Source organism: Apium graveolens, chromosome 6 (genome assembly GCF_009905375.1).
Source record: "Apium graveolens cultivar Ventura chromosome 6, ASM990537v1, whole genome shotgun sequence".
Lineage (NCBI taxonomy): Eukaryota > Viridiplantae > Streptophyta > Magnoliopsida > Apiales > Apiaceae > Apium > Apium graveolens.
The window spans coordinates 89,697,925-89,770,013 of NC_133652.1; the positions used below are offsets into that span (position 1 = coordinate 89,697,925).

The following is a 72,089-nucleotide window of genomic DNA, read 5'->3' on the forward strand; positions in this document are numbered from 1 at the left end:
TAGTCATTTCGTACTTCTATTGCATCTTGAATTGACTTCACATCATTCCTATCGTCTACCCATGCGCTTATGACTGACTCGTATATTATATATTAGCAAGCAAGACTCGATCAACCATATAATACACATAAGCACATAATCATTTTTATAGATAAAAATAATTTTTTTGAATCAAAATCAACTCGCTGATCGCTAAACTGATCATTATCTGACTCGTTTCCTATTTTTCGGAATTTTTCGGACTCGTCTCGGCATGCGATTCGACTGATAATCAAACAAATAACAAATTCAACTAGTTTCTAGAAGAAATTAGGTCTTAATATTATTTTTAATGAAATTATCTTATTTTTCTGAGTCAAAGGGCTTTCGTTTCACTCAAATCGGACTAACAGTTTAATTACTACGAATTAAACAAGGTTTAATTAATTAATAATCAATTATAAATAATTGATTATAATTAAATATTCCTTAATTATATTTTTAAATAATTATTTAATAATTATTGTATTTTAAAATAATTAATTCTTAATTATTAGGATTAATTACAATTATTTACAAATTATTATTACTTACTCGATTAGATCGATTATTTACAAATAACTAATCGATACAACTAACTGTTACGTTATTTACCTAATAAGTAATTATTATTCGCACTATAATCTAACTTAACGATCAACTACTCGTATAAATACGAGCTACTCACATTCCTCGTATAATTATCGAATTATAAATCATATTATTCGATTATTTTTAATTCTATTTAATAATTAATTACTTAATTATTAAATAATAAATAATTAATAATTAATTAGATAAATAATTAGATAAATAAATAAATAAATAAACATTTTTGATTTTCTAAAATAATAAAATAATTTATAAATTATTATTTATAATAATTATCAGATTTTAAAACTGATTTTTAATTGATTTTTAAAATTACTAAAATCTGATTTTGGATTTTATAAAATATAATTAAATAAATAAAAATCCAGAAACAGAAAACAGGTTATTGAATTCGGGTTTTGAAGATCAAACCCGGGTCGTACACCAGGTCGAAACCGGGTCGACCACGGGTCCCAAGAACAGCCGTCCGGCTGCCCAGAATCCGGCACCGGCGGTCTGTTTCCGGTGAGACAAAAATGCAGCTAAACAATCACGGTTTCATTCTGTGTTCGATGCAAAATCACTCCCCTCGACTGCAGCAATCCTTCCGCTGCAACTCCACCGTCCAAAAGCCCTTCCCCTTCCATCTCCGGCGAAAACCGAAGCCACTCCGACGAGCCTCGTCGGAAAAACGTCCCTCATCGAAATCGTTAATCAAACTCGACGTTTATTATACGAAAATGAAGCTGTTAAGTTCTACAATCAAACCCAGCCATCAACAACAATCAAAACATCTCCAAATTCATTAAAACGAATCTAAAATTTTGCTAAAACCCAAGAACTCGTACCATACCCTCCTAGGGTTATACCGATCAATTAAATACTCAAAATCATTCCTTAACTTGATATAAAACAATTGGAATCATCAAAACAAACAAACGATTCAATAATCAAAAATGCCTAATTCGAATATAAACCCTAAAAATCGAATTGAGAATCACACACTGAAACATGAAATTGATAATACGAATAGAAAGTAGAGATCAAGAGGTTCGTTTTGAGTACTCACATGAAAGATTTGGTGCACAGAATCACTATGAAATCACTGCTTGAATCCACGAACTCAAGAACCCTAATTCTGGAAATTTGGGGAAATTTCTGAATTTTTCTGATTTTTAATTAATTAATTAATAATAATTAGGCTATCTATAGTAGTAAAATTAATACTCCTAATTAAAATTAAGGCCCTAATTCTACACTTTTTAAAATTAATAAGCCCCTAATTTTATAATTTTTTAGTATTAAAATTTAATTTATAAATATTTTATATATGCAATATATATGCCAAAATTTCCCAAAAATTCTGAATAATGCAAAAATACAAAGAAATGGTATAAATAAAAGTCCTATAATTTTATAAAAATAAAAATGTGATTTTGGGGGTTTTTAACACCCGGTGGGGCCCGTAAAAGTCATTTTTCGCAAAACGAGAAAATTTATAAAATGCCTAGATGTTCAGAATAATGCGATGGTAAAAGCCGTTTGATGAAAAATAAGGCTCATTATTTTATTTGAAATACCAGCTTTAAAATCATGGTTCGGGTCGTAAAACATTTGAAATGAAAGCTATGAATGCAAAATAAAATATCTGAAAAATATCTTAAAATACCGGAACGACACCAAATGCATGTAATACATAGCAATTAGGGTTTGACAGATAATTCCACATAAATGACATATTAACATACATAATTTATTATAAATATGATATAATACAGACGTAAATTTCCCAGACGTTACAGTGAGATAGTACATGCACTACCCCGATGCATCATGAGCTGGATGATCTGTGTTGTCGAGAGAAGAATTTCCCCAATAGTGACATGGAGTCTCACTGTCACTTTTACTTTTACCGCTTCTCCACCAAAGCCATAGATATATATTTTCGCATTCCATATCTTTGTCGAGAAATCCCATCTTCTTATAAGCATCATATTAAAAGATATTAACCGAGCTTCTGTTGTCGATGAACACGCGATAGACGTTCATCGCCTCAATGCAGACCTTCATAACTAAAGAATTATTGTGAGGATAATGAACTCATTTGGCATCTTCCTCCGTGAAAGTAATGTCCCTTGTCTCTTCTCGGAACATTTTGGGAGGTATTTCCTCGAGACGATTAACGCTAGTGAGTATAGGTCCTCTTGCTTCCCTAGCATATCGGTTCGTCGCTCCATTCACGTCTCACACACAATGAGGTCCTCTAAAATAGCGTAAATGCTTCCTGACTTGATGAAATTAACATCGTCGAGTTTTTCATACTGATGATATTACTGAGTTGAGATTATATCTTAAAACCATATTTATTAGTTACAGAGATCAAACTTTAACATGTGAAAGATTAACTTCTGAAAATCTTGCTTATAAGAAAAGGAATGACTCTTTAGAAAAAGAGTTAGTTATGTTTCACCAAACTCAGAAAGAAAGAGATGATGCTTTTTATGTTAGAGATGAAGTGCTAAAATGGAATGAATCTCTAAAAACTGAGTTAGAAAAAGAAAGAGAGATTATCAGGACTTGGACTAACTCTGGTAGAACAACTCAGAATTTGTTAAGTAGTGGAAACTGGAAAGAGGAATTAGGTTATGGAGATGATAAAAGTGAAAAAGGAACTGAACAAATTGAGCCAAGTGTTGTTAAACAGACTGCTAAGGCAAAGGTGAATCCAGTTAAGTTTGTAGCTAAAAGTGTAAAGTCTGATTCTAAAAAGATAAAAGAGTCTGTAGCAGAAGTTAAGGAAAAGTCAACTTCTGATAAATTAGAATAGGATAAACCAGCTGAAGTTAACATAGGCTTAATGACAAAAAAGCAGCTTAAGCATAAGCTGAAAGAAATCAGTAATGTCAACAAGATAAAGGCAGCTAGGAAAAATAGGAATGGTAAGGAAGGTGTGAATAAAAGCAAGCATTATATGCCTGTTCCTAATGCTCCTAGAAAGAAATGTTATAACTGGGGAAACTCTAACCATCTTGCTTCTTTTTGTAGGAAGAATAAGAATATAAACTCTTTACCTCCTAAGTCAGGAATTAAGAGTCAGTCTGTTAGGTTTAAGCCACAAAATCCTTGTTTTCATTGTGGTAGTTTATGGCATTCCTTTCATACTTGTAAGGAATATCATAGTTTGTACTATGATTATTATCAAATAAAACCTTCTTTGAAGAAAGTTACTTTATTTCCTTCTAGTGTAAAGTCTAATGCAAAGTCTGATATAAGTTATGATAAACAGCATGTTAGCATAAACTGTGATATTAAATCCGCTGCAAATGCTAACAAACTTAAAAAGGCCAAAGGATCCAAGCAAGTCTAGGTCTTTAAAACTAATCATTAGTGGTCTTTGTGATTGCAGGGCAACATGAAAGATATCCTAGTGCTGGTCAGTGGATGTTCAAGACATATGACTGGAAATAAAGCCCTATTATCAGACTTTATGGAGAAAGTTGGCCCAGGAGTTTCTTATGGAGATGGCAACATGGGAAAAACTTTGGGATATGGCAATATCAATCTTGGGAATGTCATCATTGAATCAGTAGCTCGTGTCTCAGGACTTAAACACAATCTGCTGAGTGTGAGTCAAATTTGTGACAGAGGTTATCATGTGGATTTCTTTGAAGAACACTGTGAAGTTGTAAGCAATTCTACAGGCAAAGTGGTTCTAAAAGGTTAAAGGCATGGTAACATTTATGAAGCCAGACTTTCAACAAGTACTTATGGTTCTGCAATCTGTCTGTTGAGTAGAGCATCAATTGAAGAAAGCTGGAATTGGCATAAAAGACTCTTTCATTTAAATTTCAATAACATAAATGAGCTTGTAAAGAAAGATCTTGTGAGAGGATTGTCAAAATCAGTATTTGCTCCTGATGGCCTTTGTGATTCATGTCAAAAGGCAAAACAAAGTAAATCTTCATTCAAGAGCAAAACTGAAACCTCAATTCTTGAGCCTTATCACATACTGCATGTTGATCTATTTGGTCCAGTCAATGTCATGTCTATTGCAAAGAAGAAATATGCTATGGTTATAGTGGATGAGTTCACAAGATACACTAGGGTGTATTTCTTGCACAAGAAGAATGAAACTGCATCTACTCTAATTGATCATGTCAGACAGCTGGATAAGTTGGTCAAAGATTCTGTTAAAATTATAAGAAGTGATAATGGCACTGAGTTTAAGAATTCAATCATGGAAGAGTTCTACAAAGAGCATGGAATCAAATAGGAATTTTCTGCAACTGTAACTCCATAGCAAAATGGAGTTGTAGAAAGAAAGAACATGACTCTCATTGAAGCTGCACAAACTATGCTTGATGAAGCAAGGCTACCAACCTACTTTTGGGCTGAAGCTGTGCAGACTGCTTGTTTTACACAGAATGCAACACTCATTAACAAGCATGGAAAAACACCATATGAGATAGTGAAGAAAAAGAAGCCAAATCTGAAATACTTTCATGTATTTGGATGTAAGTGTTTTGTTCTTAAGACTCATCCTGAACAGCTGTCAAAATTTGATCTAAAAGCTGATGAAGGAATTTTTGTTGGATATCCACTTTCCACAAAAGCCTTCAGAGTCTACAATTTAAGAACAAGGGTTGTCATGGAATCTATCAATGTATCTTTTGATGATAAGAAGCTTACTGGACTTGAATATTTCAATGATCACAATCAGCTGAGATTTAAAAATGAAGACTTAAATTCTGATTCTGTAAATTCTGATGACTTATACTCCGATCCGGTAAGTTCTGATGTCATTGAAACTTTGGTAACAACTCCAAAGGAAAATGCACCTGTCCAGGGAGCAAGCTGACGATCCTACCACAACTCAAGATTCTCAAGAAGCATCAGAACCTGTAACTAGCTCTTCAAGTTCTGATGAGCCAAATTCTGATAATTCTAGAAACTCTGATTCTTCAAATACTGAAGGATCTAACTCAAATTCTGAAGTCTCAGAGAGCATGACTACAGGGGAGCATCAGAAAATGCTGATGGAGATAGCATGGATCATGGGGGAGGATCCAGTTCTAGAAATCAACATCCATCTGCAAGGAAGTGGACCAAATCACATACACCTAACTTAATTATTGGAGATCCTGAAGCAGGTGTCAGAACTAGAACTGTAATATCAAATGAATATCTCTATCATTCTTTTCTATCTCAGACTGAACCAAAGAAAGTGGAAGAAGCTCTTCAAGATGCTGATTGGGTGCAAGCAATGCAGGAAGAGTTAAATGAATTTGAAAGAAACAAAGTCTGGACCCTAGTGCCAAGACCAAAGAACATATCAGTTGTTGGCACAAAGTGGGTGTTCAGAAACAAAACTAACAGTAATGGCATAATTACAAGAAACAAAGCAAGGCTGGTTGCTAAGGGTTACTCTCAACAGGAGGGTACTGATTATGATGAAACATTTGCACCAGTTTCTAGATTAGAAGCCATAAGAATATTTTTAGCGTATGCTGCTCACAAAAAGTTTAAAGTCTTTCAAATGGATGTAAAAAGTGCTTTTTTCAATGGAGAATTGGAAGAAGAGGTGTATGTTGAACAACCTTCAGGCTTTGTAGATTCAAAATTTCCAAATCATGTCTACAGGCTTGACAACACACTTTATGGCCTTAAGCAAGCTCCAAGAGCATGGTATGAGACTTAGCTCAATTCCTTCTGGAAAGTGGATTTCACAGAGGTACAATTGATAAAACACTATTCTACCTCAACCGTGGAAAGGACTTACTTTTGGTACAGATATATGTCGATGATATCATATTCGGTTCTACAAATGCCAAACTCTGTGAAAGGTTTGCAAAGCTAATGCAGTCAAGATATCAAATGAGTATGATGGAAGAACTTAGTTATTTTCTGGGCCTTCAAGTCAAGCAAATTGAAGAAGGCACTTTTATCTGTCAATCCAAGTACACCAGAAATTTACACAAGAAATTTGGAATGCAAGACTGTTCAACAGCATCCACTCACATGGCCACTACAACCAAGTTAGATAAAGATACTAACTACAGAGGTATGAATGGTTCTTTACTCTATTTAACTGCAAGTAGACCTGATATCATGTATGCTACCTATCTTTGTGCAAGATTTCAGGCTGATCCAAGAGAACCTCAATAAATAGCTGTGAAAAGAATTTTCAAGCACCTTAAGGGTACAACTGATCTAGGATTATGGTATCCTAGAGAATCAGATTTTAAGCTAATAGGTTACTCAGATGCAGATTTTGCAGGATGCAAAATAGACAGGAAAAGCACTAGTGGAAGCTGCCAATTTCTTGGAGGCAGATTAGTTTCTTGGTTTAGCAAGAAACAAAAATCAATTTCCACATCAACTGCAGAAGTAGAATATATTGCTGCAGGAAGTTGTTGTGCACAGATTCTTTGGATGAAGAATCAGTTACCGGATTATGGGTTAGAATTTTCTAAAATACCTATTTACTGTGATAATCAAAGTGCTATGGCTATGACAGGTAATTCAGTTCAACACTCTATGACGAAGCACATCAATATTAGGTCTCATTTCATAAGGGAACATGTGATGGAAGGTACAGTGGAATTGCATTTTGTTCCAACAGATCAACAACTAGCAGATATCTTCACAAAACCACTATGTGAAGCTACCTTTACAAGACTGGTAAATGAACTTGGAATGGTTTCAGGTTCTTTCTCTAAATCTGCTTAGTTTTTTTTATCATGCATCAGACTTTATGATCAGTGTTTACAGATTGTTTTATTTTCATATAATCTGTACTTTAATTGAAATACATTAAATGCTGATTGTTATCTGATGTGGATCTTTATACTCTGATAGTGATTTGAATGTTTTGTGACTATTCAATCCAATGAGGATACATGTGCTAGATGCTGACATAGTAGTCTTTAACATACTAGAAATCCCATGTTTGAATTAGTTGTTTATGTGGAAACTCATTAACACAAGCAAATTCTGATTTTGAGCTTAGTCAAGTTTACATTGTGTATCTTATTACTAAGTCACAAACTAGATTCTTGCTTCTTATCTGTCAAATTCTGATGTCAATAAATCTTAAGGATGAACCTAAATACTGATAAGCCTCACTTATCTGAAGAAAAAAAAAGTCAGGTACTCCTTTGAGATCTAGAGAAAATAATATGGAAGGGAAGACCCAAGTGCATTGCTGGTATTAAGTAATATACATTAGAAAAGCAAATAAATTTTTCTTGGTGACTTTTCACGTTCTCTGATTACTGGAGAAATACAATGATAATAGCATAAATCATGATAAGCAGTTGTGACTCACTTACACTGAGAAGCCACTGTAAAAAGGAATTCAAAAGATGCATAAAATGAGCACAAACAGTTGAGATGGACCATAGCATAAATTTGTTCTATAGTAGACTTCATGATTGATGACAGATTTTAAGCACTTTTCTCAGTTATGCCTTATTTCTAAGATGTACTGAAGTTTATCAGACTTTAATCTTTATCTAATATTCTGCTAAATGCACACACTATCACTCCATATGAATGATGAAAATTACTGTGGTGATTAAGTTGTTTTTGACAAACAGTTACGTGTCATTTGCATAAACTCTGAGGACAATTTCTGATGAAAGTTCTGATGATTAAACTCTGAAGAATCCAGTCAGTTTTTGTATGAAGAATCACAGAAAAAGATATTCACTTTTTGAGTTGGTAAGCCATATTATGATGATTGTTACAATCTGATATAAGTTAAAGTTCTGATATTAAATCCTGATGGAATCTCTGATGCTTACGTGGCATTATTATTTGACTTGACTTATTTGTGGTAAAAACTGAAACGGTCATAGTTAATCACAATATAACTAGGTGAGATAAAAACAGTCATAATCATTAAGGGTTACTGGTAAATGTGTTTGTCTTGAAAAACTGCATGTGCACAGTAATTATTACTTATTTCTTGTGCCCATTAACTCTTGCTTTCATTTTTACTGACTATTCTTAATACACATTAGTCTAGGGAGACGAGGCATCATTAATTTTACACATAACTAGTAATCAGTCATCTAATCCCTTGATATTCCTTTGGTTATTTAACCGAAATCTCATCTCAAACAAATCATTGTATATTCTCACACAATATCATTCTCTCTCTCTGTAAATTTTCACCATTTTCTTCCTTCATCAAAATGGTTCTTGTCAACATGTTCATGAACTATGACACCTTCAATGTCGAGTTTAGCTGTGGTAACTGGGAACAGGAATGACACATCACTGCCATTCCTGCTGAGATATGGAACATGATTCCACAAGAGGTTCAGACGAATCTCTTGTTCTTCCAGATGGACTATCAACTCCATCTTAATCACTTGGAAGAAGAACGGAGGGAGGCTCTTCTTCAGCAAGAACAGATCATCCGTCTTGCAGTGCTTTTTGTCAACAGCAGGAGGAACTAATCGATAGTTTTACTTCTTAGACTAAGGCTGTTGATGGTCACTATCTTAGAATAGGATTATCTTGTAATCTTTTGCATGTAATCTATAAATTTCATGAATGTACTCTTTGAATATTTTAATGAAATTTCTTTTGATTGCAAGATTTAATCTTTGATTATCTAGTATTACTTGAATGTGAATGTTATCATTAAAACCTATTAATCTTTACTTCATCCACTTAAACTGTATTTCTTGATGAATGTGTTGATTAAAGTTGTGGTTACTAATAATTTATGCTGATTTGACAAACAAATATTGAATTTGAATCGACATATCCTAAGTTACATTTGGAGAGTAAGCACAGGTTTATGCTTCAGAACCTGTGACAGTTGAAGCTGAGAATGTTACTTCTCAGAAAGAAACTGCAGCTCAAAGTTCTGATACTTTGAAGAGGAAATCTGTAAGCTCTGATGCTGCAACAGCAACTCCTTCATTGGCAAGGAGATTGAAGAAAATGAGGGCAAAGAGGTATAATGCTAAATCTCCATCTGAAGATACTGCAGAAGATGAAGAAGGGGATCAGGAATCTCTGATCTCAAAAGAGCCAATAATAATTGAATCTCTGCCACCTCCAGCTACAGACAAAGACACTGTACAGGATACAGTGGTTACACCTCCAGCCTCTCCTCATTCAGGATTAAGTCCTGAAATTGATATCATTAGGTTGCACATTCCAACTATTCTTTATTTGGAAGCTCCTACAGAAGCTCAGCAATCTCCAGTTCAATCTCCAATCTTAAATGTTGAGATACCAACTCCCCATGTTTCTCCAAAGCATGCTGAAATTTCTACAGTAGATGAGGTTATTCCTGAATTTCTAGTTGCCTCACACACTGTTGTTATGTCAGAACATAATGAATCTTCTTCAAGTTCTGAAGACAGTGTTTCTATTGAGACTCCAGTTCCCATTCTGAGAAAGGAAGCACTGGTAAAGAAGTTTATTGAGCAGGATGCACCTATACCTTGGGAGGACACTCGCAGGGGAGTTGAGTGGACCAAGAAGTGGAATGATTCTGATTTCATTCCAAGCTCTAAAATTCTGACAGAGCATGTGTCAAAAGCTGATGAGTTATTGTCAAATTCTGATTTCAAGACACAGCTCAAGATCAATGCTCTCTCTACCAAGCATCTTCAAGGTCTACACTGTGCAACTCAAGAAAAGGTTGACAAACTTATGGAAAAGGCTGAAAAACTAGATATGGAAACCAAGCTTGATAAAAAAAGGTTTATCAGACCTATTTCTGAGAAAGTAGAAGCAATTGAGAAAACTCAAGAGAAGCAACAGGCCCAAATTTCTGAGGTTCTGGCAAATCAAGCTTCTCAACAGGATCAATTGAATGAAATTCAAACTTCAGTAGAACTTCTTCTCTCACTCCTACTATCAGATGATGCCAAAAAGGGGGAGAAGATAGTTAAGTCCAAATGCTTAGAAGAACAAATACTGAAGAAGACAGATGATAAAACTGATAACCAGGGAAACCCTAGTCAGGGTAGAAGTCAAGCTCAGAGTAAACAAAGAAGCAAAGTGAAACTAAACTCTAAAGTAAGCAAATCTTCTACTCAAAAGAAGACAAGTTATGAAGTTGCTCAAACTGAAAATCTGATAGCAAATACTGATATTCAAAATCTGAGATCAAGTTCTGATGAGCAAAGTCTGACAAAGCCTGATGTTCTGATACAAGGTGGAAGTCAAGATTCTCAAAAGTTCATGCAAACTCTAAAGCTCAAGGGAAAGCAGACTATTGTCTACTACAAGGATCCCAGGACTCAGACACTTGATGAAGAAATTGCTAGAATATTATTTTTGAAACATAATCCAGGAATGGATTTAGATAATCTCAAGGAGGAAGAAGCTAGATTTAAAGTTGAAAATACAAATCTAAAGTCAAAAGCTTCTGTTGCAAAAAAACCTCCAAGGCCTAAGGAGAAAGGCATTGTGATAAAAGAGAAGACAATTTCTGAGGCATCAAAGCACAACACAAGATCACAATCTGAGATTGATCTTAAATGGAAAGGAAAGTAAAAGGTTGATGAACCTACAAAATTTCAAAAGAGGAAAATATCTTCAGTTGTGATAGATCTTGTCTATCAAACTACAATTCATGATGATGATACTCTAACTGAAGAAGATGTTCAAACTCTGAAAAGAAAGAAAATTTCTGAAGAATCAAAGACAACCTCTGACAAAGCTCAAGTTATTCAGAGTGAAGAACAGCAAGCAAAAGCAAAAGCAGCAAGTTCTGATAAAGTCAAGAAGTCAACTTATGACAGTGCTCAAGTTGATTTAGACAAAATGGAAGTAGCTGATAAAAAGAAATTTCTGTGGAAAAATGTCAAACCATCATATCCAAAGAAAAGCCAATTGGTGTCTAATTTCATGTCTATTGGGTTAAATGCTAGAGAACCAAGAGACAGGGCTGGACTAGATTCTGATGAAGCTAAAATTAAAACAGGACTTGAAGTTGCTACAAGAGATCCATTTTTACTAACTGATAAACCTCTTGAAGATGTTACTCAGAAACACCTAAACAAGGTTATCTCTGTTCAAGTGGTACTGGATGCTCATGATAATCACAACATCAAAGAAAATCTGATTCTATTTCTTGAAGATTGAAGGACATATCAAATGTTAGAATCAGATGTACTGAACAAAACTCTGAAAGAACTTCAATTCTTTTATTACATTTTAGAGGTAAATTCCAATATTACCGGAGATGGTCAAACTTCATAGTGAAGACCATCAGAGATAAAGCAAGAATTTCTGGTTCAAGATTTACAAAATTCATTCCATGTATTGTTGAAGATGATGGAAGTGAAATTCCTATGAAGAAGGATTCTGCTAAGCTTGAGGTAATACTGAAAGAGAAATGTCTATGCTACAATGAAGACTCTTCTCATCCTAGGGTAATAAGACTGGACAATGGTTTAGAAAGAAACCATATCTATACAATAAGGACTGCAATCTATCAGATTGGGAGTCAGAATGAAGAGATGAAGCAAGTCAAGACTACACTCTCTCAGGTCCTGAGGATTATAGAAGAAAAGCTTATATCACACTTTGTTAAGAATCATTATGGATTCAGATTGACTAAGTGAGATCGGTAAAAGCTACAAGGACTGTAAGTTGTAGTTAGTTATTCAGTTAAATTCCTTATGTATTTAAACTTAAATATTTTTGACATCATCAAATCTATTAACTTGTATATTTTGCATAATTTACAAGTTGGGGGAGATTGTTAGATATATTTGAGATGTCATGTCTAATATGTTTCATGTTTAGTTTTCAGATCTTAATAAACAGGAAATATCAGGACTTACTGGAATCAGTACTTACTGAAAGTCGGAACATAAGATCAGGACTTAAGGTCATATCAGAACTTAAGTACGGGAGGACTTACAGTTAAGGAAGGAAGTTGATTACCAGTAGAAGATCGAGACTGAAACAAAAGAAGATATGCATGAAAAGAATTAGAAGACTGGAAGACTTGTATAAGATATCTGATTGATATATTTTAGGAGACAGAATTATATTCCATATCAATTAAATGTTATCTTGTAACTGTGTAGTATATAAACACAAACATAGGTTTACACTAAATTTGTTATCATTATCGAGATATATTATTCATTGTAACCTAGCAGCTCTTAGTGATATTTGTTCATCACTGAGAGAGAACACTTCCATTGTAATAGAATTTATTATATTGAATATATCTGTTTACTGTTACTTGTGTTCAAGATCGATTTGATTGTAATAACACTGTATTCAACCCCCTTCTACAGTGTTGTATGACCTAATACGATAGTCTACTCATTGATTAAGGAAACATGGGTTAAACATTGATGAGGATGCCACATTACATGCCTCTAGTTTAATCTATAATCTGTGATTAAAGGGATTATATTACATTGTACATTATTCATAAAAGGTTAAATCGATCACCGACTGAATTATTATTACTTAGGTAGCAATGATGTATTACTAGATGCCCCTCATTATTTATGATTTTAAATTAGATTTAAAATTTGTTGCTAATGCAATAATAATCTATATGGTCACACACAAAGAATGCTTGAAGAATTATTTTATTTAAATTGGATTTAAATTATATTAAAGTAATTCGAATTATTTATAATATTAATTAAGTATGACTTAATTAATTAGATAAATAATGATATTCAAATTTACTAATATTAATTATGAAATTTAATGTTAAATAATTAAGTGTGAATTAATTATTATATAAATAGAATTTTGAATTAATAATAACTCCTAATTAGTTAAGAGTTATAATTCGTTTTCTACTCACTATATAATATCTCTTGTGGCTGTTTTTTAAGATAAGACTTTTACTAAAACCCTAGCCACCAAGAGAGAAGACGGAGAGAGCAAGAAGAAACGAGTTTGTGGTAGTACGCATCCAATCCTTGAGTTCAAGCATTCGTGTGGATACCGATAAAGCGTAGATCGCGAGAGTGGGATGCGTGGTGATTGAAAAATCTTTGGATCTCCATTATTCAACCAATTTGTAAAGCTTCTTAAGGTAAACAATCTGATCTACTAATTAAATATCTCTTTTTCGCATGGATCCTGCGGTGGGTTTCGAAAATTTTGGTTTTTAACGTTTTTAATTACTGTTTGCGTTGCGTTTATGTGCTCAAAATCCTTCAATGGCATCAGAGCTACTTGTGAAAAGTGTTTAATTCGTTAATGTGTTTACTGGTTTTATGATGATAACATGTATACAATATTCCATGACTGTTATGTATGCGATTTTGTATGTTTTACATGTTATTATGTTTATATATGCGTATATATGTATATGTTTTGAATATATGATATTCATGAGAGTTGTATAATCATATTATGATTATATAATCTGTATATATACTAATATATACATGTTTTGTATTTGTTCTTATTAAAAGAATCGTATTTGATACGATTCTGGATCGGATACAATGGATTTGCTGAAATCTGGCGTTGGTGTCCGATTTTTGCAAACGAATACCCTATTCGATAGGTAATCGAGCTTTCGAACAAAATCGATGGCTAAAGCCATTACCGACTCGTCTGTAAGGAGTTTGACACCGTTTAGACCCTGAAATCTGCTATTTAATGTTATCAGATTTAATTTTGAATTTTCTGATTTTTTCCAAATTTGGTTTTTATGATTAGATCATGATGGGTATGATATGTTAAGATCAGATTATGTATTCTAACATGTTCTTATATGTTAATTGAGCGTGGTGGATGGTTATGGCTTATGACCTTAGATTAATGGTTTTGGTTTTCTAAATACGGCTTGTATGTCGTTCGATCTTGTAATTATTATATCTCGAATGTAACTCGAGTCCGTCTTGTAAGTTCATTAGATTAGTTTTATATTTCATTCTCGTAATGTACACGAAGAGATGAAGAGTTGAAGATCAAGGAAGGGTAATCCCACATGGAGGCCATCCAAGGAAGCAATACAAGAAAGAAGACATATAATAGTTAGCCTGTATTTATTTTCCACCTTAGATTGACCTAGATCTTTGTCATTAGCTTTATAAAGATCACATAGGATGAAGCCATAACCAATCATATTTAATGTATCGCACTTTACATATATATGCTCATATGATGAATGTATGGGTAGAGTAGTTTATAAAGATGCATGCTTAATTAGATTAAGGATGCATGTATTAGATACGACACCCATGCCATGCTTGCTAAACAAGATAAAATTTCTAACGACTTAAGATTTTAAAATGAACAAATGATTATGAGATTCTCGTGTTTATAAAACACGAAATAAAATATAAATTTTCTTTGTTTCTGACATGGGGCGATTTTGTCAAAAGCGAGTTCATTGAAATTGTAAGGTTGTGGGTTTTAAGCGAGACCGTTGTGACTCCCTCACTACCTGGAAATAAAACCATTGACGAATATTAATTTGAAGTATTTTATTCAAGGAAAAATTGGGAATCTCTTTATGATGGGATCATGATCGTTTTATAATTAATAAAACGCTAAAGTTAATATTAAGTTGATCAGATGCCTTCCAATGAGTCCAATGTGTTAACCCCTAGATCGAAAAGGAGTGGGTTCGCCAAAGCGAAGTACTCTCATCTATCGTGGTAGATGTGTTGAAGTATATTGATACTTTTTGCCTATTGGGTTTGACTTAACTAAGTTACCATAATAGGATTGTGAACTTAGAGGCATAGAGTTTGGTGAGATTTATTAGATAAATATGAACAAATGTTGTTCCACCAAGCTATCCAAGAGTTATATAGTTGATATAATTGACAAATTTTGTCTACCTAAATAATCATGTTTTAGGAGAAAAGCCAAAGCTGACCTAACGCATGGTGGAATATGGATCTTGTCTCACTAAAAAGGATATATAAGATATTATTTCCGAATTAATAGTTAGGGCTATTGATTTGATAAAAATAGTGGGAGATATATATTGTGAATATATATATATATATGAATAATCACTTGAACATAATTTAATTATCATCTGTAGAATAATTTATTTTATGCACTTTAATATTGTAGATATTAAATGACAAATAATACAAATAACGTCTCTATATAATAGTCCTTGAGAAGGACAAGCTAACATGAAATAATTTCCTCAATTGATATGGGAACTTGAGGATTGTCCTCAGGTTCAAGGATGTCACTCAAACCCCTCCCTTATTTCTTCTAGCTGAGAATGAAATATGTGTTGAACAAAAAACTTACCAAAAGTAAATTGATTAAGCAACTGATGTTTCATGTCTCATGCTTGTAATTATGAGTGCTGAGCTTTAGAAGCAACAAGAGCATAATGATGCGTATGATATGATTGAGCACCTTCAAATGATGTTTGAAGGATAGGCTCGTCAAAAAGATTTGACAATAATAAGGTACCATAATTTGCATTAATGGGAGAATGATATCTGGTTGGACCATATGTTATAAAGATGATAGGTATATGTAGCTTGATATTTTGGGTTTCAAGAATGGTCTAGAGACTCATCTTGACTTAATCAAACAATCTTTGAATAACTTCTATTCTCAGTTTGTTAAGAACAAAAGGAATGAGATAGACAGAACACTGACTGAGTTGTTAGGCATGTTTAGAATTGCTGAAAATAACACGGTAAAGGCATGAATTGCGTTCATATTAATGGTGTACACATGGAATGAAAATGGGAAAGGAAAGTGGACAGGAAAGGTGAAGTTTTGATCTTATTCGGTGTCAACCCAAAGTCCAATCCTAAAGGGCTTTTGAAGCCTGATAGTGGTGTTGGTAAAGGAGATGATTGTCACTTCTGTGAAAATAACTGGATCATTGAAAGTTAAAATGTAGAGCTTGTTTGGAAGATCTAAAGACGAAGGCCAACAATGGCCAAGCTTCAGGCATCGAGTTAGAATTAGAGCAAAAGTTGTTGCTCTAGTTGAAGGAACTCGATACCTAATTTTGTCCTTAAGGCGAGATTGAGAACTTGATAAATTGTTATTACTTGTCTGCCTTTAGCGGATGCATTAAATCAATTTCTTGTCAAGAAAAGAAAGGTTTTCATTTTAATTAAATAAATAATAGTTTTTTATTCTATTTTAATGATTAGTCTTATAATGTTACAAAATTAGTTAACAATTTACATGTTCTAAGATGACTCAAATCAAACATTACCTATAGCATTGTCGTTAAGCCATATTAATGAGAAACGTATTTCTGAGTTACATATAGATGGATACTTAGATAAGTTTGATTTTGAATCATACGGAAGATGCGAACTTTGTCTCATTGGCAAAATGATTAATGCTTCTTTTACCTGATCAGGTGAAAGGGCCACCAAACGATTAGGACTTATACATAATGATGTATGTGGTCGAATGCGTATGACGGCAAGGGGTGGCTTATACTACTTCATAACATTTACTGATGATTTCAGTAGATATGGATATGTGGTTCTTATGAAGAATAAATCCGATTCGTTTGAAATGTTCAAAGAATATAAGGCCGAAGTAGAATTGCAAACAAGGGAAAAGTATAAAAGTTTTACGATCAGATCGTAGAGGAGAATACTTAAGCCTCAAATTCAAGAGTTTCTTGAAGGAGTGTGATATTGTATCACAACTTACTCCTTCTAAAACACCTCAATGGAATAGAGATTCTGATAGGAGAAATAGTACCTTGTTATACATAGTACAATCGATGATGAGTCAAGTGGATCTTCCATTCAGTTCTCGGGGTTATGCTCTAGAAACGGCTACATATACACTTAATCAAGTTCCGACTAAAGCGGTTCAAAATACTCCATATGAGATATAGACTGATAAACGTCATAGCATGTCATTTATGAAAATTTGGGGACGTGAAGCGTTTGTAAAATGTTTAGCCTCTGACAAGTTTGGACCAAAATTAGATAGATGCTATTATGTGGGATACCCAAGTGAGACTAGGGTATAGTTTTTATAATCCTTCCGAGAACAAAGCGTTTGTTGCTCGAGCCGCTGTATTTCTTAAGGGAGAACTACTTTCTAAGAAAATTAGTGGGAGGAAAATACATCTCGATAAAGATCAAGAACCACATTATAACATTGAACCAGAGTTAGAATAAGTTTAGGATGTACATCAAAATGTTGGAAGTAATCATGTTCATGAAACACAGGTTATTCATAGATCTAGTGGGATTCACCATGAGTCCGAGAGAAATTATGGATTTCTTTTGACTCAAGATGGTGATATGATGCTTACGGGTAATGATAAACCTCTCACCTACCAAGATGCTATGAACGGTCCAAACTCCGAGAGATGGTTGGAGGCCATGAAATCCGAGATGAAATCCATGTATCAAAATAAAGTATTGACTTTAGTTGATCCACTCGAATGGGTAAAACCTATAGGGTGCAAGTGGGTTTTTAAGAAAAAAATTGACATAGATGGTAAAGTACAGACCTAAAAGGTGCGACTAGTGGCAAAAGTTTCAAACAAATTCAAGGTATAGACTATGATGAGACTTTTTCACCAGTTGTTATGGTCAAGTCCATCATGATTTTGTTAGCAATAGTTTCTTACTTTGACTATGAGATTTGAGAAATGGATGTCAAAACCACTTTCTTATATGGGATCCTTGAAGAGGATGTATACATGATACAACCTGAGGATTTTGTCCATCCAAAGTTTGCTAAAATGGTTTGTAAGTTGATTCTATCTATTTTAGATTGAAGCAAGCCTCAAGGAGAATGAATATTCATTTTGATGAAAAGGTCAAAGAGTTTGGCTTTATTCAAAATAAAGATGAACCATGTGTTTACAAGAAGGTTAGTGGGAGTCATGTGACATTCCTAGTATTGTATGTAGATGACATTTAACAGATATGGAATGACACACCTTTACTACAGGCTGTTAAGACTTGGTTGAGAAATAATTTCTCGATGAAAGACTTAGGCGATGCTACCTATATATTAAGAATGAAAATCTATAGAGATAAATTGAAGAGATTAATCGACCTAGTCAGAGTACATACATTGATAAAATATTGCATTATTTTAGGATGATGAGACAAAGAAAGGATATGTTTCGATATCTCATGGGATAGTGATCTCAAAAGATAATTGCCCCCAAAATCATTAGATGATAAGGGCCGTTTGAGAAAGTTCTATATGCTTTAGCAATTGGATCTATAATGTGTACAATGATATGTATTTATCCTAATATTTCGTATGCTTTGAGCATGACGAGCACATACCAGTCTAATCCAGGTGAGGGTCACTGGATAATTTTCAAGAATATTCTTAAGTACTTAAAGAGGACTAAAGATTTATTTTTAATGTATGGAGAAGATAGAGAACTAGTTATAAAGGGTTACACTGATGCTAGTTTCTGAACTTAATTTTTGGACAGACAAGGATGATTACGTGTTTATGTTTGTTTTGTGTTTTGTCTAAATATAAGTGATGTTAGCTGGAATAGTTCACAACAAGAACATTGATGATTCTATAATGGAAGTCGAATATATTGATATTTTTGAAACATCCAAGGAGACTGTTTAGGCATGTCCTTAAGCGATATCACCTTATTAATGAGATTAATGATCAAGGAGATATAAATATAAAGTACATAATAATGATAATGTTGCAGACCCACTGAGTAAGGCTTTGTCGCAGCAGAAGCACGATGGTCATACTAGTTCCATGAGTATTAGATACATGGGTGATTGACTCTAGTACAAGTGGGAGATTGTTAGTGTTTGTTCCCTAGAGACAACACTATGATGTTTTAGTTTAAGACATTTAGGTTATTAATATTTATATCCTATCGATTATTCTTTTTATAATTTATTAATTCTTAATTTACTGCGATATAAATGTTAGATTAATAAATGTCCATGGAATATGATATGAATTCTATACCTCGAAGTACGTGACTTAGAAATGAGATTATGAGAATAGTATCAATATTCCCAAAGGTCCCTAGTCATGTATTATTATTAAGGGGCAAAAATAATGCATTAATATTGGCGTGTTTGTTGACTGATGATCACATCTCATTGACCATAGGTATGGTGATACTAAAGTCAAAAACCCGGGCAGATGTATATGTACATGGTGCTGGACATACCCAATGTGAGATTCTACATGTATGTCATGTCATAAGTAATTCTCACTGTGATAATGATGTCTCAAAGTTTCGTCGACTAATAAGTGCGAGCAGAATCCAAGGGAAGTAGAAGAGGTATCAAAGTGGAGAGACCCTTATATGGGCATTCTTTTAATTAGACATTTCATTGATGGATTATAAGAATAGCAAGTAAATTATATAGTAATGACGACAAAATATTTGATTTTCAAAACTTTAAAATGAGTTTTTGAAAAAGATTTTCTTAATAAACTTTTAGAAGATCTTTGCATAAAATGAGTTTCACAATTTGGTTGTCGAATTACTACTTAAGTTCTTGTTATTATAAACAGAAAATGACCTAAAATGAAGAATGGATTTAGACTCAGTATTGTTAGTTCGAAGGACCAAGTAGACCCATTAACAGGAAGAAAGTTTAAAGTTTTCAGTGAAAGACGAAAGTAAACTTTGTTTAATAATATCAATAACTGAATCAATATGTTAAAACATTATTTACCCAATTCATGAAATTATTAAAATTTAACGAGATTCGTGATTCGATTGGACAAAGGATGATTGAAGAAAATGAAATAATCTTCCAGATGATTGGAGAAGAATAATATTCCTATCAACAAAGTTGAGACGTTGCGTGATCGATGGTTAATCTACGCGACATAGATGAAATCAGAAGCAGTAATTATAAATTTCATAAGGACGCGATTATGATCAAATCATTAAAGCATTTAGCATGGAGGCATTTCCAGACGATATTCCGAAGTTGAAATGTGATCGAAGTTGTGAATCTCTCATTCGAATAATTCCTGAGGGCATACGTAAATGAAGCGTGGACGGTGACCAACAGTGACCTACAATGTCATTCTTTTACAAATACGATAGCAGATATTCTTTTTGATTCTTGAATACGTATGAGCGTCTTCTATTGATAAACCGTAGGAGGCGAAAACGAAAGAAAATTTATTATATTCCTTCTGAATTGTTTCTCTTCTCAAATTCTTGATTCCTGATTGAGACAAACAGTATTGTGATATGACGCTTTGTCGAAATGACGAAGTGTCGGGTGGGACGCCACCTAATCATGTGATGTATGCCATATAGTATGAAAGACTGGCCATCTTGAGTACGAATATGGTTGTTTCATTCACATCTAAATCTTCACTCATTCTTTTCCTTCAATTTATTGACTTACAAATTCTTCCAACTGTTTGTTGCATTGTTATTCCTTATCCAGTTTTTCAATCAAAATCATATTCACAAACTCCCCTCTTGCGTAGAATCTGTTCTTTAACGATTTCAAAAGAAATGGAATAGTCCCGTGTAGAAGATAGAATTACATGTCAAATAAAGATATGAATGCAAGCCAATAAATGGTGGACATCTGCGAGCAAGGAAGAATGGCTACACCGATAACATGGACGTGGCAAAGACATCAAGTCAGACGGTTGTTCTTGTTACGAGAATCTCATTAGTACGATAGATTGCATTAACGCGATGCACTTCAATTCAGAAGATTTTGACGAGAAATGAATCGTTAATGAACTGTAATAAATAAATTATAAAATAAGAAAGTAAAGCTATATGCGTCAGACAAAGCAAACGAGTGTCGAGACGATAATCAAGGATCAAGAAATTCTGAACAATGATTTAGATAGGCAATTAATACGAGAAGCATCCCTTCGTCGCGGGAAGATATTTGTCGTGAAGATTCAAGATAGAAGAAATCTTAATTACAACCAAATTTCGAATGTGTTCTTCGAGGAATTGTGAGGCTCTCTGACTTGAGTAAATAAGTTATGATGAATTTAATATCCATAACCGGACCAGTGACAAAAGTTCAATGCGGAAACATAAATGGAGATGAAGCAATGGTGACTTGACTGTGAAACCCTTTAAGAGATAATGATCTGACGATGGAGTTTCCACCAGATTGCGATAATAATAATAAAAACCATGCGTGGTTATTAAAAGATGAACATATTAATTAATGAAATTGAATGTGTATCGTCAAAGATAGAGGATTAATGTGATTAGTTGAAGGATGCAGTGTAATTCTTAAAAGTAGCTGTACACAATTAGTAATGGCAAGAAATAAGTTAAAATACTCGCGAAATAAAATTTTGAGAAAATATCGAGATAAATTTTAAGTTCATTAATAATAATTTGTAATATTCTGAAAGAATTGAGAAAGGTATGGTTATATTAATCACTGTTGGTTTAAGACCCTATCCCAATTAAAAAGATATATGATATGTCAGTAGTACATATGATTATCAGCATGGCATATTATGATATGCTGAATTGATGAATCTGGTTAATGGAAGTGGGTGGATATGATTATGGATGATGTGCTTGATTGATGGTGTCGGCCTGAGTCCGACTGGTAGTCAATGGTATAGGGGAAGTGCTGCCCAAATTTTCAGAAATTATCCTACTTTTAAGAATAAAGAAGTATATTCTCATTCCCAGTTGTACTCTAAGCGATTGCGATCTCGGTTCTTGAGAAAGTTGTTATGACCAAACCGACTTTATGTAATTGGTCTTTGATTTCATTTAGCTAGTCGTCACTTGGTTTAATTGATCAACTAAAAGAGTTAATTGATTAACTTTACCAACTAATGTTCAGTTAAATGGAAATCTATCCCAATTAGATTAAGTCAAATTCTGATATGATTTTCAGAACCGAAATCAAAGCGATTAGCAGTTTGGAGAAAGTGATGGCATTAGCAGAAATCGAAAGTTTAGTAAAATTAGTGTGATGTTACCGCATATATGTGCGAGGTTTTATCTAGATAAATAGGCCTTTGCGATAAACAAGAAGAGCGTTTTCAAGAACTGAAGGTGTAAGACAAAACAAAGAGATGTTATCATCTGTAATGATGTTCCAGGAAAGACTTGAATGTATACTTCTTTTGAATGGCGATTGAATGGAAGTTGCTGTAAAATAACGGAAAGCTCGCAAATCCAAGCATCTATGTAGGACGGAGACTGATGAATTCCGCATGTGAAGTCAGGAAAAAAAATGATGATCAATGGGGGAAAGTCAAATACGCGATCTATGATGATTTAAGCAAGGCTAAGAAAATAGCTTCTGATAAATTCTAATAATTCTATTAGTAATAATTTAAATATTATAAATAAAAGCCTTCATTCCAGTGTTAACTCCAGAAATGACCTATCTAATAATGAACAGATTAGTATTATCAAGAAAAAAGAAATTCCTTATGTTAAAAGAGATAATGAATAATGAGAATGGAAAACTAATTAAGAAAAGAAGTAGAATCCAAAGGATGATAAAGGAATTTTATAAAATAATCCAGGATATATGAAAGTTGTGAACGTCAGTTGTGCCAGGACAGATAGGAGAATGAAGTAAAGCATCGATAATTGAAGAAAGGAATTTCATTCAAAGAATGTGTGTAAATAGGGAAGATTAAACAAAGGTATTAGTGGCGAAGTGTTAGAGAAGAACGTTATAATGAATCTCACATCGGAATTCTCCATAATTAAAGTGAAGTCCCGAAGATTTTAACGAATGATTATCAAGGTTACCTCGGGGAATGAGGTAAGAATTTCTCATCGGTTACTGCACAGAGTCGAGCTGGTGACAAAATCCCTATATCGTATGTCCCAGTAGGGATAAAGTAATGAGTTAAGGAAACTTCAGGACTGTGGAATGAAAAAACAATGAAATAAGGAGTATTTCGCGTTATGCACAAAGGTGGTCATAGAAAAGAAGAATGGAGGTATGAAGTTACACATTAATTATCAGAAATTGTAGGTCGGAAGATCGAATGAACATAGTGTATAAAGCGTAATTGGACAGTGTAATTGTATTTATTGATAACATCATCGCCCATTCATGGACTAAGGAAGACCAAACTGAACACCTGGAGATATTCCTGCGAAGGGTGAAAGGTAGCAACTGCATTTAAGCTTCGAAGATATGAATTATGGTTATAATTGATTATGAGCTACAGTTGTTTGGTTAACTACCAATCAGACCAGGTCTAGCTAGGGATAAATGTCTTGAGTAGAAAAGAAAGAGTGAATATCATTAGGATTACTGGGGAATGAGTAAAGGAATTTGAAAAGTTAGAAATTGAAGATTCGGTTTTGACTTAGTTCTGGTTTATACTTACCTTGTTGTTAGATATCAAAGGTGGTATTAATATAGATGATTGATGTTAACTTCAGTATGGAATGTTGCGAGCATCAAAGTTCATATTGATATCTAATTTGATATGACGACAAGCTGAGTATTATTACCAAGAGTTCGGTTGTGAATAAATTTATTATTCAGCCCATTCCAAATTAATACATTTTCTTTCAGATAGTAAAAGATTCTCGCTTGATGAAAATACTTGACAATGATTGAAAAGAAATTGAGGTATACTACAAAGTGGTAAGTTAAATGCAATTGCTGAGATTTTCCTTTAATCTTTAATTTTTGAAATAGATTTAGAACGTTTCGAAGCATAAGACGCCATGAGCTCAGTATATCGAGTGCAGAAGAATGAAAAGTATAGGAGATCGATTAAAGACTCTCGAATACGATTGAAAATGATCATAGGTCAGGCTAATCGAACAGAAAGAGACGTGAGAAGTAAAGTAAAACAGTCAGTAAAAATAGGGAGTATTCGTGATCATGAATTATTGGAATTAGACAGAAAAGAAGATTAGTGTAAATTAAGTTAGTCCTTTGAGACAATGAGATAGATAGAACGACTGCGAATGAGTTGGTCTTGTTGTCACAGGTATAACTAGTTCATAAGACATTCATATGTGTATGATCAGGAAGAGTAATTTAGCTCCATATGTACGGAAGGGAGACTCAAAGTAGGTTGCATGTGCAACTGATAGATGTTGATATTGGCAAAAGACTGTTGAGTGGTGGTTAAAATGACGAGTCCTGAGAAATTTTAAGTAAGATACTCGAAAAATATCATGGTTTGTTCCTTAGCATGATTCTGAGGACAGAATACTTTTAAGGGGGGAAGGGTGTAACGGCCGGGAAATATTATATAATTATTTTTATCAATAAGTAATTATTATGTGAATTTTGGTGAATTATTTGATGATTGATATTAATATTTGGGTGTTGATATCTTGTAAAAATTAGGATATTTTAATTTTTAATTGTTCCGAATAAAATATAGATAATTTTGATATTTTTCTGGGAATTTTTGGAGGGTTATGTGATTTTATAAGGATTTATAGAATCAATAGTTATTATTTTACGTGATTATACTTACCTTGTTGTTATATATCAAAGGTTGTATTAATATAGATGATTGATGTTAACTTCAGTATGGAATGTTGTGAGCATCAAAGTTCATATTGATATCTAATTTGATATGACGACAAGCTGAGTATTATTACCAAGAGTTCGGTTTTGAATAAATTTATGATTCAGCCCATTCCAAATTAATACATTTTCTTTCAGATAGTAAAAGATTCTCGCTTGATGAAAATACTTGACAATGATTGAAAAAAAATTGAGGTATACTACAAAGTGGTAAGTTAAATGCAATTGCTGAGATTTTCCTTTAATCTTTAATTTTTGAAATAGATTTAGAACGTTTCGAAGCATAAGACGCCATGAGCTCAGTATATCGAGCGCAGAAGAATGAAAAGTATAGGAGACCGATTAAAGATTCTCGAATACGATTGAAAATGATAATAGGTCAGGCTAATCGAACAGAAAGAGACGTGAGAAATAAAGTAAAACAGTCAGTAAAAATAGGGAGTATTCGTGATCACGATTTATTGGAATTAAATAGAAAAGAAGATTAGTGTAAATTAAGTTAGTCCTTTGAGACAATGAGATAGATAGAACGACTGCGAATGAGTTGGCCTTGTTGTCACAGGTATAACTAGTTCATAAGACATTCATATGTGTATGATCAGGAAGAGTAATTTAGCTCCATATGTACGGAAGGGAGACTCAAAGTAGGTTGCATGTGCAACTGATAGATGTTGATATTGGCAAAAGACTGTTGAGTGGTGGTTAAAATGACGAGTCCTGAGAAATTTTAAGATACTCGAAAAATATCATGGTCTGTTCCTTAGCATGATTCTGAGGACAAAATCTTTTTAAGGGGGAAGGGTGTAACGGCCGGGAAATATTATATAATTATTTTTATCAATAAGTAATTATTATGTGAATTTTGGTAAATTATTTCATGATTGATATTAATATTGGGTGTTGATATCTTGTAAAAATTAGGATATTTTAATTTTTAATTGTTCCGAATAAAATATAGATAATTTTGATATTTTTCTGGGAATTTTTGGAGGGTTATGTGATTTTATAAGGATTTATAGAATCAATAATTATTATTTTACGTGATTATAAGGATATTTGACGATTTCTGATTTTAAAAAGTAATTTTATAATCACATAAAATAATCATTATTGATTCTATAAATCTTTATAAAATCACATAACACTCCAAAAATTCCCAGAAAAATTTCAAATTTATCTATATTTTATTCGGAACAATTAAAAATTAAAATATCCTAATTTTTACCAGATATCAACACCCAAATATTAATATCAATTATCAAATAATTCACCAAAATTCACATAAATATCACATAATAATTACTTATTGATAAAAATAATTACATAATATTTTCCGGACGTTACAGACATAACTCGCCATAACCTATCGCAGTTCGAACCAACCTATCTCTTGATACCATGTCGATAACCAGTTCATCTAAAATTTTAAGGTGTTAGTAAAAAACTCCAATATAATCATATATTTAATACTCCCCCTCAATTGAGAGCTCATTTATGGGTCGTATAGTGGAACACATCCTTTTGGATATTGCATTTCACGTCCACTATAAATTGTGAGAAATAAAATAAGAATGACGAGAGAAAAAAAGAGTTTTATTATAAAAAAAATGCGTTCTCGATTTTAATAGAAGATGAACTTATTATAACCGAAATAACAATAAGAAGAAGCATATTGACAAGAAAATTGTGGTAATAATGATCCTATCCATCAATAAAAATATTGTGTATGTTAACATAGATATAAATATGGGTATTTTATTTTCTATCTGCCCTGAGAAACTCATGTTCAGGGATTGGGAGAAAAAAAGGAGAAGAAGAGGAAAACAGGCTTTATTGAAGACTGGATCAAGGGCTGGAAGGGGAAGGCCCGTTAAAAATAATAGTCCGGGCCTTTAATAACCCGGACGGGATCTTTCTCACTTTTATTTAATAAAATAGTAAATTGTAGTAATGTAATAATTAGAAAAAATAAATAATAGGCTTGAGAAGTCAAAACAAAGACAGCCTAATAAAAAAGAACACATATGTCAAGTCGGAATATAAAATGAATTGTATTGAGAATAAAGTTATCAACGTGAGACAAACACAGGTAAACCAGAAAGCGTAGACTTTGTGTAATAACCCGAGGTTGTTCTCTCTACCAACAAATATGTAAACCGCATTCCATTCCATTTCTCAATATTTGTATTGTAACATCACACAACATTTCCCTCCCTCTTTACCATCCACCTCCTCAACTCTTTCATTCAGTTCTCTTGACTTCTCTCTTAAATTTCCTTGTAAATCTCGTTGACCCTCTTCATATATTTCTCTCCTAAAATCAACAAGATGATTTAATCAAACTCCCAGACTCTGTTTATTTCATATAAGAATGGCTCAAGTATAGAGGTAATTCTCATATACCTCTTCTTTTGCCTTTAGTTTTTGTTTGATTTTCTTTACTGCAGTTTTTTTATAAATCATTTTCATATATATATATATATATATATATACTTTGTGAAGTGAAATATGCTACACTATTCATATTTTTAGGAGGTATGCATGTATATGGAGTTAAAACTGAGCATTTTGATGGCTTTTTCAAAATTCTGTTATGGAATGTTAAAGACCAAGATTCTCTGTTTTGTCCCTTTTTGGCTTTCTCTAGGCATGTTTTCTAGATTGTTTTTTTGGTCAGACCTATGTGAAGTAAATTTAAATTTAGAGTTTATTTTTAGTCATCTGTTTTGTGAAGTATATTTCAAGGAACCCTAGATTTCCTGGTCTTTATGCAGTGGTGGCCTCAGCAGAAGCTAAAAGGTGTTCATCTTTTGTTTTTTGACCCCTGTTACTAGTTGATTGACCTCTTTGATTCTGTTCTCTTTATCTTTTTTGTTAATAAACATGCATCTCTTTAGTTGAATATGCGAAAAAATATTGAATATACCACAGAGCATGTGTTGATTCTGAATTATGTGATGATTTAGTTTGTGAATGTCTGAGCTACTCATATATGTCTCAACTCTCATATATCTCTCTCAAATGTTCAACTTTCAGAGCTTGTATCTAAAATTTGTAACACTTAGAATCTTAAAATATGTTTGCAGACCTTATATCCCTGTGTACTTTAGATAATATTGAGGTGAATAATTATCAATTAGTTTTGTTGACTTCACTAGGTCCTTTCTGACCTTTTACTCTATTTTACTCTTCTTTTTTTTGGATTCCAGTTACTCTGTCATGCCTGCAGGTTCTTCCTAGTGGGACATCGGATTTCATTCATCAGCACGTTTCAGTGTAGTTCAAAACAACTATCCATGCGTAATCTCAAACTAGGTGTGAAGGTTGTCAGTGCCCACAACCTTGTACCAAAAGATGGCCAAGGCTCATCCAATGCCTTTGTGGAGCTCCACTTTGATCATCAGCGATTTCGGACCACTGTCAAAGAGAAGGATGTTGGTCCTGTTTGGAACGAGTCTTTCTATTTCAACATATCTAATCCTGAGAATCTATCCAATCTCACCCTTGAGGCTCATGTTTACAACAATAATAAAGCTAACAGCTCTAAATCTTTCCTGGGCAAGGTTTGTATAACAGGGACATCTTTCGTGCCTTACTCCGATGCTGTTGTTTTGCATTACCCTCTCGAGAAACGGAACTTTTTCTCCCGTGTTAAAGGCGAGATCGGACTTAAGGTATTCCTCACTGATAGTCCATCCATTATGTCCTCTAATCCTCTTCCTTCTAGGGAGCCATCCTCACGTACAAGTTCGTTATCAGCTCAAACTCAAGCAAGTCTCCAACAAGCACAGAATTTGGATCCCTATCAATCTTCAAAGCAGAAAGATGAGTCAACACACACGTTCCACCATCTGGAAAATCCAAAGCAACCGCAGCAACAGCATCAGCAGCAGCAGCAGCAACCACCACATATCCCTACTACCAGCGTGCAACAACCAACAACATATGGTGTTAATGAAATGAGATCTGAAACTAGCTCTTCCAACATTGGGTTCATGTACTCAGATTCTACATCACAACCAATGGAATATGCACTGAAAGAGACTAGCCCTTTTCTTGGAGGGGGTAGAATTGTTGGAGGTCGAGTGAAACCTGCAGACAAGCTAGCTAAAACTTATGATCTTGTTGAGCCAATGCAATTCCTTTTTGTACGAATTGTAAAAGCACGTGACCTCCCTAACATGGATGTTACAGGTAGCCTTGATCCTTATGTTGAAGTACGTGTAGGAAACTATAAAGGAGTCACACAGCACTTCTCGAAAACACATAAACCAGAATGGAATACTGTGTTTTCTTTCTCACGGGAAAGAGTGCAAACATCTATACTGGAAGTTGTAATTAAGGACAAAGATTTGTTGAAAGATGACTTTGTAGGAATTATTCGATATGATCTAAATGACGTTCCTACTCGAGTTCCTCCAGACAGTCCATTGGCACCAGAGTGGTATCGCCTGGAAGACAAGAAGGGACGGAAAACTAAAGGAGAACTGATGCTTGCTGTCTGGATTGGAACACAAGCTGATGAGGCTTTTTCTGATGCTTGGCATTCAGATTCTATTCCCGTGGATAGTTCCATGCCATCTTCCCACATCCGCTCAAAAGTGTACCACTCACCAAAACTATGGTATGTTCGCGTCAATGTAATTGAGGTTCAAGACCTGGTTTTGTCTGACAAGACTCGGTTTCCGGATGTATATGTCAGAGTACAGATAGGTAACCAGGTACTGAAAACAAAGGTAATTCAAGCACGCTCTGCACATGCAATGTGGAATGAGGACATGATGTTTGTTGCTGCTGAACCCTTTGAAGATCATGTTTTCCTTTCAGTTGAAGAACGTGTTGGTCCTAACAAAGATGAGATATTTGGAAGGGTTATTATACCATTGAACTCAGTTGAAAAGCGTGCTGACGATAGAATAATTCAAGCTCGATGGTTCAGTCTGCAAAAACCAAACATAACTGATGTTGAAGAGATAAAAAAGGAAAAATTTGCGACAAGGCTCAATATCAGAGTTTGCCTTGATGGAGGGTATCATGTATTTGATGAATCCACTCACCACAGCAGTGATCTCCGACCAACAGCAAAACAGCTGTGGAAGCCATCTATAGGTGTCCTAGAACTTGGTGTTCTAAATGCCGATGGACTGCACCCTATGAAAACGAGAAATGGAAGAGGAACATCAGATACATATTGTGTAGCCAAGTATGGCCACAAATGGATTCGAACCCGAACAATAAATGATAGCTTAAACCCAAAATATAATGAACAATATTCTTGGGATGTTTATGATCACGCAACTGTTCTCACTGTTGGTATTTTTGATAACAGTCAGCTTACTGAGAATGGTTCAAGTGGAAACAGAGATATGAAAATAGGTAAGGTACGCATTAGGCTCTCTACCCTCGAAACTAGCCGTGTATACACTCACTCCTATCCACTGCTAGTTCTTCATCCCTCAGGTGTAAAGAAAATGGGGGAATTGCATCTAGCTATCCGATTTTCAAGCACATCTATGCTCAACATGATGTATATGTACTCACGTCCCCTTTTACCAAAAATGCATTATGTGAGGCCATTGACAGTGATGCAGCAAGACATGCTTCGTCACCAAGCTGTTAACATAGTGGCAGCTAGGCTCAGCCGTGCTGAACCACCCCTACGAAAGGAAATAGTAGAATACATGACTGATGCTGATTCACATCTCTGGAGCATGAGGCGAAGCAAGGCAAATTTTTTCCGATTAGTCTCAGTTTTAAATGGATTGTTTGCTGTTAGTAAATGGTTTGGAGAGGTTTTCCTGTGGAGGAATCCTGTCACGACGATACTAGTACATGCTTTGTTTGTACTGCTCGTGTTTTTTCCGGAGCTGATTCTTCCAACTGTGTTTCTGTACATGCTTCTTATAGGAGGGTGGAACCATCGGTTTCGTGAAAGATACCCTCCTCATATGAACACAAGAATTTCTCATGCTGATTTAGTACACCAGGATGAAGTTGATGAGGAATTCGACACATTTCCTACATCTCGAAGCTCAGACCTTGTTCGAAGGAGGTATGATCGGTTAAGAAATTTGGGTGGACGGATTCAGAGTGTGGTTGGTGACATAGCAAGCCAAGGGGAACGCGTGCAAGCACTTGTCAGCTGGCGGGATACACGAGCCACAACAATATTTATGATATTCTGTCTAGTGGCTGCGATTGTGTTGTACGTAACCCCGTTCCGAGTACTAGTTGTGGGTGCTGGATTTTATAGCATGAGGCATCCTTGGTTTCGTTATAATTTGCCATCTGCACCACTCAATTTTTTCCGCAGGCTGCCTTCCAGGACGGACAGCATGTTTTGATTCATCAGTTCATGTCCTGCAACATTTTGTCTAAAGTATCCGTGTAAGGTTTGTTTGCAAGTGGTTACAACATAGTTTTGCTGCATTGCCATTTTTTGTAATCTGTTGGGATTCATGGATTTTGAAGTGTATAAAGATAGATGCCAATTGCAGGAGTATATTGTTCATATTACTTTGTCGATTTTTGTAAAAAGGTTGTTAAATGATATGGTCGAAATAGTTGGATACTTCTCTTAAATAAAGATAAGAAATGTATTTTGAAGTTGTAGTTAGGACACACAAAATATGCTTGCTTAGTGTTTATTATCACATGCTACATGTCTCAGAGGTAACTCGAAAAGGATATCAAAGAAAATCTCAAAAATGATGGAAATTATTTCGTCTAAGAGCAAGCCAGACTGTAACCCTAAGATCGCCACCTCTAAACAAAACGATATATCATAAGCCTAGAGTTGACATGCTCTGAAAATTTGAAGAACCAGGGTAAGTTTCACACTGCAGCCTTCTCAAAGTCCCAAACGACAAGCACTTCGAGGTTTTGTGATCTAATCAAGATCCTGTTTCTTAACTTTCAGTGCATTTGTAACATCATCATTTGATAAACCATTCATATATTCTACTCTTAGAGATTGATAGCTGTATTATATATATGCTATACCTCCTCCTCAGTTCTATCACAAAACAATTATGAAATTCTCAAAGTCAATATAAAGGAAAGTATTATGTAATAAAATTGTTGTCTTGTAAGATTTAATTTACTATGCTTGTCATTTCTACCACTAAAACCACTACACTACAAATGAGCATAGCTAGCAGCTCTGATACAAATTAATTTCTTTTCAGGCTAGTCGGTCAGATGTTCGATTCGGAATCAAGGCCAGACAAGTCTTGAGATCAATTAACCCTGACTATGACATTCAGTATATACTTAGTTTTTTGTCAATGCTATTATGTTGTGTTACAAGGAGTATTACCTTGTAGTTCTGATATTAATATATATGTCCATTTTTGTCACCATACTGTTTCGTGAACTAGTGACATGGCTTGCCCTAAACATTCAGGAATCTACATCTTCATATATTATTAAGACAGACAGAGATCCAGAGTAATCCAAAAATAATTTACTGTGGTTGTTCCAATTTATTCTTGTGAACTAAGCCTAACCTGATTTGTTGTTTTATTGGATTAAAAAAGTGAAGAAACTGAGGCTTGATTGATTAGATGAGTATCTAATTCACTAGGATCTTCTATAAATAGTTTCTGAAATTGCATGTTTTATAAATCATCCTCTAGTACTGAAACACATCAAAAGATCGATAATGAAGACTATCATCTTTTTCCTTATTGTTCTTTCAGTTGCAACAGTTCAATTAGTTGATTCTCAAACTTGCAATCCTAGTGGCAAGATTAAGGGCAAAAAACCTCCACCGGGACAATGCAAAATAGGATATAATTCAGACTGTTGTGTACAAGGGAAGTCATACACAACATATACATGCTCACCTAAAGTGTCTAGCAACACAAAGGCAACCTTGACAATCAATAGTTTCGAGAAGGGTGGTGATGGTGGCGGTCCATCAGAGTGTGATGGTAAGTTCCACTCTGACAATACTCCGGTGGTGGCATTGTCGACAGGCTGGTTCAATAACAAGAAGAGATGTCTGAATTTTGTTAATATACATGGAAATGGGAAAAGCGTGAAAGCCATGGTGGTTGATGAGTGTGATTCAACGATGGGGTGTGACAGCGATCATGACTATCAGCCACCTTGCCCTAACAACATTGTGGATGCCTCCAAAGCTGTCTGGAAGGCCTTGGGAGTGTCTGAAGGTGATTGGGGAGAAATGGAGATTACATGGTCTGATGCTTAACTGATCTGAATGGGGAGAAATGGACATAATGATCTGATGCTTAACTGATCTATAATAAGTAGCCAAATTAAAATAAATAATTCAAAGTCAAAATAATGCTTGTGAATTAATAAAGCAGAAGTTGGTGTAATGTTATTTGGTTATAGAAAAAGAGGCCACGTTCATCCTGGTGGATTTGATATCCTTGTAAAAGTAAGATCTGTATCTGTTGCAATGCTGTTGTAATGATGATACCTCCCTTTTCATATCTGATCATTTATCTTATATCTTGTTTTCTTGTAGCAGATGTATATTCTAAATGTTAATTTATTTTGCATGTTCACTACATTGTAACGTAATGAATGGCAGTGGGGAAGCTTGGTTAAAATTTTTGCAAGGGCCATATGAACAATAGCTCCCTTGTTTCAGTTTTTCTGATACTGGAAAATGCATTGGAGCAACTCCAGTAGCTTATATACTGAATCATATGATCAATTCATTAGTTTATAGTCATCATGATCTGTATTTTTTGGTCTCTTAGCTTTCTGTTTTATTTTTTAATTTTTTTCTTCTGGCATTTTTACATGGCATGAATTTTGGCTACCATGGCCCCAGCTAAATGGCTAGCTCCGCCACTGAATTTATACGGGCAGTGAGATACAGATGACCGTGAAAGTACAGTTAATAATGATCAGAGATGCAAGTAAACAACAGAGGCAGATCGAATTTGTGGCAGCAGCCTCATGTGCTAGCTTGTTGATTTATCAGTGCAAGGCAGCTGCATAATTTCCAGATTCCAGTACTTGTGTAAGGTTGTATCAGTCCATGTTTTGCTTCTATTGAAGTTAAAAATAGGATCCTTGCCTCTTTTATTTGGAGATAGAACACCAGCACAGTACTATTTAGCACCGAGTTTCCTTTCCAAACGGCTGCAATTCAATATTGGCCGCTTTACTCCACTGTTAATCTTTTACGCAATGTTGACAGTTTATTAGATACTGTATTGAATTGCAGCCGTAACTACTAACAAGGATACGACACTAACATCATATGGATTGATTGTGAGTAAACCAAATGTGTGATGAATAAATTATATCGGATACTGCAGAAGCCGTATATGTGGTTGCTTATTTGTATAAATTAGCTGTATTGAGTGAAAAATATGCGGTTAAACTTATATAGTTCTGATCGATCTAAAAAATATTGTATAAGGTAATTATCTTCTTCTAAACCAACAAACATTTATACTCCATATTTCATTATCAGCCGAAACTAATTTGTCCATTGATTTGTTTAGTGTTAATCTTGTAAACTTATCACTTAATGACCCAGCTACATATCTTTTCTGCATATCAAGTCCTGTCCGTTCTGCTGATTGTTGTCGGTTATTGGCTGAAGAAGGGATCTAACTAATGATTCCTAAACAAGTAATAGGATTCTCATAAACTACAGAATTCTATTCAATCAGATACTAACTTGAGAAACAGACACTGGATAAAACAATTTACGTATACAGTACACTGTCCTATTATGTTCTTGTTTTCTAAGCCAAAGCCTTGTTATTTGCTGGGCTAAAAGGTGAAGAAACTGAGGCCTCTGATTGGATGAGCATCTGGTTCATTAGGAATTCCTATAAATAGTTGCATGCATGGCCTATTAACAAGCATCCCATCCAAACACATAACTAGAAGCTATAAAGTAAAGGATAATGAAGAATCAAGGCTCACTGTCAAAATACTCTGCATTCATTTTCTTCGTTATTGTTCTTCTTGTTGCAACAGTTGATGCTCAGTCATGCAAGCCCAGTGGCAAGATTAAGGGCAAAAAACCACCACCAGGACAATGCAACACCGAAAATGATTCAGACTGTTGTGTCAAAGGCAAGTTATACACAACATTCACTTGCTCTCCTCCGGTGTCTAGCCACACAAAGGCAACCTTGACAATCAATAGTTTCGAGAAGGGTGGTGATGGTGGCGCTCCATCCGAGTGTGATGGTAAATTCCACTCTGACAACACTCCGGTGGTGGCATTGTCGACAGGCTGGTTCAATAACAAGAAGAGATGCCTGAATTTTGTTAATATACATGGGAATGGGAAAAGCGTGAAAGCCATGGTGGTTGATGAGTGTGATTCAACGATGGGGTGTGACAGCGATCATGACTATCAGCCACCTTGCCCTAACAACATTGTGGATGCCTCCAAAGCTGTCTGGAAAGCCTTGGGAGTGCCTGAAAGTAATTGGGGCGATTTGGACATCACTTGGTCTGATGCTTAATTGGTCCATCCACAAGTAACCAAATTAATAAAAAAAATTATATGGTACAAAAAATAATTGCTACATAGATTTCATATGTGCGTCGCGGTTGCATTGAATATGCTCAAGCAAATAAGACTTGTATCTGTTTCTTTACTGTTAATTTGTATGAAGCTGCATAAAGGAGGTGGAGGATGTGATCCTATTTGATAAATTTCTATCTATTTTAGTATCATGTGTGTTCAGTGTTCACTACATTGTTATTATTGAAGAAACGAAATTTGTGTTGATGTGTATAATATAAAGATTGACATGAACAGCCACATTAGCAAATATCATCAAATGTTTGATAAAATACAATGGCATCACTAGGTACATGTGTATATTTACATTGGTAAACAAGAAATCAATCTTAATCTATCCTTTTGCAATCATAGTGGATTTCTCAAACAAATTTTAAATAGAAGGGACTTGATCTTTCATTGTTGTTATGATTTCATTAGCAGAAAGCCTGATACTTGGAGATTGTCTTAGGCACTTGGCCGAAATAGATGCCATAACCTTAGCCTCTTCCAATTTAAAGGTGTGATCGTTGTTGACAAGCCATGGATCCACCATGTCCTTAACCTTTGAAGGATCTCTCATCATTGGATCAGCTGTTGTTGTTAGATTTTGTCTGTTCTTTGGGCAAAATGCTTCAGTTCCTGTAATAAGCTCCAGAAGAATGACCCCGAAACTGTAAATATCCTGTTTCTTTGAAGCAAGTCCTGTTTTGAGATAGTGAGGATCCAAGTAGCCCTGAGAACCAACAATCATCCGATTACGATTCATTGAAGACGATGATGGTGGTAGTACCAACGACGTAAACCCCATCTTGGCAGAACCAAAGTCACAGAGTTTACAATTGAAGTTCTCATCAAGCAATACATTTGAGGCCTTAATGTCACCATGGACTATCTGTAAGCTGCACTTTTCATGCAAATATTCGATAGCCGAAGCTAACTGGAATGCAATTATCATTCGTTTTTTCCAAGAAAGAGGCTGTGAATTCTTCTTCCCTCTACCTCTCAGATTCACATCCAGTGTCCCATTACTCATGTAATCAAACACCAAGACACCTTCATCGCGTTCATCACAGTAGCCCTTGAGCTTGACAATATTTGGATGAGAAACAATACGCAAAATCTTTAATTCTTGCTGGAAAACTTGATTGAGCCGCTCACTACTAAACTGAATCTTGACAGCTCCAAGCGATGAATCAAGAAACTTTGCAAGATAAACAGAACTAAAACCTCCATATCCAATCATCCGAGAGCTGGAACAATTCATCGTAAGCACTTGAATTTCTTCCCACCTAAACCTCCTCGCAACAAAATCATCCAAAACATTGCTACGAACATTTTTACATCCATCAGAAACTGCAACAACACCATCATGAACACGTTTTTGCCTAATCTTGAACTTAAAGAACTTAAGAAAAGCCATGATATAAATGAATAAAGTAAAAAACACAACCTAAGAAAAAATGAAATAAATCAAACAAATGAAAAGAATAAGTGATATTTTCACTCTAGTTGTGATGATATTTAAGAAGAGTAAGGTCAGATAGAGGTGGGTACAGCCCGTACTGCAGAGGAAGTAACCAAGAAGATGGAAATGTACAAGCTCAAAATTTAAAAAAAAAAAAAAAAAAAAAACACAACACTACCTACAGACAAATAGACAATTTAATATCTAAGACTTTAAAACTTTGCGGTGCTCGTGTGATTTTTATATTAAAATTTTCCATATTGTTTGACCCTTGTACAGCACGCCCTCCAGATCGGTGTCGTTTTAATGCTGTTAAAATATAGCATAAGATCCTATTGAGAGGCCTTTCTCAGCTCAACAATACCGCATCCTGTCAGAAATTTAGATTGAATCTTATATGTTCAACATTGATATTTCATTTGAATATTTAAGAAGGAAAAACAAAAAAAATCGACATAATCTACAGAGTACCTAACAGGGGACTGGCACCTAGACCTCCGGTGCATGCTCACGGCACCGACAGACAAAGAGGTAGTAAGGCTTAATATTAGTTTAAATACGTTACTCGTGTGGTTCTTTTAAGAACTTTAGACTTGTCCCATTATGGTTGACTGAACAAATACTAGGTGTAGCACACTATAAATCTATATTATCCATGTACATAGCATGGAAGGTGAGAAAGGTCCCCGTGGAGGTGTTTGATTCAGATCATGAGATCTGATTGTACAAATTTAACATTATGAAAATGAACTTGGTCACTTTCCTAAGCAGCGGCGCTCCTATTATTAGTATATGACAGTGTCTTCTCGGCACTTTCTTGATTGACAAAGTAGGTAGAGATGCATGTATATTTATATAAGAGTTACTACGTATCCGAATTCATTTCCAAAAAATTTCTCCAATAAAGTGGTACGACATTTGTCAACTTTTAATTTGGGGCTGATAGCCTTTGAAATAGAGCTACATCAATTCGTAAGAATGGTGTTGATTTTTTGCCATCATCGAACCAGTCCTGGTGTTGTTGTCCGTTGTTCTCTTTTTCTTTTCTGTGTGTCCTTCTTTTATGTAATTCCTTAACACCTCCTCCTTACATGACCTCTCACGTGACAATATTAGAAGAAGTTTTGTGGGTAACTTGTCACCAGGTTGTTGTCACCAAGTTGCTTGTCACCAGGTTACTGTCCTTCTTATCCTCCTTTTTTTCTCTGAGTCTTTATTTTTTATCATCTCCTTGGATAGGAGCCACCACCTTTTTAAGTTATGTTGCCATCTTGTAAAACTATCTATTAATAACTTGGATGAGTCAGATGAAAAAGGGCAAGGTGTCATGCTGTCCGGATTTTCAGGGATGACCAACTCTTTACTTCTTGACACGTCCAGTAGCTTTATTTCTTGTTATTGCTGAAGGTGAGCCATGTTATAGGTGTGGCCTTTTGTTCCGATGGTGACGCCTCCCGGAGAGGGTGGTATGACCGTAGGCCAAAGGTTCTGTAGGCCATCAGTAGCCCCCAAAACTAGTTGTAATCTTTAGGTTACAAAGATGCAGAAAGCAAAGAGATGTGTGATTTTGTTCCGGTCTCGCAAACGTACATGTAAACTTCCTACTACTTGATCTTGTTTAACAGAAACATAGAGTGAAATCTGCTAAGAGATAGAAGATCATTGATGCAGATACAGGTTTCAGAGAGAAAAGTGAAGATGTTAATCGTATTGGAATAATCTTAAATTTAGTTATTAATTATTTGTTTATTTAATTATTAGATATTTAGCAATAGATTAATTATTAAAGAAAAATATTATTTTAAAATTGTTTAGTAGTAGGGTAGTGGAGTTATGGAGTAAATTATGGACATGTAATTTACCCATTAATTAGTAGTGGTTACTTTTAGTAATAGTTAGTTTTAATATGTTTGCAAAGCCTATATAATGGCTAGTTTACCTTGAGTTTTAGGAGAGAAAAAGAAAACAAGAAATATAGCAGTACATGTAGGTGTCTTTTTTCTCTAAGTTTTTCAACATGGCATCAGAGCTATATGTTATAAGGCTTGTGAGACTCTTATAAAAATACATACATATATATATATATATATATATATATATATATATATTAAGTATTTATCTGAGATTTCAAATGGTATTAAAAATTTCTCCATATATATTTAGTGAAATATCAAGATGAAATGGTACGTGGAAAAGGAAAGAGAAGCAAGAATAAAAATGAAGGAGGAACATGAGCGGGGGAAATAATGAGAAAGATATCATGGCTCAAGAGGCCATGAAAGAAATTTTATTTTAGAGTTGTGGAGAGAATGTGCTCCAAAGTGTTTTTGGAGAGAAAGTGCTCCAAAGTATTTTTGATGAGATAGTGCATCAAAATTGATGGTGGTGAGAAGTGCATCACAGGCGAAGAGAAAGTGCTTCGTAAATTTAAGATTATGGGGGTGAATGTTGGAATAATCTTAAATTTAGTTATTAATTATTTGTTTATTTAATTATTAGATATTTAGCAATAGATTAATTATTAGAGAAAAATATTATTTTAGAATTGTTTAGTAGTGGGGTAGTGGAGTTATGGAGTAAATTATGGACATGTAATTTACCCATTAATTAGTAGTGGTTAGTTTTAGTAATAGTTAGTTTTAATATGTTTGTAAAACATATATAATGGCTAGTTTACCTTGAGTTTTAGGAGAGGAAAAGAAAACAAGAAATATAGCAGTACATATAGGTGTCTTTTTTCTCTAAGTTTTTTCAACATGGCATTAGAGCTATATGTTATAAGGCTTGTGAGACTCTTATAAAAATACATACATTTATATATATATATATATATATATATATATATATATATATATATATTAAGTATTTATCTGAGATTTCAAATGGTATTAAAAATTTCTCCATATATATTTAGTGAAATATCAAGATGAAATGGTACGTGAAAAAGGAAAGAGAAGCAAGAATAAAAATGAAGGAGGAACATGAACGGGGGAAATAATGAGAAAGATATCATGGCTCAAGAGGCCATGAAAGAAATTTTATTTTAGAGTTGTGGAGAGAATGTGCTCCAAAGTGTTTTTGGAGAGAAAGTGCTCCAAAGTATTTTTGATGAGATAGTGCATCAAAATTGATGGTGGTGAGAAGTGCATCACAGGCGAAGAGAAAGTGCTTCGTAAATTTAAGATTATGGGGGTGAATGTTGGAATAATCTTAAATTTAGTTATTAATTATTTGTTTATTTAATTATTAGATATTTAGCAATAGATTAATTATTAGAGAAAAATATTATTTTAGAATTGTTTAGTAGTGGGGTAGTGGAGTTATGGAGTAAATTATGGACATGTAATTTACCCATTAATTAGTAGTGGTTAGTTTTAGTAATAGTTAGTTTTAATATGTTTGTAAAACATATATAATGGCTAGTTTACCTTGAGTTTTAGGAGAGGAAAAGAAAACAAGAAATATAGCAGTACATATAGGTGTCTTTTTTCTCTAAGTTTTTTCAACATGGCATTAGAGCTATATGTTATAAGGCTTGTGAGACTCTTATAAAAATACATACATTTATATATATATATATATATATATATATTAAGTATTTATCTGAGATTTCAAATGGTATTAAAAATTTCTCCATATATATTTAGTGAAATATCAAGATGAAATGGTACATGAAAAAGGAAAGAGAAGCAAGAATAAAAATGAAGGAGGAACATGAACGGGGGAAATAATGAGAAAGATATCATGGCTCAAGAGGCCATGAAAGAAATTTTATTTTAGAGTTGTGGAGAGAATGTGCTCCAAAGTGTTTTTGGAGAGAAAGTGCTCCAAAGTATTTTTGATGAGATAGTGCATCAAAATTGATGGTGGTGAGAAGTGCATCACAGGCGAAGAGAAAGTGCTTCGTAAATTTAAGATTATGGGGGTGAATGTTGGAATAATCTTAAATTTAGTTATTAATTATTTGTTTATTTAATTATTAGATATTTAGCAATAGATTAATTATTAGAGAAAAATATTATTTTAGAATTGTTTAGTAGTGGGGTAGTGGAGTTATGGAGTAAATTATGGACATGTAATTTACCCATTAATTAGTAGTGGTTAGTTTTAGTAATAGTTAGTTTTAATATGTTTGTAAAACATATATAATGGCTAGTTTACCTTGAGTTTTAGGAGAGGAAAAGAAAACAAGAAATATAGCAGTACATATAGGTGTCTTTTTTCTCTAAGTTTTTTCAACATGGCATTAGAGCTATATGTTATAAGGCTTGTGAGACTCTTATAAAAATACATACATTTATATATATATATATATATATATATTAAGTATTTATCTGAGATTTCAAATGGTATTAAAAATTTCTCCATATATATTTAGTGAAATATCAAGATGAAATGGTACGTGAAAAAGGAAAGAGAAGCAAGAATAAAAATGAAGGAGGAACATGAGCGGGGGAAATAATGAGAAAGATATCATGGCTCAAGAGGCCATGAAAGAAATTTTATTTTAGAGTTGTGGAGAGAAAGTGCTCCAAAGTGTTTTTGATGAGATAGTGCATCAAAATTGATGGTGGTGAGAAGTGCATCACAGCGAAGAGAAAGTGATTCGTAAATTTAAGATTATGGGGGTGAATGTTGGAATAATCTTAAATTTAGTTATTAATTATTTATTTATTTAATTATTAGATATTTAGCAATAGATTAATTATTAGAGAAAAATATTATTTTAAAATTGTTTAGTAGTGGGGTAGTGGAGTTATGGAGTAAATTATGGACATGTAATTTACCCATTAATTAGTAGTGGTTAGTTTTAGTAATAGTTAGTTTTAATATGTTTGTAAAGCCTATATAATGGCTAGTTTACCTTGAGTTTTAGGAGAGGAAAAGAAAATAAGAAATATAGCAGTACAAGTTCTCTGCAAAAAAAATGTAGGTGTCTTTTTTCTCTAAGTTTTTTCAACAAATCCGTCCTTCTTGCTTCTGATTTCATCGGTGCTTGATTTGAGTTAAGTCCTTCAATTTAGGAAGTTAATATCCTACCTACACTAACAACTACATACGAACAACTAGTGTTTCTTTATAAAATCTCAGAACACTAGAAGCTTTACAGATTGTGCTTTACAAGATATTTGAAATGACGATGTTACATCTGTATCAAAATTTCTGCTAACCAATACATGTTTATGGAAACTAGTCTAACAGCAATAGACCTTATTTGAATGATTCGTAGTTCATCATAAGAATAATATAATATCGGCAGAGCATATACTAATTGAACTTAAGCAAGGAAAACTTATTACCACTATGTCTAAATGAAAAATAAGAGATGTGTGGAAATTATGGAAAACCAAGATATTGGGAGACAAATTAAATTCGAACCGTAGCCATAGGCGAAATAGGCCGTAAGGAGCTACATATATTGGTTACTGAATTTGATGTCTTCCGATCAATCTTTCTTCTAGCAGCCACATGAGAGAAACTTAATATGGAAAACAAAAACGACAAGTATGATATGACACAAAATAGGACTCAGAATCAATGTGTGCAATAACATAAAACCTTGCTGATATAGTAATGTACATGTACGATAATAGATAATGATTACGGCTGGCTGTTTAACAAGTGTAGAAATTAAAAAAGATAAAATACAAGAAGGCACAAGGTGAAGGAAGAGCTGAGCAAAAATCTTATGCCATCTTCCTTCACAAACACAAAACACAACTTTTATTAGTCTTTGTTGACATACCAAGCATGCGTATAAAGCTTACCTGATATGGCAAAGGCTAGACATACATACCCAGAAACGATAATCATGATATTACAAACAATATTTATGATACTTCATCTCTGCTATATATATTTATCCTTTCAAACATAATAAATAACACCATTCAGTACCTATTCAATTTTCTTTATAGCGACGAAAACTTGAAATCAGGAAACAAGACTATGTGACTTTCCTATGTAAGTCCATGATGTCGTTGTAGAGCAGGAAAGTACTCGCTCTCCGGCAGCCGCGCCAATCTGATGGCCTTTGAAATAGAGCTACATCAATTCGTAAGGATGGTGTTGATTTTTGGCCATCACCGAACCAATCCCGGTGGTGTTGTCCGTTGTTCTCTTTTTCTAATATGTGTTCTCCTTTTATGTCATTCCTTAACACCTCTTCCTTACATGACCTCTCACGTGGCAATATTAGAAGAAGTTTTGTGGGTAGCTTGTCACCAGGTTGCTTGTCACCAGGTTGTTGTCCTTTTTATCCTCTTTTTTTCTTTAAGTCTTTATTTTTTATCATCTCCTTGGTAGGAGCCGCCACCTTTTTAAGTTACGTTGCCATCTTGTAAAACTATCTATTAATAACTTGGATGAGTCAGATGAAAAAGGCAAGGTGTCATGCTGTCCAGATTTTCAGGGATGACCAACTCTTTACTTCTTGACACGTTCAATAGCTTTATTTCTTATTATTGCTGAAGGTGAGGCATGTTATAGGTGTGGCCTTTTGTTCCGAAAGTGAAACCTCCCGGAGAGGGAGAGGGTGGTATGACCGTAGGCCAAAGGTTCTGTAGGCCATCAGGGGCGCATACATATGCACGAGGATCCCATTTTATTATCATTACTATTTTGAGTACTCTAGTAGTTGAAAACGATTTTTGAGTACTCTAGTAGTTGAAAACGATTTTGGGAAGCGTTTTTGGAATTCCATCATTTCAATAAAATAGAGGGTATCGAACCCAAATCCTTATTGTCTTTATTAAAAAAATCGCGAAAAGGAAGATAATCTTAATTCATATTTTCCGCCTTGTGTGATTAAAATTATTTTAACTATTTTTCGGAGGTCGGGCTTGGAAAATCGATCAACCAAGACATCAAGGCTTTGAAATACGCGGTTGTAGTTGTGAGAGCTTCTTCGACAAACTCCTTATATGGGTTCTTAAATTTAAAAATAAAGAGTGATGCTAAAATTTGAGCTCTAAGATGCTAAAATTTGAGTTTTAAGAGAGCTCTTTAAAAGCTTAAGAGCCTTGAAATATGCACTTGTGAGAGCATCTCCAACAAGTTTTTATATGGGCTATTAAGTTTCAAAATAAAGAGTGATGCTAAAATTTGAGCTCCAAGAGCTCTTTAAAAGTTTAAGAGCAAGTCCAATACTAGATGCAAAATGACTATAGTCATTGCTATAATTTGGCATCAAAAAATATTTTTGGTGCTAAAATAGAATTTCAACTCCAATGCTAGTTGCATTTTGAAACCAAATAATTCCAAATTTAACTCATTTTTGTGTTTTCTTCCTAAATATTATTTAAAGTTTACCAATATGCATATAAATTATGGTTACTTGATGATGTGGCATGGATGCATAAATAAATTTTTGGTTTCAAATTTAGAAAATTTAGAATCAAGGATGCATATATGCATATTTGTATTCAAGGATAGAACTATTTTGGAGTTGAAAGTTTTAAGATCTGGTTTCAAATTATGAAGATGACGCTACTTATAGTATTGCATTGAACTTGCTCTAAGAGCCTCTTCTCTTGCTCAATTCTAAGAACATCTACCTAACTCTGAACTTACATTTTATATTAAAAATTATCTCTCCACTTTCTTTCTCTCTCCCTCTTCTATTGTCCTTTTATAACTTCAATATACTTTTAATTATAAAATAATATATAAAGGGTGAGTTTAAAATTTATTATTGGAGATGAATCTACGTTATCTTGCTATGAGCTAATTTTTTATATTATTTTTAAAGAGTGAGTCAAGAGTCTCTCGAAGATGCTCTGAAGTTGAGATTTACGCTTGAGTTAGCAACTCCATTTCACTTTCTTATTCAAATTATGAAAAATATATTTACCAAAATGTAATGTGGAAACACCATCTCAAATTTAAATTCAGTAAGCAACCAGAATTCTGCCAAGTACAGTAAAACCCCACTTAGCAAAACAATGTAAACAAATAAACATCCTGCCTTTTCTTTAAAAAAAAAAAAGGCCACGTGTGAAGAAAAGTTAAAATGTAGCGCCCACAACATTTATAAAATTAATAGAAACTGAAAAGGGCCCAACCGGGTTCGAACCGGTGACCTATTGATCTGCAGTCAATTGCTCTACCACTGAGCTATGGACCCTTGATGTTTACTTTTAGCCGATTATAGTATAAATAGTAAGTCATGATTTTAGGGGTAATAAATATCTGAGCAGTAGACTGTAAAAGTAAAACAAAATCAACGTTCTCTCTCTCCCCTGTTGATTGCGACAATCTCCACTGAAATCTCTTATTCCTTTCCAGGTATTCCTTACACTCATCTCACATTTACATAATCTCGAAAAAAAGTAAATATCCTTGGAACCGATTATTCACTTGTCTAGGTTACAAGTACGCACTCACCTTGCTTTGGACCGGAAAAATTTATTCATTATTCGGTTATCAAATATTCATTTATCGACTTCTCGTGAAATACTATATAGTTACTAGTTTGCAAGTTAAATGTTTATATTCTTATGATGTATGTCCATACATTGAGAATGCCATTTATGTTTGAAGTTGTTGCATATTATTTTCGTGTGTTGTTCCTCAAGAATAAATTTAAAATTATGATAAATAAACATCTTGTTGCTATGACCTACTTGCATAGGCTTATTCATTTGATCCCTTAATGCACTACAGTCTACAAGGGTGGACTGAGTTAAAAATTTCGTGTAAAAGCGGATATGTTCGGTGTTATGAGTCTTAAATTAGGGTTTGCAGTTTTCTTAATGTGTATAAATCGAAATGTATATAGTGTACATATGTTTCTTTCAGGGTAAATGTTGTCATTTGACCTTTTGGTCAAAATAGCCGTTTATTGGAATATATCACTTTCCACAAGAAATCGGACACCCTCAATGAGACATTTCAAAATTCTTTTGAATATGTATACTCACATTTAGATGTAAGTTACTTAATTTTGTAGTAACTAATAGACATGGATACTTTATTTTGTAAATGTAGTTTGCTAAATTAGATTTTGACTACAATTTCTGAAGATAAAATTTCAGATTTGTATCATGGAAGAATCCGCGTGTCCGATACGGGGATACGTGTGTCCGAGTATCCGACACAGGGACTCGGCATGCGACCCAAGGGTCCTTGCTTCTTAGGATGTAACCATTTGAGAATTGTTGAATTTGACAAGTGGGAAGCAATTTATATTTAAACTTGTGTAATATAGAGCAAGGTAACTTCATATGTGATATGTGAATGAAGAATGCTTTTGTATGTTAATCAGAGGCAGAAAAAACTATTATAACTTTAATATCTTCCTACTTCCTAGGCATCATATAGTTGTTACCATTTAGTGTTCTACGTTCTGTGATTTAGGTTCTATTTATGGACTGTGATTGACTGAAAACTTGCAGTAAGGCTTATTAAACTTTATGATCAACTGGTAATTTTAATTTTCTAGTAAAAGAATGATATGCGGTTTTTGCGCTTTGTAATGTTCTTCCAGTTCACTGCTATGGAGCAATCTGCTGAAGCTGAGTATGCTGCTTTCGAAGAGAAGGTGAAAAGAACCGTTTATCTCGACAACTTAAAACCTCAAGTCACTGATGCAGTTATAAGAAATGCTCTTGATCAGTTTGGTAAAGTGGTTAACGTCCACTTTGTTCCCAACTTCACGGGCCTTAAGAATATCCCATCTGCTGCTTTAGTAGAGATGGAAGATGCAAAGCAGGCCAGTCAGATTATAGCAGTAATTTCTAATTCTCCGTTTATGATTTGTGGGATGCCAAGGCCTGTAAGGGCAACTGCTGCTGAGATAGAGATGTTTCATGAGCGCCCAAGGAAACCAGGTGGGAAGATACCGTGTCGCTGGTTGGATGAAAAGGATCCTGATTTTGAGGTGGCGCAGAAGATGAAGAAAATTGTTCTAAAACATGCTTCTGAGGCTTCATTCCTACACCAGGTAGACTTCCACCCTTCCTCCTATGTATCTTAGCCATACTCATTAGTTGTGACCTGACTTAGTTTTTAATGAATTCCAGAAACAACTTTTGGAAGAAGAAAAGATTCATAAGAGGCAAGCAGAGACCCTAAAAGCAAACTATAAGAAGTATGAGCAGTTACAAAGAGTTTTATCAGATGGGACTGCTCAAAAGTTGGGAAGCTGCTACGACATGAATATGCGAAATTAGGGAATATGTTCGATGATAGTGGTAAAATGTTAATCATTTCTCCTAGAGCAATATGAGCGAGCATAATAAGTATTAGACATTTAGACTTTAAAGTACATATTACCAATAGTCTCTGCAGTTTTAATATTGAAAAACAATATGGCTTTCCCTTGGCTTCGAGAAAAAGAGAGCAAAAATGAATACGAATTTGGAAAAGCTAGTATGAAGGACAGAAGTGGTGGCCACTCTAATAATTATTTATTATATCTATAATTTATTTATGCATGTAACCAAATATGTATCAGTTAACTCACTGTTTTATTGTTATTATTTTGGTTTCCTTCTTGTTCATTATTGTTGTACTGACGTACTCTTGATTTAAAATCGATACTGTTACTTGCGTTATCACATATTCAAATTTGTTGATGCTTGACTACTTTGTTATGATTTTTATCATGATATATGTACCTTTTGACTCTTTTTGGTCGGAGAACCATTTGGATTTTAGTTGCTTGTGATTCCTACGTACTTGATTTCTTAATATATATTGACAACTTGGGGTGATTTCGCCTGTTGCTATCTGCCAAGATATTCTAAGGTCTCTTCTTTCCCTTTTAACTGCAGATGAAGAGGCAACTAAGTTAGCGAAGAATTCCGTGAAACAGTTCTTCTACTTTGGCCTAATAGGGCAGGAGGCTGATCTCTAACGGTGCGAATCCGTAGTATGTCTGACTTAATGTCTTGTGTAGCAGTATGGAATTAAAACCAATAACCTAGTTAACGTTTTTTAGTCTCGACTGAGTTCCACTATAGTTGTGGCTTTTATGTATTCAGAAAATATTGTGATATCTGTTCTCCTTATGCTTACTAAACCATTTTATATTAAAGTATTTGTATGGTCTTTGTGGTGTCTGTTACTCTAATTTTGGTTTGCGAAGTTATTATGCTTTCTTATGGTGGTTGTAAATGGGATAACCAGTGTTAATGTTGTTCTATGGAAATACAGAATGATCTAACTGGTATTATAGTTTTCTAAAGCAAGGTTTGTGTGGTTACACGATATGCTGTAGTTGCTTCCGTCATAAATATCCAGCTAGCGTCACACTCATTCGTGTTAATTTCTTTAGTTACAGTGACCAAACACTTATTGGTGTGCATCCATGTTAGCAATACTTAGGCATCAACCTTTTTTAGCAAACTTTTTCTTAGAACTGCCCTTCGCCCTTCACAATCTAACTCGTGAAAGTGACCTCTTTAATCCAGTAAAATGCTGCATTTTTCTAACCCTGGCAGTGCTGGAGGGTTGGTGGTAAGTTTGTCTTATTTTCCACAATTACCTTGCTGAGCCCTACCAGTCCTGCAGTCATCTCTTTTCGTATTACCACCTCTTTCGAAGTTTTGTATGTGGGTAATTTGAGTTTGGGATATTTTTTTTATAATATTAAGAGATTAATTGGCTCCAGGTTCATTAAAGAAAGGAAGTGATGGTATCTTCAGCCATGAAAATGTTATAACTTCAACCCCAGTGACCACCTGTATATCTTGTTTTCTCATCCTTACATGAAGAACACACTTAACTGCGTCATATCAATTGACCTTCATACATAACACAATAGCAATTCATTATTGGCATTCATCAAAATTTAAAATGTAGGGCTAAGCTTCTCAAGTCGCACTTTATTAATTGCCCCGTTTACCTTAGAACTTAACTGCAGATTAAGGCAGCAATTGAGAGTTGCCTTATGTGAAAGACTTCATCTTTGGACATGATAACAAAAATCGGGGTGGATTCTTACATTTACTGGTACTTTTGGTATAATGGCTTGGTTAGAGCTTACTGGCAATGAAATTCATCCCGGGTAACACCCTGAGGTCAAGACAATACGTATTATAATGCTTGAGGATATTTTGTATGAAAATTTAACCTAACCTCGGGTAACTTCCATGAGCCATGAGGCATCCTCAGGGCCAATTTTCTCCTTACTGTATGTATTTATCTTGCTTTGGTTATAATTATTTACTTTTATGTGCCCCTAATGTGTTTCAACTTTTCGTGCCATAATACTATAAGCTTTATTTGCAAAGAATTTGAATAGAAATGTGTTGTTAATTTGGATGTGATACAGAGATCAGTCGAAACACACTTCTTGAAATTACTTACAGACAAAACATGCAAATAAATTCAAGGTTTTTGACTTTTGGTGATGAATAATAAGGTCAATACAATTACATGCTCTCTTATCAAACGACGGGATCAAAGATCAATATTCTTCAAGCTGATGTATGGCCGTTCTTAGTATACCATAGACTGTCAGTAAAATCAAGCCTTACTGATTCATATTTCTCTAGGTATAATCATAATTTCCATCAAAAGTATCCCTCTAGCAATACAATATTTCCAGAGATTTGTGACGTTAAATTTTTCAGCTTTAGTCCTTTCCCCAAATTCTTTAGTGTCACTGGCAAAACTTCTTCTTTGCTTATATCCCATTCTGGCAAAACTTCCACCGCAACCTTCTGTATCAAACTTTGCTCAAAACCCTCTCTCAGTGTTTCTTCAAGCTCAAGAATATCACCTCTCAAATCCAGTAAAACGCTGCACAGTCCTAGACCTTTGCAGTACTCAAGGATGGCAAGTAGGCTTATCTTTTCTAAAACAACAGTTTCAATACCTTGTTGAGCTGTTTGAGATCCCAAGTCCATCTCTTTGTCAGTAAATACTATTACTTTGGAAGTTGATTCATTTGTGGCAATGGGGATTTGAAACTGGGAACTGGAAGATTTTGCTATTACAATTTTAAGAGGTTGATTGGCTCCAGGTTCATTAGACAAAGGAAGTGAAGATGTCTTTGCCAACAGTGTAGAAGATAGTATAACTGCATCATATTCTTGCAAAATTTTTGAGTAGTATCCACCTGGTGCCACTACTTCCTCCCCAAGTTGATCTGTCAGACAGCCATTAACTGAGAGTGTGTATCTGCATGTATCAAGTACAACATTTTGAGAATTAAGTTGTAAAAAGTTTGATATAAACCCCACCCCCTCTCTTCCAAAAGTACGTTTTAACTATTGAAAGAGTTATCATATATTCTTTCTTGTTATTGTACATAATATCAAGATTAACTTCCAACAATGACACACTTGTAACAGAAAGTTAAGCTTTAGCAGATAGGTCATGTGAATTGTTAAAAGGAGTATGAAGCTAAATGCATATGATAAACTTATACATAAGCGTATAAGACACTATTCTAACCAATCAAACCAAAAGAATGAAGTAATTTTGAGAGTGATGACTTCACCTTAGTGTAACCAAGGGCTTGCCTGTCAGCATTTGATGAATATAACCTTCATTAAGCTTCTTGCACATGTCTTCTTCAACACCTACAGTAACAATAATTCCTGTAGCTCTTAGTTTATCCACCCCCTTGGACGCTACAATGGGGTTTGGATCCACCATCCCAACCACGACATTTTTCACCTTCGCTTTGATAAGTGCTTCGCTACATGGCGGTGTTCTCCCATAATGGTTACATGGTTCCAAAGTCACATAAGCAGTCCCATTTTCTGCCAAATTTCCGGCATCTCTTAGAGCAAAGACCTGTATTTCAGACAACCTGACTTAGCCAAATCTGTAGTGAACTGCTATGACACCTCTTTGTTGGAAAAAAAACTTCAGACAAAAAGACACCTACATTTTTTTTGCAGAGGACTTGTACAACTATATTTCTTGTTTTCTTTTCCTCCTTTAAAACTCAAGGTAAACTAGCCATTATATAGGCTTTACAAACATATTAAAACTAACTACTACTAAAACTAACCACTACTAATTAATGGGTAAATTACATGTCCATAATTTACTCCATAACTCCACTAGCCCACTACTAAACAATTCTAAAATAATATTTTTCTCTAATAATTAATCTATTGCTAAATATCAAATAATTAAATAAACAAATAATTAATAACTAAATTTAAGATTATTCCAACACTCTTTGTTTGTTAAAATGTCAAAACTCGTATTTGCACAATGCTACAAGCATAGCTGAATTTCCAACCATTTTTTCCTTTAATTTCTTTTATCAGTTTTGAACTTCAAAAAGCTCAAAGTAAAACACATTATCGACCACAAATATCTTGTTTTCTGACCCTCACTTGAAAGAACACGCTAATTTGCTTTGACCATCTTTATAAACAAGACAGGACCATACTTCGTATCATTATCAGTATTTACATGTTAGTTTAAATTTAGAGTGGCAATGTCTAAAACAGCCTAGAACCCGACTCGAACTTGACTTGATTATCGATGCTATTACACAAGATAAAACCTAAAAAATAATTTGAGACAATTACAAATTATCCCTTTATATATATTTTCATCGGATATCAGTATGTTTTGGAACATACATGAACTTGTCACGTGCTTAAGTAGTCAACCGAAACCCAGAGTTGCCACTTCTACATGGTTGAAGTCTCAACTCATGAGGGAACAAAACTAACACAAGCCAACAATTCTAACATAACAAACACAATGAGCTACATGTAACTATACCACTACTGAATCCAAACAAATGATAAAAACTTAAAACAACAATATATCATTTAAAGATAAATGTAAATTCAGTTACATATTTTATATTAGATGAATCATATATTTCCAGATGAAGAAAAAATTACCTCAGCATGAGGTTGGCCAGCTTTAGGATGAAACCCTTCACCAACAATCTTCCCATCATTCACAATTACACAACCAACCAATGGATTAGGACTAGTATGCCCAGTAGCTTTCTTAGCAAGCTCCAAAGCTCTTCTCATATAAAAACTATTCTCACTATCTTTCTCATCTTTCCCAAATGACCCATCACATCTAATCCCAATCAAACCACCATTGTTTTTCAAGAACATTGGTTTTTCAGATACCCTTTTCACTGAATTGCAAAACCCAGATTTGTAAATTGGACTATTGTACACAAGTTTTGAACTTTTGGTGTTTAGGAAATGAGCTAAAGGTGAAACATTTATAGGGTTAAACTTATAGTTTGGGGATGAAATTGTCCGAACATACATTATCTTGATCTGTGTGTAATGAAAATTTGCAATTAAGTGAAAATCAGTATTGAAATAAATATAAACTCAACTACGAAAGGGGAGGGTTATTTGAACATGAACTGAACGAAAACGAAAAAATAAAATAAAATGAAAAGAATGTCAAAGCCCGGGTTCGAACCGGGGACCTTTTGCGTGTGAGGCAAACGTGATAACCAACTACACCACCCAGACGTTGTTGACTAATTTCGTTAATTTACATGAAGTCCATGCACAGAAATCAACCGATGGCAAATTATAGATAAAATCTTGGTATTTCAACTGAGACCTTTATGCAAAATGCAGGCTGTTTCATGTCACACTTAGAAAATGACCTTCACATAATAAGGCCTATGGGGTTGGGGAATGCATGACACACACTATGTATAGTCATGACACATGCCATGAATATATGTCATCAAGCACAGTGTGATTTTAGTTTCTCCATTTGTTATCAGAGCTTTCTTATCATTATTAAACGGCAAATATTAAGCATATATACTACACTGTCTTTTACCTCAGCATATATTAAGCTTTCTGCACTCTGCATTTGTTTCATCATCCAGATATCGAATTAAAACATGAATACTCAACCCTTGTTATCGAAAAGATATGGATATTCGTTATGGTACAAGAATCGCAATTATAAAAGAAGGAATCAGTTGGAGCAGTATTGTTTGTTTGTTTGTTTTTCTAAGTAATTGGAGCAATATTATTGCTACTGCAGATACAAATATACAAATGAATGATGCGTGTTCTCTGACATTACATATAAATGAAGATACAGCACAAGAAAACTGACAATAACACTGACATGTGCATCCATGGTTTGAAAATTCTTGAAATTGTCTTTTTAGTTTTCGAATAAAGTGAGCGAAATGTTCATACAACAGGCAACACAAGAAGGAAAACAATTGGTCTCTAGTTGTAAATTGCACATCAAGTATGCATCTTATTGTGAACTCGCTTTATAAGATAATACAATCACAGCAACACTCTGATCCCTTGCCACCTTGTAGATCCTCTAGAATCGACTCCAGCTTCAATATTATGTCTCCAAATGTAGGACGACAATCGGGATTCTTGTGCCAGCACCCTTGAAGAAGCCTGCAATCCATGGCCATATTTTGAATGAATATATAAATATTTGCACATACAACCTATTCTTTTATTTTAGATAAGAAATACCTCTTTTGTCTGTCAACTCCAATATCAATCACTTCTTTAGACTGTAAGTTTTTTTTTTAATTTCTCATTCATTAGAGTGTGATAATCTTTATTTGGTAAGAAGAACTTAGACCAACTCCTGTTGTTACTCCACTGGCCATGGATACATACTCATTGTCATTGGTTCAAAGATTTTAAAAAAATTACTATTTGGGTTACTTACCGTTTGATTTCCTCAGGGTATACATATGAGGAAAGATATGGCCGTGAATCTTCATAAGCTCGTTTATCTGCAACGTGCTCTGCAGCTTGTTCCCTATTTGCAGGTCCCCCTTGAAACATCTGTAGCACAACAGGTTAGTGAGGTTTAGAAGCTCACAGGGCTGTCATCAAAGAAACCTAAAAAAGTTTATTTTTAAAAATAACTACGTAAAGCAAATGTTACTTAAAGAACATGATTAACTACTAAAATTTTCAACTTACCTCGTGTACTATAAGAGCAAATGAGAATACATCAACACTCTTTCCATATGACTCTCGACGATAAACCTCAGGCGCCATATAACGATCTGAAGAGAAAGGTTATATGAGTATGCCATTGAAAATTTGTCAAAACATTCAGTCTTCAGTAAGGTGAGAAGTCATACATGTTCCTGTTCCTCCGGTCATTTTATAACCATGGGCATCTTTTTCATGTGCGTTTTTGCTTAATCCAAAATCTGTGACTTTCAGGTGTCCTGCTTCGTCTTGCAATACATTCCTGAATATACAGCAGATTCATGTTCACAACTTGCAGATAACTTCTCTTTCTAGTTCTAATACTTTGAAAGATGCATATTGTGCATTAATAATTGACATGTTCGACTACTTGCAACCTTCAATTTTTAGTACCTTGGAGTCAGATCCCGGTGAATTATGGCATGTGGTTTATGTTCATGTAGATAGTTCATGCCTCTGAAGTGAAAAAATTAACAATGAAAAAGGAAATCAGATCAACATAGGGAATAAGCCTCAGTACATATGATTATTAATTATACAAATCAGTAAATAAAATCTAGAGCAGTGGCATCATAAAAATATCCTGATCTTGCTCTTTTCCCTGTATTAGTATCTAAAAGAGTTGATTGTCTTTTTGTAAGCTCATAATTCTGCAGGGAACCCAAATAAACCACCAGTGCTGCTAACATATTCAAGAAAAAAGAAAATAAGAGAAATGAAGCAGAGTAAAAGCAGGGGCATTTTAGTAATTTGCGTATCAAGGATATTTTAGTAATTTCGAAGGTCAGGGGTTTATATTGACAAAAGGGAGCTAGAATTAGGTTGTGTAGAGATTGAGTAATTGTGCTTAGGAGAATCCAATCCTCTCGAAGTGGTTGGCGAGTCTATATTGTCAGGTGTTGTGCTTATAACATGAGTCATATATTGTATTTTGCTTGTTAAACACTCTTATTTTAGTAAAGAAAGCAGGAAGTGGTCTCTTTTATATTACTGTTCAAGCTATTATTCTGAGCTAGTTCATAGCAAATCCAATCTTTCTATTTTTCATCAAGTAGTATCCACAAGAGTTGACTGTCGTTTTAATTATATATACTATTATTAAAAGCAAACTCATGCAAGATGTTACAGATTCACGGAAAATAGGAGGAAAGGTTATTAAAGTTTCTGTTAGGCAGACTTTGGCAACATCTCCCAGTAATGTACCTTGCAATGTCCAAAGCATAGGCAACAGCTGTTGGTTGATCAAGCCTTCCTTTCTTTTTAAGGATGTCATACAAAGTACCCTACATGTTTGATTGCGTCAAATATCAGTATATGAATGGACAAATAAGCAGAATCCATAGAAACAACCTTACATTCCGGAGATACTCAGTAAGAAAGACCAAGCGCTCAGAGTCCTTTAAAACGCCAAGGAACTGCACTATATTAGGATGGCGTAACTTCTGCCACAATGCCAGTTCTTTTAGAAAGGTCTTCCTAGAATCGGTGGACAATTGGTGTATGGAAAGTGCAATTAGCATAATATATTATATTTAAAGAACAAATTGACAAGAGTTGAAGCCTTATCGTATTGTATCAGTTCTTACCGCACCATTTGATTGGATGCAATCGAGGATCTAATGGTTTTCGCAGCAACTTCTGTACCACGCCACTTGACCACATAAACTTCACCGTAAGCACCCTGCATCCATATTTTTGATGTGAAGTATTAACTTATGTTGGGATTTTTGTCCGTTAAATCAGTAAGGGATTACTTCTAGTGCTTGCAGCAAGATTAAAGGCCGTGGTTCTGGAGTTGAATATATGAAATGTTATCAAGTGAAAACATTTTTACCTCTCCAATAAGAACTGCTTCATTCATGTCCACTTCAGAGTTATCAATCTCATAACATGGATTAGTAGAGTCAAGTCCTACCTGAACCAAAAAAGAATCAAAAGTAAAATATTTGTAAATACTATTGTCCAGGCATGCTTCTGATTATCACCCCAGCATAATTTCTCTAACTTGATTTTAAGTGAAGTTGTAGTTGTAACAAAGGAAAATAGATTAGCTTGCAAGGCGTTAGCTATGGAAGTGTCATACCGGATCAATACCACCATGTTCTTCCAAAATTTTGCAAATATCCACATGATTTACGCTACGGGCATCTGAAAGTGGCTGCAAATATTGAAGTTAAGACGTGATCATCTCATCTTTCTCGCAAGTCACTACTTACTTTCCACATGAAAGAAGCTTAGGCTATTTACGAGAGTGCTATGTGAACTTACAACAGAAGAAATAAGGAAATTGCTAACTATGCCACTGGAATCAATAGATGATGACGTTGGTAGATATGCATTAAGAAAATTATTGGCTCACCTTTTCCAATTAAATATTCAAAGATGATAGTAGAAAAGATCATAGATAACTTATTGCAGTCATTACGAACTTACAGTTCGACCCCAACGATCAGTTGAGTTAACATCAGCACCTTTTTGTAGCAGTAGAACAACAATCTCAGTGCAACCTTCACATGCTGCTAAATGAAGTGCTGTTCTTTTATCATAGTCCGCCAGATTAGCTTCTACACCGTTATCTAACTCCTGTATAACTCCTGCTTTGTCACCCTTGCCTGAGCAGTAAAGAAGGCGATATGGACGTTCAGAGTCCACCCTTTGTAAAGCTATCTGCTGCTGTACAAAATTAAATTATCCCAGTTTTATTTACTCTAGTCATGATTAAACTATATATGAGCCAAAATTTTTGTTGCAAGTCCTAAAATATTCTGTTGAACTCCTTCAGAAATGCAATTAGCTAATCAACCTCAGATAATAAAAGATCTCTCTACTGCAAACCATAGAATTATCAAATGCATACCAGACCTAACAACGCAGCACATGTCAGTCCAAAAAAGCTACCGATTTTGATATAAATTAATTGTAAACTTGTCTTTATAAGGATCCAAACACTCTAATTTTAAATGATGTGGGATGTTACAAAAACCACTTTATTGATTTGACGTCCTCGTCAAACTCACGGACAAACTTACAGAACCTGGGCAGTCCCTCACCACATCCTGCCTTCCACTTGAATTTGGCACACCCTGCTTCTGATTGGGATATTAAATTTACTAAATGTTTGGCTTGTTTTAGAATATAGTTTTTGATTCAACTAATACAGAATGACATCTGTTCATATTACATAGCGATCCCAACATTTAATCAGAAGCATTATGTTGGAAAAACAATCCCAAACTACATTCCATCTTCCTTGGCCATTTTTTTAAAATTTCGCGTAATGAAATAGTCATAGGTATTGTCATCAATTCAAAATCATAACAGGCATTATCATCAATTGCAATACAATAATATAATACTTTCATGAAAGACTATGCAAAAAGAACAAGCCCCCTTCCTCCCCTGCACTCACACGCGAATGCATACATTATGAACTAGAACAGGCATAAAAGAAACAAGGGAGTTACCTTGTTAGGTGGTGACAGAGGGTTGCTTCCTTCCATGAAAAAGAAATACAAACTTCAAGTAACAGAACTGAACAACAACAGTAAAATCTTCAGAGTGCGAAACTTACGACAAGAAAGAGAAAAAGCTAAATGAGTAGCTGAGTACTTATAAATCAATGTAATGTTGTTTAAACACGAATTACTAAGACCGGGAGATCCAAGAAAACTTGATAGCTGAGCTGTGTTTGAATATTTAAAAATATTACTAACAAACATTGTTCCGGTCGTCATAATAATTAGATTAATAGGGATTGAGATCAGTACAGGTGTGGTGTGGACTGGATAAGGGAAGCTTCATTGCATGGTTGGTTACGATTTAGGCAAAGCCTATTTATGCACAACTCGGAGACGAGACAAACAGAAACTGTGATGCCATGCATTGCGTAATTAGTAGGTAATTGTTTTATTACTTTGTCACAGTCATTACAATTAATAGTGGAAAGAACCTCTTTGTTAACAACACAGCCTTGGCTGTTTACATCAACATCTTCTCTGTTCAGGCGGAGTACATACCACCCTTTTTTATTCTTATCCATTTCAATTTGTATCTGTCCAAAACATGCATATTTATGTCTTAGGAATTTGGTTCAGCATACACGGTTCGAAACCAACAACATAAATAGCGTTAGATTTTGAAAGTGTGGCTGGATTCAATGATTTCAAACTTAATATATAGGTTGTAGGGTTAGCAGGAGCTTAATAGTTAAGTTGTAATTCTTTTTCATCTCTTCCGTATAATAAGAAAACAAGTTGATAAAATTCATTAGCATTGAAAAGTCTAAACTACCCGGTTTTTAATATTTATCTAAAACATATGGTTTGTGGGTGGAAATCGAACTTAAGATATTTCATTAACATGTACCACCTCATACCACTGCATATGTCATGTGTACTTTTTATCATAAACTTATCATAAACATATGTAAGTATGCTAGATAAGTATTTTATTTAATCGTAAGGATAGTTATTTGAATTTCAAAAAAAAAAAATAGTTTGTACAGTAAATTTTAAAGAATTGAATTTCAGATGTAAAGTTAGGCATAATACATAAATGGATTATTATTTTATTTATTAATCATCTTTTAGTTTAAAAATATATCTCATATATTTTTAACATATTTTTTATTATAATAAATAATTGAAATGTATATATATAATTTTTTAAAAGAATATTGAAAATAGAATCTCTTATATATAAATAATTTAAATTGGTATTACATATTTAGATAAGTTCGAATTATAATGAGTCAATTCATTTTAGTTTATTTCGAATTTGAAACCAAAATTTGGCTCATTATTCAAAAAATACTCGAAAAACATCGTCACATTCTATGTTTAGTAAATTTAAATTAAAAACTTTGCGAGAATATCTTACCAATAATATGAATTTTTTTAATATCTTATGTTAATATAAATTAATGTGTTTGAGGTCTTTATAAGATCAAATTAATTGATTATTTGTATTTAAATCCATTGTAGCGCATTATTGTTTTTGGGATTTGTCCGGATTTTAAAAATATTCGAAATTTGATATGACATCTCACGAGATTTGTTAAAACTATGATGATATTTTTAAAATTGATATATTTTTCATTTTAAAAAAATAGCTTTATCAAAAGAATTCTTTTAGATAAGAAATATTCATTGATCATGATAATATTTTGAATTATTTTTGATATTTTGAATTATTAAAATAAAAGTTATATCTATACTATATTGTAGCATTTGATTCGATGCATTTTATACTATTTAAAGAAAATATATATTGTTCAATAATTTGAAGGAATTATCCAGTTCAACTGATATTTATAAAACTTTATCGAATTAAAAAATATTTATTTTTAGGAGCTTAGTATACAATTTTATCAAATTATTATATGAAGAAATATTAGAGTCATAATGAAAGAAATATAAAAGCGGTTTAAATAACGATATTTTACAATTTTTCTTCGAATTCTTGGAAAAAAATCAAGAATATCAATAATAAGTCTTTACAATATATAATTTATTTTTAGGTTACAACCATGATTGATACTCGGTTGCGTAAAAAATAGATATGGATTATTTTTCAGTGATAATTTGAATACCATATATAAATTATCGCAATTTATTTATTACATAATTTTAATTTTTGAATAACTATAGATGCATGTTATTTAAGTAATCAATTGTCTCCCTAGATGTTAATAATGATTATACATGTACATAAATCAGATATTTAGCATATAAATAATTGAAACAATCATAATTTACTAAGAAATGTAACATACGATAATTTACATGTTGACACACACACAACTTAATCTTACTTTCTTAACAGTAGTATAAATAAAAAACTAACATTTTTTGATACTAACATTTTTCATAAAATCAACTTTTATATTAGCAGTAGTGTAAATTTTACATTATTGTATATTATAATTGTAAGTCATTCTGACTTCAGTTATGCATTTCTTTTATCTTTTTAAATTGAGTAAGTTAATTGTAAGATAGAAATGAACTCAGTAATAATTAGACCGGTACATAAAGTTTATTTAAATAAAATTTAAAATTTTTGGTCAACTCTGTATTCAACATATATGTTAATATAAACATATATGTTAATATTTAGGTTTTTCAGTTTGATTTTTTTTACTTTTTAAATGATTTAACTGATATTAATATATTATTCTTAACTTTTTACTGTAAGAATAAAATTAATTAACGTGAAATATTAAATTTTTATTGTAAGAATAAAATTAATTGACGTGTGTTATACCACAAAATCGTCATGGGTATTTTTTCGGATCTTTAAAGAAATTGGTCGGGTCATCGTCGAGGATGAAGACGGACGAACTACGGAGAACGCGTCTCTAGAGCCTAGGGCTCCCCTATAGGGTTCGCCCTACATGGGAGTTGTTAGATATATTTGTGATGTCATGCCTAATATGATTTGTATTTAGTTTTCAGATCTTACTTAACAGGACAAATCAGTACTTAACTGGAAATCAACACTTATACTGAAGACAGAACTTAAGATATCAGAACTTAAGTTATCAGAACTTAAGTTATCAGAAGATATTTATTAGGAGATAATATCAGGACTTAAGGTGACTTTCAGATAAGGCAGGCGGCTGATTGAAAGGAAAGAAGATCGAGACTAAGACAGTAAGAAATATGCATGAAGAAAGAATTTTATGAAGAATAGAATACTTGGAAGAAAAGATAACTAGTTGATATATTTTAGGAAGCAGAATTATATTCCATATCAATTAGAACATTATCTTGTAACTGTGTAGTATATAAACACAGACATAGGGTTTACACTATAAGTGTTAGCTTAATCGAAGTTATTATTCTTTGTAACCCTAGCAGCTCTCGTGATAATTTATTCATCACTGAGAGAGGACAGTTCCATATTGTAACAGAGTTTATTGTGTTGAATAAAATTTGTGTTCTGTTACTTGTGTTCTTTAATTCGATTTGATTGTAGTAAATACTATATTCAACCCCCTTCCACAGTGTATGTGACCTAACAAGTGGTATCAGAGCAGATCTGTTAACACACATACAGTTTAAAATCCAAAAACAATCATGTCTGAAACAGAAACTCCAACCAAGCCCACCAAAACTGAAGAACCTCAAAAAACCATAACCCATAGTCGATATGAGACTATAAGAGTTCCCATGTTGAAACCTTCTGAGTATCCCATATGGAAAGTGAAGATGACTATGTTTCTGGAAGCTACAGATCCAGAATATCTAAATAGGATTAATGAAGGACCACATATGCCAACCAAACTCTCTGTGGAAGTTGTAGGTCAGCCAGCAAAGTCTGTACCAAAGGAGAAAAATGATTACACTGCTGAAGATATCTCATCGATTGCAAATGATGCAAAGGTAAGACACTTGCTGCATAGTGTCCTTGATAATGTCATGTCAAACAGGGTAATTCAATGCAAGACTACAAAAGAGATATGGGATGCTTTGGAAACAAGGTGTCAGGGAACTGATTCAATCAAGAAGAACAACAAGACTATACTCACTCAAGAGTATGAGCACTTTGACTCAAAGCCTGATGAGTCATTAACTGATTTATATGACAGATTTGTCAAACTCTTGAATGACTTGTCACTAGTGGACAAGGAATATGATATTGAAGATTCAAATCTTAAATTTCTATTAGCTCTTCCTGAAAAGTGGGATTTGAAGGCCACAATAATAAGAGACAACTATAATTTTGAAGAAACAACTCTTGATGAAATTTATGGGATGCTCAAGACTCATGAACTTGAGATGGAACAAAGAAGCAAGAGGAATGGAAGAAAGTCAAGGACAGTTGCTTTTGTGGCTGAAGAGAAAATTCCCAAAGAAGCTGCCTCAAGGAAAGGCAAGGGAGATGCTCTCATCACAAAGTCTGATACTGAGTCATCAAGTTCTGATAGTGATGATGACTCAAAAACTGAAAGTATACCTGAGATGGACCCTGATGAAGAGATGATGAAGCTGTGTGCTCTTATGGTGAAAGGAATCACAAAGATTGCATACAGGAAATTCAGGAGAGGAAAGAAGTCTTCCAGGAAAGGTGCAAGTTCTGATAAGAAAGGTTTCAGAAAATCTGAAGGCAAAGGAGGAAAGTCTGACAGAGGAGATTACTCAAATGTTAAATGCTACAACTGTGATGAGAGAGGCCACATATCTCCTGATTGCAGAAAAGGGAAAAGTGACAAAGGCAAGGCTCTTGTCACAAAGAAGAAAAGTTGGTCAGATGCTTCAAATTTTGAGGATGAGGAAAACTATGCCTTGATGGCAAATGCTGATAGCAGTTCTGATACTGCTGACATAAAGGTACCTCAAACTACTTATGCCTTTCATACTGATGATATTACTGAGTTGAGAAGATATCTTAAAACCATGTTAATTAGTTATAAAGATCAAACTTTAACATGTGAAAGATTAACTTTTGAAAATCTTGTTTATAAAAAGAGGAATAATTATTTAGAAAAAGAGTTAGTCATGTTCCATCAAACTCAGAAAGATAGAGATGATGCCTTTTATGTTAGTGATGAAGTGCTAAAAATGAATGAATCTCTAAAAACTGAGTTAGAAAAGGAAAGAGAGATTATCAGGATTTGGACTAACTCTGGTAAAGCAACTCAAGATATTCTTAGTAGTGGAAACTGGAAAGAGGGCTTAGGTTATGGAGATGATAAGAACAATAAGGGAACTGTAGAAACTGAGCCTATAGTTGTTAAACAAAAACCAAAGGTAAATCCTGTTAAGTTTGTAACTGCAAAATATGATATTGAGAAATCAGAAGTTAAGGAGAAATTAACTTCTGACAAACCTAAACAGGATAAGTCAACTGAAGTTAACATAGGCTTAATGACTAAGAAGCAGCTTAAGCATAAGCTGAAACAGGTTAAAAATGTAAACAAGGTAAAGCCACCTAGGAAAAATAGGAATGGAAAGGAAGGTGTGAACAAAAGTAACAATTATAAGCCTGTTCCTAATGCTTCTAGAAAAATATATCATAACTGTGGAAATTCTAACCATCTGGCTTCTTTTTGCAGGAAGAATAAGAACATAAACTCCTTACCCTCAAAGTCAGGAGTTAAGAGTCAGTCTATTAGATATAAGCCACAAAATCCTTGTTTTCGTTGTAGTAGTTTATGGCATTCCATTTATACTTGTAAGGAATATCATAGTTTGTACTATGATTATTATCAAATAAAATCTTCTTTAAAGAAAGTTAGCATTATTCCTTCTAGTGTAAGTTCTGATGCAAAGTCTGATATTGCAAATTCTGATAAGAAAACTATTAACATAAACTCTGATGCTAAATCCGCTGCAAATGTTAACAAACTTAATAAGGCTAAAGGATCCAAGCAAGTCTGGCTCCTTAAAACTAATCATCAGTGGTCTTTGTGATTGCAGGGCAACAAAAAAAACATCCTAGTTCTGGACAGTGGATGTTCAGGACATATGACTGGAAATAAAGCCCTGCTATCAGACTTTATGGAGAAAGCTGACCCAGGTGTTTCTTATAGAGATGGCAATATGGGAAAAACTCAGGGATATGGCAATATCAATCTTGGGAATATCATCATTGAAAAAGTAGCTCTGGTCTCAGGACTTAAACATAATATGATGAGTGTTAGTCAAATCTGTGACAGAGGTTATCATGTGGATTTCTTTGAAGAACACTGTGAAGTTGTAAGCAAATCTACAGGAAAAGTTGTTCTGAAAGGATACAGGCATGGTAACATTTATGAAGCCAAGCTTTCAACAAGTACTGATGGTTCTGCAATCTGTCTGTTAAGTAGAGCATCAATTGAAGAAAGCTGGGATTGGCACAAGAAACTCTCTCATTTAAATTTCAACAATATAAATGAACTAGTCAAGAAAGATCTTGTGAGAGGACTGCCAAAATCAGTATTTGCTCCTGATGGCCTTAGTGATTCTTGTCAGAAGGCAAAACAAAGAAAATCTTCATTCAAGAGCAAGATTGAATCATCAATTCTTGAGCCTTATCACCTACTACATGTTGATCTATTTGGTCCAGTTAATGTCATGTCTATTGTAAAGAAGAAATATGCTATGGTCATAGTGGATGAGTTCACCAGATACACATGGGTGTATTTCTTGCACACAAAAAGTGAAACTGCATCTATCTTGATTGATCATGTCAAACAACTGGATAAATTGGTCAAAGACTCTATGAAAATCATAAGGAGTGATAATGGCACTGAGTTCAAGAATTTGATTATGGAAGAGTTCTGCAAAAACCATGGAATAAAGAAGGAATTCTCTGCTCCTGGAACTCCACAGCAAAATGGAGTTGTTGAAAGAAAGAATAGAACTCTTATTGAAGCTGCACGAACTATGCTTGATGAAGCAAAGTTACAACCTACTTTTGGGCTGAAGCTGTGCAGACTGCTTGTTTTACTCAGAATATAACACTTATCAACAAGCATGGAAAAACACCATATGAGATGGTGAAGAAAAAGAAGCCAAATCTAAAGTACTTTCATGTATTTAGATGCAAGTGTTTTGTTCTTAAGACTCATCCTGAACAGCTATCCAAATTTGATCTAAAAGATGATGAAGGAATTTTTGTTGGATATCCACTTTCCACAAAAGCCTTCAGAGTCTATAATTTAAGAACAAGGGTTGTCATGGAATCTATCAATTTCTCTTTTGATGATATGAAAATTACTGGACTTGAAGATTTTAATGATCATGATCAGCTGAGATTCAAAAATGGAGTTTTAATTTCTGATTCTATAAATCCTGACAGTCTAAATCCTGACAATCTAAATCCTGATACTGTAAACTCTGATGGATTAAAATCTGATGTTATTGAAACTGTGGTGACTACGCCAAAGGAAAATGCACCTATGCAGGGGGAGCATATTGAAGATCCAACCACATCTCAAGAAGCATCAGAACCTACAACAGACTCTTCAAGTTCTGATGGGCCAAGTTCTGATAATTCTGGAAACTCATGTTCTGATATTTCTGGAAACTCAAATTCTGAAGGATCCAACTCAGAGAGCATAATTTCAGGGGGGCATCAGAAAATGTTGATGGAGACAGCATGGATCATGGGGGATCATGCAGTTCTAGAGATAACCTTCCATCTGCAAGGAAGTGAACAAAAGCACATACACCTGACTTAATTATTGGAAATCCTGATGCAAGCAATGCAGGAAGAGTTAAGAATTTGAAAGAAATAAAGTTTGGACCCTAGTGCCAAGACCAAAGAACAGGTATGTTGTTGGTACAAAGTGGGTGTTCAGAAACAAAACTGACAGTGATGGCATAATTATATGGAATAAAGCAAGGCTGGTTGCAAAAGGATACTCTCAACATGAGGGAATTGATTATGATGAAACATTTGCACCAGTTGCTAGATTGGAAGCCATAAGGATATTTTTGGCCTATGCTGCTCACAAGAAGTTTAAAGTCTTTCAAATGGATGTGAAAAGTGCTTTTCTCAATGAAGAATTGGAAGAAGAGGTATATGTTGAACAATCTCCAGGCTTTGTAGATCCCAAATTTCCCAATCATGTCTACAGGCTTGATAAAGCACTTTATGGCCTTAAGCAAGCTCCAAGAGCATGGTATGAGACTTTAGCTCAGGTTCTTCTGGAAAGTGGATTTAACAGAGGGACTATTGACAAAACACTGTTCTACCTCAACCATGGAAAGGACTTACTTTTGGTGCAAATATATGTTGATGATATCATTTTTGGTTCTACAAATGACAGACTTTGTAAGAAGTTTGCCAAACTGATGCAGTCAAGATATCAAATGAGTATGATGGGAGAACTTAACTATATTCTGGACCTTCAAGTCAAGCAGAATGAAGAAGGAACTTTTATTTGTCAATCTAAGTACATCAGAAATTTGTTGAAAAAGTTTGGAATGCTAGATTGTTCAAGTACATCCACTCCTATGGCCACTGCAACAAAGTTGGATAAGGATACTGGTAAATCAGTAGATATTACTGATTACAGAGGTATGATTGGATCTCTACTCTATCTAACTGCAAGTAGACCTGATATCATGTATGCTACCTGTCTCTGTGCAAGATTTCAAGCAGATCCAAGAGAACCTCACTTGACAGCTGTGAAAAGAATTTTCAAGTACCTTAAGGGTACAGCTGATCTGGGATTGTGGTATCCTAGAGAATCAGACTTTAAGCTAATAGGTTACTCAGATGCATATTTTGTAGGGTGCAAAATTGACAGGAAAAGCACAAGTGGAAGCTGCCAATTTCTTAGAGGCAGATTGGTTTCTTGGTTTAGCAAGAAACATAAGTCAATTTCCACATCAACTGCAGAAGTAGAATACATTGCTGCAGGAAGCTGTTGTGCACAGATTCTTTGGATGAAGAATCAGTTACTGGATTATGGGTTAGAATTTTCTAAAATCCCTATTTACTGTGATAATCAAAGTGCTATTGCTATGACAAGTAATCAAGTTCAACACTCAATGAGAAAGCACATCAGCATTAGGTACCACTTCATAAGGCAACATGTGGATGAAAGTACAGTGGAATTGCATTTTGTTCCAACAGATCAACAACTAGCAGATATCTTCACAAAACCACTATGTGAAGTTACTTTTACAAGACTGGTAAATGAACTTGGAATGGTTTCAGGTTCTTTCTCTAAATCTGCTTAGTTTATGTTCTGATACATCAGATTTTATGATCAGTATTTGCAGATATTACTATCTTTGTGTATACTGTGCTTAAATTGAAATTTGCTTAAGTGCTGATTGTTGTCTGATGTGAATTTCTAAACTCTGATAGTGATATGAATGTTTCCGTGACTATTCAATCCAATGAGGATAACTGTGCTAGATGCTGGCCTAGAAGTCTTTAATATACTAAAGATCCCATGTTTGAAGTAATTGTTTATGTGGAAATCTTTTAACACAAGCAAATTCTGATATTGAGCTTAGTTAAGTTTACTTTGTGTATCTTATTACTAAGTCAAAAACTAGAATAGTGCTTCTTATCTGTTAAGTTCTGATGTTAGTAAATTTGATGGATGTACTAAGTGCTGATAAGCCTCACTTATCAAAAGAAAAAGAAAAAGAAAAAGAAAAGAAAAAAAATAAAAATCAGGTACTCCTTTGAGATCTAGAGTAAAAATGTGGAAGGGAAGACCCAAGTGCATTGCTGGTATTAAGTAATATGTATTAGAAAAGCAAAAAAAAATTCTTGGTGACTTTTCACACTCTATGATTACTGGAGAAATACTCTGATAGCAGCATAAATTCTGATAAGCAGTCGTGACTCACTTACACTGAGAAGCCACTGTAAAATGGAATTTCAAAAGATGCATAAAATGAGCACAAAACAGTTGAGGTGGACTCATGCATGACCTCATTTAATAGTAGGCGTCTGAACAATGACAGATTTTGAGCAAAGTTCTTAGTTATGCCTTATTTCTAAGATGTACTGAAGTGAATCAGACTTTACTCTTTGTCTGATATTTAGCTTAATGCAAACACTTACACTCCATATGAATGATGAAAATTACTGTGGTGATAAATGTTATTTTAGATGAACAGTTTATGTGTCAGATTGTATAAATTCTGAGGACAAGTTCTGATGGATGTTCTGATGATTAAGTTCTGATGAAACCATATCAGTATTTGTGTGAATAATTACAGGAATAAACATTCACTTTTCGAGTTAAGAAGCCATATTCTGATGACTTTTAAATCCTGATAATAATCAAGTTATGATGCGGACGTGGCAATATTTATTTACTTGGTTTATTTTTGGTCATTACTTGAACGATAATATTTTTACAGAATATTGGTTAAAGTGAGATAAAACAGTCATAATCATTATGGGTTAGTGGTTAACATGTATGTCCTGAAAAACTGTATGTGCACGGTAATTATTGCTTATTTTATGTGCCCATTAACTCTTGTTCTAACCGTTTACTGACTGTTCACATGGTGCCAGGTGTAAAGTGTATCCCATGCTTCAAAAATACAATTATTGAGTGGAAAGAGTATATATATGAGAGATAAAAGATTTTCTAATCTTTTACTTACTTTTCTATTCTAAATCTCTTTTACTTTCTCTCTCTCTCTCTCTCTCTTTTATTTTCTGAAGTTGTTTTTCTCTCAGGACTTTTTACAAACACTTTGCAAACATACTCTTATTCACTTAATTTCTTACAGAGATGGCACCAAAAGACGTAATTTTCAATGGAGCTAAGTTTGTTCCTAATAACTTCTCCGCTATTCTTAACAAGTCAGAAGCCCCATTAGAACTTCACTTCATTCAGGACTTTCTTACTAGTTCTGATATTGGGTACGCTCTGACCGAACTGAATGAAGTCTCTGGTACTCAAGTGCTGGAGTTCTGGAGAAGCGGAGTATATGATGATGGTGGTGCTCAAAGGTCCCCAAGTATAACTTTTTCATTAGGGGGGGATGAGCATGTCGTGACATTGGGCACGGTTCGACAAGCACTGCAGTTGCCTGAGAACTGTGTTTATTCTACTGTTGAGGAGACAGTTCTTCAAAACATGATGGCCAGTCTGGGGTATGAGAGGACATTGGCAAATCTGGGTCAGTTGAAGAGATCTTACATAAGGAGGGAATGGAGTTTCTTCTTTGACTGCATAACCAAGGCTTTTGCAAACAAATGTTCTAATTTCGTTGCAATCCCCATATTCAGCCAACAAATCGGGTATGCTCTCATTAACCAAACTGATTTTGATTATGCAAGTGCTGTCTTAGGTTTCATTGGGGACATAATGAGAGAAGACAAAAATAATGTTTACTTTTTTAGATTATGTCAGCTTATTTATAGTTTTTGTTGTGATGATAAGCCCCAATCAGCTAGTGAATTAATTTCATCATTCAGACTAGCTAAAAGAGCTTTTAATGACTTATTATCTACTGATAATAAGAAGGCTGTGTTAAGACCCCTCCAAGTTCCTTTATCTGTCAAACAAGCCTTAATAACCTATGATCCAGTTAAATACACTAAACTATATCCTGATGTCCAACCATCCAAACCTCAACCATCAGCACCTGCCACCTCTACACAAACACCTCAAACTTCTCAACCTCAACCTTCAGCACATACTGTGAAGCCTTCATCTTCCAAACCAAAGAGGACAAAGGCTGTGCCTCAGTCTCAACAGAAGAGGAGGAGAATGATTCTGAGAGATGAATCAGATACTGAGGAACAGGTTCCAATATCAGAACCTGTTGTTGTAGAAGCTGAGAAGGTTTCTTCTCAGAAAGATACTGTAACTGGGAGTTCTAGGCCCTTCAAAAGGCTTAGAAAGTTAAATTCTGATGATAAAGCTCCTACAGTGTCTCCACCTTTGAAGAAATTAAAGAAATAGAGAGCTCATAGGGACATAGTTGAGTCAGATTCAGAGGATGTAGTGGAAGCAGCTAAGGAAGGGGATCAAGAATCTTTGATCTCAACAGAACCAATTGTTATTGAATCACTTCCTTCTGCACAACCAAAAACTGCTCAAGACATAATACCTACACCTCCTATGTCACCTATAGTTGATCCAATACATACTGAAGAACCAAGTACAAGTGTTGAAATTGATATTCATAACTTGATTGTGCCTGAGGTTTTCTACTTGGAAGCTCCACCAATTCAACTCACTTCACCAACAACACCAATTTTGGATGTTGATCAGAACCTGGCTGTAGATCAGAATTTAGAGGATGATGTTGAAGCCTCTATAGCCTCACATACTGCTATTTATCAGAGGATGCTGATCCTGCAGGATCTACAAGTTCTGATGCTGTAAATGAGAATATTACTGGTGAAGCTGCTGCTAATTTAGATGTTGATGCAGCTGGTCCATCAGGACATGCACCTCAACAAACAGTTAATAAAAATGATCTAATCAAGAAGTTTGTTAAGGAAGCACCAGTACCTTGGAGTGAAACTCCTAGAGGACAGGAGTGGACGAAGGAATGGAACATAGTTAGTTTTGTTCCTTCTGAAAAGATTCTTGCTGAGCATCTGGAAAAAGCTGATGAAATGCTGTTAAATGATGATTTCAAGACATAGCTGAGAGTTACTGCATTGAGTACTAGGCACCTTCAAGGTCAACACTCAACAACTCATGCCAGGGTGAATAAAATTCAAGAAACCTTGATCCAGCAAGATATGAATACCAAACTTGAAAAGAACAGATTTTTCAAGCCAGCCTTTGACAGAATTGCCAACATTGAGAAAACTCAGGAGAAGCAACAAGCTCAGATTTGTGAAGGTTTAAAGAATCAAGCTTCTCAGCATACTCAACTCAATGAGATCCAATCCTCAGTGGAATTGCTTGTCTCTCTTCTTTTACCTGCTGATGCCAAAAAGGGGGAGAAAGTGATTAAGTCCAAATGCAAATCTATTCAGACACTGAAGGGAAATGATGATGGAAATGATGACCAGGGAAACTCTGATAAGGGTAGAGGTCAAGGTCAAGGTAAAGGATTTTCATCAAGTAAAGCTAGAATTACAAGAATAGGAACAAGTTTTGATACTGGGAGAAGAATAAGTTCTGATACTGGTAAAAGGATAAGTTCTGGTGAACATTTGGAACTTGATGAAGAAATTTCAAAGGAGTTATTTCTTAAAGAAAATCCAGGAATGGACTTTGAGAGTCTAAAGGAAGAAGAAGCTAGACTCAAAGCAGAAGGTGTCAAGACAAAATCTAAAGCTTCTGTTGTTGAAAAGAAATTTCCAAAGCCTAAGGGTATTGTGATAAAGGAAAGAACAAATTCTGAGTCAACCAAAGCCAAATCACAAGTGGAAATTGATCCAAGGTCCAAGGGCAAAGAAAAAGTTGATGAACCTGTAAAGGTTTATATGCCAGTCATGGATGAAGAAATAACTGATGATGAAGAAAATGCTAGCCTTACTTTGATTTCAAAGAAGATTTTTCAAACAACCTCTGACATGGCTCATGTTGTTCAGAGTCAAGATGTAGTAAGTTCTCATATGACAGTGAAGCAAGCAACCTCTGACATAGCTCAAGTTGGCTTGATATCAGAAGTTAAGGAAAAGGAAACCTCTGATATTGCTCATGTTAAACCTTCAAAGATACTCCTACCAGGATTCACCAAAGCTAAACAGACTCAACCTTTGAAGACTGCAACAAGTGGTTTTGAAGCAAGAGTTGTTACAGGAAAGCAAGCAAGAGATAAATCTGGATTGGGTAGTTCTGATGAAAGAAGAGTTACATAACACTACCAACGATCCAACTTCCTTAAGTGAACCAGGTATTGGAGCAACTCCTGAAAGATTGAATCGACTTGAATCTGTACAAATGGTTTACCATACCTTTTTGAAAGAACATATCTTGTTATATTTTATGATAGATGGAAGGGTATACCATATTCGGCAGAATGCTATACCACTGAAGTATTTTGAGGAACTGGAACATGTTCTATTTCTACTTCAAGTGAAATACAGATTAACAGATAGTGTTGCGGGTTATTTAAAGTCACAAATTCAAAGACAGAAGAAGCTTTATTCTGTAAAGTTTGATAGCACATACTGTCCCAAGTACAGAGATCACAAATGTGATATTGTCGAAATGAAGCCTAACTCTGCTAAGATCATAACTACTTTTCTGAGTTATATGGCTGTGGAATTCAATCTAGAGTCTGACAAGGCATATCTGATCAGACTAGATCAGGAGATAAGAAAAGCTAAGATAAATGATCTCAGAGCAGCTATTTTTCAAACTGGTGAAGATACAGCTGAATTGAAAGATGCAAAAAGGAGAATGGTTAATGAACTTGAATATGCTGAGAGAAGTCTTTTAAGGAATTATCTCAGAACAACTCCTGATATCAAAGAGATCAGAAATTGAAGCCAAGTCAAAGATCTACAACTGCTTAAATTCTGAAAGTGTATACAGACTAAAGCTGTTATCGGAAGTTTAAGATGGTAAAGCTATAAGGACTGTAAGTTGTAGTTATCTAGTCAAATTCTCATGCATTTGTACTTAATGTTTTTGACATCATCAAATATCTGTTGAACTTGTATATTATGCTAATTTACAAGTTGGGGGAGATTGTTAGATATATTTGTGATGTCATGGCTAATATGATTTGTGTTTAGTTTTCAGATCTTACTTAACAGGACAAATCAATACTTAACTGGAAATCAAC

General features: G+C 34.3%; 7 protein-coding genes and 2 non-coding genes across 9 annotated transcripts; 4 read left to right on the forward strand and 5 right to left on the reverse strand.

Annotated features, from left to right (window-relative positions):
- Positions 1-27,182: 27,182 nt before the first annotated feature.
- On the forward strand, positions 27,183-31,601 carry LOC141664034 (multiple C2 domain and transmembrane region protein 5-like). Its single transcript, XM_074469897.1, has 2 exons — positions 27,183-27,428; positions 28,250-31,601. The coding sequence occupies exon 2, from the start codon at positions 28,337-28,339 to the stop codon at positions 31,382-31,384; it is 3,048 nt and encodes a 1,015-aa protein (XP_074325998.1). The 5' UTR covers positions 27,183-27,428; positions 28,250-28,336; the 3' UTR covers positions 31,385-31,601.
- Positions 31,602-32,697: 1,096 nt separating this feature from the next.
- LOC141668896 (kiwellin-1-like) lies at positions 32,698-33,255 on the forward strand. Its single transcript, XM_074475949.1, has one exon. The coding sequence runs from the start codon at positions 32,704-32,706 to the stop codon at positions 33,253-33,255; it is 552 nt and encodes a 183-aa protein (XP_074332050.1). The 5' UTR covers positions 32,698-32,703.
- A 1,612-nt stretch (positions 33,256-34,867) lies between these two features.
- LOC141668915 (kiwellin-1-like) lies at positions 34,868-35,667 on the forward strand. The gene has a single exon (XM_074475978.1). It carries the CDS (start codon positions 34,943-34,945, stop codon positions 35,510-35,512), a length of 570 nt encoding a protein of 189 aa, XP_074332079.1. The 5' UTR covers positions 34,868-34,942; the 3' UTR covers positions 35,513-35,667.
- Positions 35,668-35,816: 149 nt separating this feature from the next.
- LOC141667561 (putative receptor-like protein kinase At4g10390) lies at positions 35,817-37,050 on the reverse strand. The gene has a single exon (XM_074474106.1). It carries the CDS (start codon positions 36,974-36,976, stop codon positions 35,948-35,950), a length of 1,029 nt encoding a protein of 342 aa, XP_074330207.1. The 5' UTR covers positions 36,977-37,050; the 3' UTR covers positions 35,817-35,947.
- Positions 37,051-45,074: 8,024 nt separating this feature from the next.
- TRNAC-GCA (transfer RNA cysteine (anticodon GCA)) lies at positions 45,075-45,146 on the reverse strand. Its single transcript has one exon. It is a non-coding gene; the product is annotated as a tRNA-Cys (tRNA).
- Positions 45,147-45,243: 97 nt separating this feature from the next.
- Positions 45,244-48,068, forward strand: LOC141663563 (ASI1-immunoprecipitated protein 1-like). The gene is made up of 4 exons (XM_074469345.1): positions 45,244-45,307; positions 46,509-46,964; positions 47,044-47,214; positions 47,797-48,068. The coding sequence occupies exons 2-3, from the start codon at positions 46,518-46,520 to the stop codon at positions 47,191-47,193; spliced, it is 597 nt and encodes a 198-aa protein (XP_074325446.1). The 5' UTR covers positions 45,244-45,307; positions 46,509-46,517; the 3' UTR covers positions 47,194-47,214; positions 47,797-48,068.
- A 1,207-nt stretch (positions 48,069-49,275) lies between these two features.
- Positions 49,276-52,328, reverse strand: LOC141663793 (riboflavin biosynthesis protein PYRD, chloroplastic). The gene is made up of 3 exons (XM_074469615.1): positions 51,847-52,328; positions 50,472-50,770; positions 49,276-50,149 (listed from the first exon to the last, which is right to left on the reverse strand). The coding sequence occupies exons 1-3, from the start codon at positions 52,234-52,236 to the stop codon at positions 49,540-49,542; spliced, it is 1,299 nt and encodes a 432-aa protein (XP_074325716.1). The 5' UTR covers positions 52,237-52,328; the 3' UTR covers positions 49,276-49,539.
- Positions 52,329-52,375: 47 nt separating this feature from the next.
- TRNAV-CAC (transfer RNA valine (anticodon CAC)) lies at positions 52,376-52,449 on the reverse strand. Its single transcript has one exon. It is a non-coding gene; the product is annotated as a tRNA-Val (tRNA).
- A 547-nt stretch (positions 52,450-52,996) lies between these two features.
- Positions 52,997-57,958, reverse strand: LOC141665302 (serine/threonine-protein kinase VIK-like). Its single transcript, XM_074471283.1, has 13 exons — positions 57,782-57,958; positions 56,755-56,781; positions 56,353-56,592; positions 56,003-56,077; positions 55,754-55,834; positions 55,506-55,600; positions 55,275-55,395; positions 55,123-55,202; positions 54,313-54,375; positions 54,069-54,181; positions 53,905-53,990; positions 53,645-53,763; positions 52,997-53,361 (listed from the first exon to the last, which is right to left on the reverse strand). Exons 1-13 carry the CDS (start codon positions 57,956-57,958, stop codon positions 53,223-53,225), a joined length of 1,416 nt encoding a protein of 471 aa, XP_074327384.1. The 3' UTR covers positions 52,997-53,222.
- Between the last annotated feature and the right edge of the window lie 14,131 nt (positions 57,959-72,089).

Bases quoted from the DNA above. Each gene is read 5' to 3' on its own strand.
- LOC141664034 (XM_074469897.1), top strand. From the start codon at position 28,337: ATGCGTAATCTCAAACTAGGTGTGAAGGTTGTCAGTGCCCACAACCTT.
- LOC141668896 (XM_074475949.1), top strand. From the start codon at position 32,704: ATGAAGACTATCATCTTTTTCCTTATTGTTCTTTCAGTTGCAACAGTT.
- LOC141668915 (XM_074475978.1), top strand. From the start codon at position 34,943: ATGAAGAATCAAGGCTCACTGTCAAAATACTCTGCATTCATTTTCTTC.
- LOC141667561 (XM_074474106.1), bottom strand. From the start codon at position 36,976: ATGGCTTTTCTTAAGTTCTTTAAGTTCAAGATTAGGCAAAAACGTGTT.
- LOC141663563 (XM_074469345.1), top strand. From the start codon at position 46,518: ATGGAGCAATCTGCTGAAGCTGAGTATGCTGCTTTCGAAGAGAAGGTG. The intron at 46,965-47,043 runs GTAGACTTCCAC...AATGAATTCCAG, and splicing joins AGGCTTCATTCCTACACCAG to AAACAACTTTTGGAAGAAGA.
- LOC141663793 (XM_074469615.1), bottom strand. From the start codon at position 52,236: ATGTATGTTCGGACAATTTCATCCCCAAACTATAAGTTTAACCCTATA. The intron at 50,771-51,846 runs GTAATTTTTTCT...TCTGAAATACAG, and splicing joins CTGGCCAACCTCATGCTGAG to GTCTTTGCTCTAAGAGATGC. The intron at 50,150-50,471 runs GTGAAGTCATCA...TGATACATGCAG, and splicing joins AAGCCCTTGGTTACACTAAG to ATACACACTCTCAGTTAATG.
- LOC141665302 (XM_074471283.1), bottom strand. From the start codon at position 57,958: ATGGATAAGAATAAAAAAGGGTGGTATGTACTCCGCCTGAACAGAGAA. The intron at 56,782-57,781 runs GTTTGTCTCGTC...CTGCGTTGTTAG, and splicing joins TGCATGGCATCACAGTTTCT to GTCTGGTATGCATTTGATAA. The intron at 56,078-56,352 runs GTAAGTTCGTAA...CAATATTTGCAG, and splicing joins CTGATCGTTGGGGTCGAACT to CCACTTTCAGATGCCCGTAG.